The sequence below is a fragment of the Salvia hispanica genome, chromosome 4 (genome assembly GCF_029641045.1).
Source record: "Salvia hispanica isolate PSC_SH4W2 chromosome 4, Shi_PSC_v1, whole genome shotgun sequence".
NCBI lineage: Eukaryota > Viridiplantae > Streptophyta > Magnoliopsida > Lamiales > Lamiaceae > Salvia > Salvia hispanica.
In genome coordinates, this window is record NC_142695.1 from 1,889,103 (window position 1) to 1,961,191 (window position 72,089).

Genomic DNA, 72,089 nt, shown 5'->3' on the forward strand with positions numbered 1-72,089 from the left:
GTGCATATGTGATTGGAAATGTGTCGCAGTTATTCATCAATAGCACTCTGAACACCCATTCCTATATAACCACCATATCAAATTAATTTTTCTTTTTGTCTATTTTGATTTTTATATTTAATTTTTTTATTAAACAAAGAGAAAAAGCTGCAGCTGCCACCAGTTTCGCACACATAAACCAACTACCTCCTCGACTTGTAGACCAGATGATGTTTCATCTGTCATTAACATTTAGAATCGAGTCAGAGGGGATACAACAACAAGAGAAGCTCAATTCACTCCCAAAAGCTATGAGGACAAATATCTCCAAGCACCTTTTCCATACTTTGTTTGAAAATGTGTACTTATTTCGTGGAGTTTTCAAAGTGTTACTCTTACAATTGGTATATCACAGTAATAACTAACTTTACATCCTTCAATTTCTATGAATCTCATATGCTAAACTATTTCCCAGGTCATTTCACCACTAACCAATACATGATTGTTAAAAATGAAGTGTCAACCGACTTTTATATAATTGCCATTAGAGCTTTGAATGTGTTAAAATTGTACATAGTATTGTGTTAGCTTTCATACAAATAACATGCACATCAGCCTGGAAAAAATAGTTTGTATTTTTACTAAAACATGCTTGAATTGGTATGATAGATCTTGGTGGTTGATTCTGACCTCTAGTTATCTTGATGGCTTGTATCCCTCAAAATGAGATGGGACTTCCTGACGTAAAGTGGTGCAATGGAGCATGGTGTTATATTTCCATCGCGGACAATGTTTTCATTGCTCTATTGGCAATTGACATCATCGTTACGATGTTTGTAGCTTATGTGGATGCAACGACGCATCTTCTTATTGATGATCATAGGAGGATATCACTTAGATATGCAACTTCAACCTTGGCTATGGAGGTCAACTCCGCAATACCAACGAAAGTTGTTTGGTTCATATCACCATTGCCACTAAAGGAGTATGGCTTATTGAGTTTGATTCGCCAGTGGCGTCTCAAACGGATTTTTGACATGTTTGCTAGGTAAAATCGTACTTTCTCATCTCATGTTATAAACCTAATGTTGTATTGTATAGTTTGTTAATACTCTTTTTTTTCTTTAAAAAATAGATTTTAGAAAAATATCAGTCTAAACTACATTTTTGTGAGGTGCAGCTAGCTTATATCATTAAGTATATAATTTACAAACTCATGATTAGATTATCCATTAGAAAATGATTTATATCGTTTGTTGTTGTTGTTGTATAGGTTACTATTTTCTTAGTTAATCATGTTGCTTGCTTTTTTTATATGCTCGCAGCGTATAATGATGATCCATTTAACCTTGGATCAGTCAATCAATGCCATATGGAGTCGATTTTCGTCATATAAGCATTGGTCCTGATACGTTATTTCCCTCTACTGGTCAGTCACAATGTTCTCGACAGTTGGATTTAGGGATTTTCATGTCGTGAATACAAAGGAAAGGTTAGCTTGCACTATCTACATGCTATTCAACGTCGAAACAATTACGTATGTGATAGGACACGTCTCACAGTTGCTGGGTGACGTCCCTATGTAGACGTAGTGCTATGTAAGTAATTTAGTAACATATCAAGTTGACTCTTTTAAATATTTTGACTTTCATATTCAATTTTTTATCCTACAATAACAGAGAGACAAGGTTCAAGCTGCCACGAATTTCACCCAAAGGAATCAATTGCCTTCTTATCTTGAAAACGAAATGATGTCGCATCTGTCTTTGAACTATAGAACTAACTTAGAGGGGCTGCACGAGCAAGAGATGCTCGATTCACTCCCCAAAGGCCACGAGGTCGAGTATCTTGAAGTACCTGTTCTACCCTTTGCTTGAAAATGTTTCATTGTTTCGAAAAATCTCCGACAAGTTACTCTTCCAATTGGTAAACTTCATACTAATTAACATTTTTTCCCTTCTTCACTTTCTATCAATCTTATATGCCACAATGTTTTGGCAGGTTTCTAAGATGAGGGTAAAGTATTTCTCTCCGAATAGAGATGTGATATTGCAAAATGAAACGCCAAGTGATTTTTATATTATTGTCACGGGGGAAGTGGTGAAATTTTTATCCCTAAACATTCTATCCACTCTTCCATTATTGTGTTAAATTTGCTGATCTATAAACAGTTTTTGTTTTCAGGAGCTACTGGTTGTGATAGATGGAGATGAAGAGGCAATAATATTTTATATAAATATATATAGGGTCCTGTTAGATAGAAATTATTTACCTTAATTGAGAATTGAGATGTATTTTCAGCCACTCATCCACAACATTTTTGAAATACCAACAGCAAGTAGATTATGTCAACTCAGGGGTATTATCGTCAATAAACTATACATCAAATGTCAATAGTCTGCACATCAAATGTCAACAACTTATAGTTGACATTATGTGTGTATAGTTGACATGAATTGAATATGTAGTTGACATTATATGTGTGTAGTTGACATGAATTGTATATGTAGTTGACATTATATGTGTATAGTTGACATGAATTGTATATGTAGTTGACAAAAAATAAATTCAAATTTTTTAATTTTATTTTTTTAAAAACTAAAAAAAATTTAAAAATTAAAATTAAAAAAAATGCATTTATTGAATAAAATGTACCATGAAATTACCATTGTGCCCTTTCATAATTAATTAATCTAAAAATATTTTCCATGTGGCAAATTCTGGACCACTCATTTAAATAAAAATGAGTGGCTAATAATGCATCTCAATTCTTAATTAGACTAAAAAATCTCAATTGATCACATACGTCTATGTATAGTCATATATAAGAAAGCTGACGATATATCTGTGGCAACGAAACAAAAATGCATGTTGTCGGGGAGGCGCGAAGGGGTGAGCTTTGTGGCGAGATTGGGGTGATATGTCATATGCCTCAACCGTACACGGTCAGGACAAAACGGTTAACTCAAGTATTACGGTTGAAGCTCACCGCGTTTCGGAAAATAGTTGAAGCCAATGTTGGAGTTGGAGTTGGAGGAAAAATCGTGGAAAACCTTGATCAAGTATGTATATACACATATAATTAACTTGTTCAATTGGTATTTTAAGTTATACTCCATAAGCATACTTGTTTGCGTGCAGCATAGTGAAAGAGTTGACATGATTGCACATTAATTGCTCCCATGGCTAAAATGCATGATGCTCTCACTCAGAAGGGATCTCCATACATCTTCAAACCAATTATCTCCATCTTCCTCAACTCTCTTATGGCTGGCAAAATCGACCCGATCGCCATCTCTCACCATGTTGATGTCATCGATCTCAGCTTCATCATCGTTCATTACTCTCACGAAGGAAGCCCCATATTTCTTCGCACCAATCTTCTTCAGCTCCTCTAAACTACGAGGGAGGAGCACGGACCTCCCTTCAACGTCCTCCTTCTCAAAGCAAGTGATCGTGACACGTGCATCTAGTTCCTCGGCCTGTCTGGCGTAAACCACCCGATCTCCTTCTCTCACGTCCCTAGGGTCATTGATCTCACCTCCTTCTTCATCGAACAATCCCACGAAGGGAGCACCGTATAGATGCATGCCAACGTATTTGATCTCCTCCAAGGTACGAGGAAGACCAGTTGTTGATCTCGCTTCTCTGACCCCAAGCAGTACATCCTGATTGAAACGTATCGTGTAGGCCAGGCATCGTTATTTCTTAAAGAAGAAGAAGAAGAAATGGAAGAAGGCTGCGTTGTTTTGGTATTGCTTACGCGAGTGGAGAGCAAGGCATTGTTATTTCTTGAAGAGGAAGAAGAAGAAGAAACGGAAGAGCGATGCGTTGTTTTGGGATTGGTTAAGCGAGGGCGAGGAGCCTCAAAATAATAATCAGAATCAGAATCAGAATCGGAATAAAAGGAAGAGCGCTTCTTTATTTTAGAATAGCGGACTCCTGCCGCAATGGCCGCCATTCTTCTTTAGAGTTTTACTTGTAAATTTTTTGTACAATCATTATCACTATATATAGGCATCCATTGTATTAATTTACTATCGGTTTAGGTTTAGGTTTAGGATTAGGATTCGGATACGATAGAAAAAGGATTATTATTTGCACTTTTAATACTTATTTTCTGATTTTTCTCAAAAAATTAAAAAATATTTCGAGCATTTGAAATACTTTGGCTATTTGAAATTGCAATTCAACCAATTGATCATAAAATAAAAATAATAAAAGATATACTTTGACTCTTCACATAGACGCACAATTATTTTGCCGAACCTAACGCTCGGTGTCTCCCATGAAATCAATAGGTTCGAGATTCGAATTATTGGGGAACTATTATTGATTTTCTTTTAACTATATGTAAAAAGGAAGAAAAAAAAGATCTTGGAAAAAAAAACACAAGAAATCAATTATCAACGTTGGGCAGCCAATTATTTTTAGCAGTGGAACGATAAGCAAATTACTAAAGCTATCAATTTGATTATAATTTCATCGATTAGACAAAATGTGATCACTAGTTGAGTATTTTTAAATTCAAACTTTCAAAGCATGTTATTCAATAACCAAACTCAGTCACCCTCAATCTCGGCCAAATAACTACTCCTTGTGAAAGATTTTTGGCCCACGTGAATTGGGCCAAAAAATTATCTCCAAAACTAAAACTAACCCTGGTGATAATTCTTTGAATTTGTACATGTCAATTACGGTTTATGTTAAAATGACAATCCCTCTTAAAATGACACCGTGACACTGCTTATACAGCAATATTATAAACGTTACACAACAATATTACAAACACTACCAACAATCTATAGATTGTTGTATAGTGTGTCGGATATTGCTGGACAAAGACCAGCAAATTGCTGACCGTCTTTTTCCAGATTTTTTTTTGCCACATGGCAGCTTATTATTCGTCCACGTGTACAAATGATTGGCTAGGAATGATGGTATGATGTTATTTTAAAGGGTGGTGACAGCCTAACATGCCCCTGTCAATTACTATACTTACAATTAAAATTGAAGTTAAAAGTTTTATATAGTATGCCTCTAACGAGAAGTAGGTCAATAAGTAGAAAGAAATACTATAGAAGTCGACCTTAATTATGAGATATGTATGTAGGAAAAGAGAGAAACTGATTTCTCTCATAATTGGACAAATAGACGAAATCCATCATTATTTTTAGTACATATGTTATACGAATGTCTTGCATACAAATACATATATTTATAATGGAATGTTATCTTTATTAGCATTCACTCAAAATGTCTATTATGCAAAAAAGAATAATATATACAAATATAATCTCCTATCTCTGGCTGGCGAAATTAACCCGATCGCCATCCCTAACCACCCGAATATTATCGATCTCAGCTCCTTCTTCGCTAAAGACTCTGACGAAGGAAGCACCGTATTTCTCCACACCAATCTTCTTGAGCTCCTCGAAGCTACGAGGTAGTAGCACGAGATTCCCGCAAACATCTCCCTTCTCAAAGCACGTGATCGTGGCCCGTGCATTTAGTTCCTCACCCTGTCTCTTGATCTCAGCCCCTTGTTCGTTCAAGGCTCTCACGAGCACGCCATCGTTTCTTGAAGAAGAAGGAACGATAGAGCGCTTCGTTATTTTGGTTCTGCTTGTGCGAGAGAAAGGAGGCGAAGAAGAAGAGCGCTGCGTTATGTTGGCATTGGCTACGCGACGGGAAGCGAGGGCGCCCGCTGCGGCTGCTGCAATGGCCGCCATTGTTATTAAGAGTTGTAATTGTACTATATTATGAGTATATTTGGAACAATCGGGTTTATCTCTTAATTATTTATTATTTTTCATTAGCATTAGAATTAGGATTAGGATTAGGATTGAATAGAAAATAATTATTTGCCCTTTCTGATTTTTCCCTAATTACATAATACTCCTACAATAATATTTAAGATACGTTGACCGTTTGAAAATTCATTGACTTTTTGAAATTGTAATTTAACCAATTGCTTAGAGTGTGAAATTCATTGAGTTTTTTACATTGCAATTCAACCAATTCAAAAAGAAATACTTTGACTCTACAGTCTACACATCGACATTCGACGCTCAATTATTTTGCTGAATATATGTAATGTTTTAGGTAACAAAACAAATAAAAATGGCTTGACCTTGGAAAAAGGCAGTAAGAAATCAATTATCAACGTGGGGCAGCCAATGATTTTTAATGTTGGAACGATAAGCGAATTGCTAAAGCTATCGATTTCATTTATAATTTTAGTGATTAGACAAATCTAATCACTAGCTGAGTATTGAGTAGTAGTAGTAGTGATTATTTATTATTAGGAGTTTGGGGCAACAAATGACTACTTTTGTAAGATGTCTGGTTCTATTAGTATTAAGCAGAGAGAAGAGACAAATTATTGTGTGTAAATTGGTCAAGCGGTACGTAGAGTGACAATCACTAATACCAAAAATCTCGAGTTCGAGTACATTATAGGGTGGCTTTTAAATTTATATTCATTTAGCTATAAAAATATAAAAGAAATTATTTACAGAGATCCTACTATATTATTGTAATTGTAGTTGGTGGAGTACAATATGAAGGATAGCTGAAATGAAACTATATATGGCCTTAATAATGGGCTGATCTTCGTTGCCCACACGAATTGGGCTAGAAACTGATCTACAACTCCAAAACCCTGGATGATAAATTTTTTAATATATATACAATTAATTAGTAGTATAATTTATTTATTAAAATTGAAGTTGATACATGCATGTAGTAGAGTGTGCCTCTAATCATAATCATCATGATTAAATATTACTGAAAATGGCCGATAATAAGTCATGATTAGTTTATTAATTAAAATTTCCTTTGTTCCACTCCTACATCAAGTTCAACTTTTTTTGGTCACAGAATTTAAGAAGATAATATTTACTGAGTTAATTGACTTGAATAAATTTGAGAAGTAGAAAAAATAATATAAGAGAAAGTAAATATGTTGTAATTTTAGAAAAATAATGAGAATAAGCCAAGAGATATATATATAGTATAGGAGTACATAATTAAGTCAAACCATATTGTTATTTACAAGATTTTTTTAATGTTCTACATTGGGATGTAGCTAACTAATTACCAATCCCAAATTTATACCAATTTTCAACCATTAGATTAGAAGATCTTGTGGTTAATATAATGTCAAGTGTAATATATTTTAAATTTAAATAATTATTAATTAAATTAAAAGGGTATTAATGTCAAATCTTATATTAGTAATTATAACTAACTACTTTCTCTCTCCTCAAAATCATCTAAAATCTTTAAATTTACGTAACTCTCTCAATTTAAATTATTTTTTCGCAAAAAATATATCAAATTAAAGATAATTTAATCAGGATTCCAACGAGATCTCAATTGCATATGTTCCGACGATGTTCGGGTGATGAAATTTGATAAATTATATTTCAATTTTCGTACATGTTGATAAGCAGCTATTTTAAACAAATGCAACAAAAAATCTCAATATATTGTAGGCAAAATCTCAATATTATGAATGTCCAATCTCAATAAAAATGTGTTGATATTTCCTTGTCCTTGTGTTGATATTCTAATGTCATATTGTTGATATTTGTAATACACAATGCTGATATAAAAAAACACTCACGAAAATTACCCTTTTGTTGATATTTTGTCTATCATTTATTGAGATTTTGTTAGCTTTAATTTCATCCACTCATTTTAAAATCCAAGGATGGAGATTTAGTCTTGATTTTGAATTAGAGTGCTATAAGCATTAGAATAGGATCCGTTGTACACTGACAATTTGGAGTAAGCATACAATTTAGATAATGAGACGCATCCCATGGCATAAATATAATTTCTCTATTAATTTTTATCAAAATGATCCGAAATCACTTAATTTTAGCCCTTATTGAACTGATGCAGATATAGACTAATTGATTTTCAAATAATGGAGGTTTAGGACTAGCTGAAATTCAAAGAAAATTTTCTACAAAAATTGGTTTGAGAAAGAAAAAAGGAAAATTCAAAATAAGGAATAGAAAGTAAAAGAACAGGTTCAATTTTTTTTTGCATAAACCTAATTTTTATATGCTAGGCTAATGTATCAAAACAATTTTAAAATATATACTCCTACTAAATACTAGGAGTAGTATATTATTTCAACATATATAAACCGATTCGACTATAAGAAAATACGTAATTGTAATAAAGGCCTAACTTACCATCAAATTTTTTTCGTCCATCACTAGTTATAATGTGGTAGATTTTTCGATTCATTAAGTTTTATGAAACTCCAACGAATTGATACTTAGATTGAATCTCTTTTTAATTTTAATTTATTGATTTAGTCAAGTTAATCAACAAAGTTATACAAAATGTATACGATTATATGCGATGTATCAATCCCCATTATTTCCCACCTTGAAATAATGGAGTACCTTTTTCTTATTCTAACATTTTCAATTCCTTATGGATCTTTTCATGAAATTTAATGTAACTTTATTACTTTCATTTTAATAGTATCATATTTAACAGCCCTAACTCAAATCCTGTCTAGTTAATATATTTGTACTATATTTTATTCTCTTTTACATTATAGACATTTTGAGTGGATACTATGAAAGATATATGTATTTGAATGCAATACTTTTGTATAACATATATAGAGTGTAACTCCATGAAAGTTTAAAAATAAAAAATAGTGATAGGCTTTGTCTATTTTCCCGAATTGGCTCCTAGATATATTAGGGGTAGCCGACCAAGAGTTTGAAGATTAGTAAATTTGGAATGTTGGCTTGATTTGTTTTATATGTATTTAAGAGTTTTTTTTTATTGTTGAATATATATTGAAATAAGAAGCATAGGCTATGATATAAATTAATCGAAAACTTAGGACTGAGAAATTCATATTTATTTTGATTGTTTGTTCGATTTGAATTAAGAAAAATAGAGAGATAACAACATTTGAAAATTAATAAGGAGCCAAAAATTTTTGATCGTGAGTTTTGTAAATATTGGATAAGGAGAAGAAACAATTTGGGTATCAAGTTTTGATTCTATCGATTTCAACCATGGTGCATTGCACAATTCAATATACAAAAATTGAATATGAGATGAGATATTATTAAAGTAGTAATAATTTATACTTGTATTATTATGCTATGCTTTTATAAGTTTTGATATAAATATTTTTAGAATTGTGGACGTGGTCGGATAATGTAGAAGTGATTCAGCGTTGTTATACACTTTTCTTGGTTTCTACATTAAGTTTATGGAAAACACTAAATTAGGTTATATATTTAAAATTTCTTCTTTGTCATTTCTCTTACAAAATAGGAGTACTATCATATTTTAAATAGTGTACATTCCATTTAATTTTCTTTATAGTATTAACATTACATGTGTGTCATGAAACATTTTATGGATTTTACTGTAATACTTCAATCCAAATAATTTCATATTTCCATTGAACTTATATATATCGAATATTTCAATTGTGAGACTCAATAAGATTAATTTGGTATAGAATGATACATTCGACATTACTAAATCGAAACTGTGTAGTATTATTAATTTTCATGAACAAAACTTTTCATAACATAGATACAAATCCTCTCACAAATTATGTCACATTTTTGTATGAAGTAAAACATACTCCATCTAACGATAAATTATTTGCATTCATATAAATTTTATAAAAAAAATTTTGTATATGCTTAAATAATTACTCTATATTCCTATAATCAATAGTAGGAGTACTTACTTTTCTGCTTCTATTTGTGTTTCTTGGTACGCATTATATAGACTAGGACTATTATTACTATCACAATTTTCAATAATTTCATATGTATACTCATATAAGCTCAAATCGAGGTCATCTAATAAGATCTAATTAAATCAGTCATCTTTATACAGTGTCTTAAGCTGTCACCATCAATGAATCGTGCTTTATCTCAACGCCGTCAAACTAGCATTTTGATTTGATCATATTACTTTTTGGAATGTAGGAGTGAATGGGATAATAAAATATAGAGCATTAATAGTACATTTTTTGGGTTGTAGGAGTGAATATGATAAAACATGGAGTACTAGCATATTATACCCCCTTCTTTATTTCTTTCTTTTAGAGACAATCCCTCCATCTTATATTAGGAGCCTCATTTAAATTTAACATTAATATAAAAAAAATAAGTATCAAGTTTTTAGAAATGAAATGAAAAGTAGAGAGAAAATGTAGAAGAGAGGTCAGAGAGAGTAAAGAGAGATATAGTGTTACGGTACTTTTTTATCATAAAAGAAAATGTTTCACTTATAGTGTGACGATCTAAAATGAAATACATCACACTTATAATGAGACAGACAGAGTATAAAAGAAAATGAGCGAAAAAAATAGTGAAATATGTGATTCATTTTCTATATTACATTTTATAATAAAATGTGATTAGAATGAGTAAGTGGAAAATGTGACATACCTACCATTTATGATGAAAGTTAACTGAGTCTTTTAATGGCAGACGAAGAGAATATTATTTTTGGCCACTATATTTAAGAAAATTATGTTAGAATTAAGTGATAAGAAAATAAAGTACTTAAAAATATAAATACTATTTTATCTTGGTAAAGAAAAATGACTCAATTACAATTCAAAATTAATATAATTTGGTTATAAAAGGACATGATGGAGTATTAAAATTAACAATTTAGGTGACATTCGGTTGCCATGACTAGTTATCATAAGACTATCCATCTAAAATTAAATTGTGAGATTATTTTAGTTGGAGAGAGTGGTTATGACTCATTATCATGAAATATACATCTAAGATTAAGTTGTGGGATTCAATCTTATAAACCAAATAAGATTTAATCTTGCCAATTGAACAACCTCTTAGAATATGTCATACTATCATTTAAAATACAGTAATTATCTGGCCCGACAATTGTATTTGTGAAATTGGAATTTATTTACTCTTGCCAATTGTAAGCATTGCTTCCTTTATCCGTGAAATGCTGTCCAATTTAGCTATTTTAGTCTGTGCATAAAAAATTGTAAACTTTGATTTTTCCTACTTTTTTTATCAATGAACCTCATTTTTTACTAAATCTTTACGTTCACATTTGATACATACAGTTTACTATTTTGGTCCGTCCCTGAAAATTTGATACAGTTTACTATTTTGGTCCGTTCCTAAAAATTTGATACACTTCACTTTTACCATTTTTGGTAGTGGACCGCATATTCCACTAACTCATTCCTACTCACATTTTATTATAAAACTAATACTCCCTCCGTCCCACTTAAAATGCAATATTTAGGAATCGGCACGAGATTTTATGTAGTGTTGTTTTGTGAGTTAATGAAGAGAGAGTAAAGTAAGAGAGATGAAAAAGTAGAGATAGAGTTGTTTCCATTTTAGGAAACGTTTCATTTTTAATGGGACAACCAAAAAAGGAAAACGTTGCATTTTTAATGGACAGAGGGAGTACTTTAAAAGTAGGACCCACATCCCACCAACTTTTTCAACTCACTTTCTATTACATTTCTTAAAATTCGTATCGAGTCAAAGTATAGCAAATTTTGGGGGACGGAGGTAGTATATTAGAATAAAACTAGTAAACTCTTATTTCACTAATTTTATTAACATTGATTCAAACTTATAAGATTTCATAGATGGAGGGCGTATATCGTGGTGAAATTAGAGAAAGAGCTGATCCATGAAAGACAAAATCAAATGCTAGTTCTACGCCGTTGCAATAGGTACGATTTAGACAGTCTTACAAAAAGGATGTGGCCAATGAAAATCAGAAACGTCGAGAGGACGAAACCTTTTTAGGTGTTTGCAATTTGTTCTATGCAATATTCAAATGTATGTGTGATTTGACGTCTCAGGCTATCAATATATTGACAAATTGTCCAATCTACTTGGATATCCGCGATTCTATACTTGTACAAAAAAATTAAAAATGCATTTATACATAAAATTTACTATAATAACATTAATGTTGGTACTTTATGTAATCATTATTAAACTCAATTTTATTTTAGTTGTTTGTAATAATAGAGTCGTTTCTTAGTAAAATTAGAGTCATTTCTTTTCATTACAATAATTAGTATACTTAATACATTTTTTATTTTTATTTTTTTTTTCTCTTATTTTTTTCTATTTTGTTAGTATCTTTATGTTTAATAGTACATAATACATCATTTTATTAATCTTGGTATTGGAATGAAATATCTGCATTACTATAGAACGGAGGAAATAGTAATACTTATAGAAGTATAGTTCACACGCGAGGATGAAATAAATTCTATCACCTCCAACATTTATAATATCCTCCCTCCTTTCTACCATAGTTTAGTTGTTTTCTTTTTCTGAAAAGTTCGTTCATAGTTGGATCATTTCTCTATATGATAGTAATAATTAACTCACTTTTTCTTTTCTATTTATTCTCTCTTTTAATTTATTCTCTATACTTTATTCATTTTTCTTACTTTTCTCTCTCTTTTCTTTTTAATCCGTTCATTTAATACAATAACATTTTTTCCCTAAATTATCTGAAACGTCTCAACTATAATAGAACGGAGGGAGTAATAATACTCTAATTCAACTTTTGTAATTAAATGGTGCACTATTATTATTTTTTGTTTGACCACATGAATAATGAACACGTTTTTTTACGAAATCCATCTAATCCTATTCGAACAATTTTGCGAATTAAGGCCGAAAGTTTCTTAGCGGATGATGGAGTTTGAACCCGCCGCATGGGTGGCAAATCGTGCGTGTTGTGTCGTTATCGTGTCGACACGATAACGACACGATACGACAACAATAAACACGAACACGACCCGCTACCCTCAGACACGAACACAACATGATAACAACACATATATGACACGACACAATACTTAATTATTTCTTAACGTGTAACACGAACACGACAGTAACTAATACCAAGTGCTCCATTAGACTAAACCTAATTTAAAATTTAAAATAAATAAAATAATAATATTATTATAATATTATTTCTTAACATGTAACACGAACACGACACAAAATTTTCGTGTCGAAACGACAAAGACACGAACCCGATAAGCTTTGACACATACCCATTAATTTCGTGCGGGTTTATGTCGTGTCAAAAATTGTCAGCCCTAACTCGCCGTGACTTTGTCCTTATTATTACGATAAAATGATCTCTTTTTTTTTTCTTTCAGAATTAAATATACTCCTAACAAACAATAAAAATCAATGTATCAATTTTTTAGCCAAGAAATCAAGAAATTATTTTGAATTCATTGGAATTGCTAAAATTATTACCGTGGGTATACAGTAAATAAAAATGAAGTAAGTAGTAAAATAAAAAAGCAAAACAAAATAAATTAAAATGAGCCCTAGTTACGTCTTAAAACTTTGAAACACTCCATATTCTTCCAGCTAAGCCAAGCAAAGTGAAACACTCCATCTTCTTCTTCCAGCCAAGCTCAGCTTCAATGGCTTCGTCTATGGTCCGGCGCCTGTTTGCATCAACTCCGGAGCTGCTCTCGACGGAGAGCAGCCCCCAAACACCGCTGCTTCCTGTGTTCCACCCAACCACGGCTCCGCTTCCGGCTTTGGGGGCACGCAGAAACCCTCGCTACAACCTTCGTGCATTTGTCATCTCACCCCACACTGCCTACTACAGGTTCATTTCCTTCTTATTAAACACTATTGTTATCTTTAATTATGAAAAACAACGTAGTATCATTCCATCTCAATTTTGATGCGTTTCATGTGTAAATGGATGTGTCTTAGCTGTTTTATGTCTTCAAATTTGATGTTTTTCAAAATAGTTTTATATTTTTTTTTATGTTGTGAGAATTTGTATCACTATATATACTCTGATTATGTGTTTTTAAATCTTTTTGGTAGGAGTACATCATATAACTTTCTTGGTTGTACCCCACTCGATCATTGTTATCGCTAAATTAAATCAAAGCAATGATTATCACAATTTTAATAAAATTATATTATTAGCAAAAAATAAATAATTAAGTTTTCGGTATAATGTACTCACGATTTTGAAGTATTTCTCAACTTTAATTACTTGGTATTTATTGATTAATTGATTTTATTTTTCTTTCCATTTTACTTGGGTGGTATTTATAATTTATAGATGAAACTATGACAGTGTTCTTTACTTTGAAGGGGGAATTTCGACTAGTTTTTATAAACAAATATTAATTCATAAAACAAGCTGTAAATTACAAATACACCATAAATGTGTAATCCCTAAACCTACTTAAAAGAAGGGGCGCCGCTCTTCTTTTCCTGCCCTGTTATCTAATTTTCAAATTTTATTAACTTGGGGTCAGAATCGACACCAAGTGTTTTATGATTTAGTTTGGCTTTTGGAATATAGTTTTATTATATCTCACTCCATTATTGTAAGTAATAGTGTTTCAATTGACATGCAGTGGATGGCAATTGCTTTTGGCTTTGCTAGTTATCATTTCTGCCTTTGTGCCTCCAGTAGAGATGGTGCTTGACAATGAAGGATGGAGTCTTTTATCCGTTGCCGACAACATATGCAATATTCTATTTGCAGTTGATATCATTCTCACATTCTTCGTCGCTTATGTGGACGATCACACGCATCGCATTGTGGACGATCATCGGAAGATTGCTACCAAATATGCATTTTCTTGGTTGGTTCCCGATGTCCTCTCAGCAATTCCTATGAGAGCTATAAAGAATGTTTCACCGATGATTCTGACTGAATATGGATTATTCAGTTTGATTCGGCTGTGTCGTCTCAAGAGAATTGTGGACGTGTTTGACAAATACAACTCTATTCTCATCTCAATAATACAAATTCAATTTTTTATTATATTGGTTGCTAATTGCTTTCTTTTCTTCAAAATACAGATGGGAGAATGATATCAAATGGAATTACAATGGGTTGAGGTGTGCCAAGTTTGCATCAGTGAGTATATGATTACAAACTCATGATTCACTTATTATTTAAAAATGATTTAGTAGTTGAATTGTATATCATTTTTCATTGTGTATAGGTTGGTATCTATGCAATTAATCGTGCTGCCTGTCTCTTCTATGTGCTTGCTGCATACAACGATGATCCTACTGATACTTGGATCGGTCAAGCTATGCCACAAGGAGTCGATTTCCGAAAGCTCGGCCTCTGGTCTCGATATATTTTTTGCATGTATTGGTCCACCACAACATTCTCCACTGCGGGCTACGGGGATTTGCATCCCGTGAATTCAAAGGAGAGAATGGCGTGCACTATATATATGTTGTTGATCTTCGCAGCCTCGTCATATGTGATTGGTAATATCTCGCAACTGATGATCGATCTTACTATGAAAAGAAAAAGCTATGTAAGTAACTTGTCAAGTTTATTTTCTTTGAGTTTTTTTAATTATATAAGTAATAGTAACTTTTTGATATAATAACAGAGAGAATTGGTTCAAGTTGCTACGCATTTTGCACTGAGGAATCAGTTGCCTTCTCATCTTGAAGAGCAAATGATATCACACCTGACGTTAAACTATAGAACCGACTTGGAGGGCCTGCAAGAGAAAATGATACTCGATTCATTGCCTAATGCCATCCGGACGAGTATCTTACACCATCTCTTCCACTCGGTTATTGACAAGGTTTACTTGTTTCGTGGAGTGTCGGAAGGGTTTCTCTTCTCGCTGGTAAAGACATACTTGTAGCTAAATTTTTTTTTGCTTCACCACTTTTTTTGTCAATCTTATATGACACTGTTTTGTTTTGCAGATCCGTGACATGAGTGTGGAGTATTTCAGTCCCAACAAAAATGTGATCTTGCAGAACGATGCGCCGACGGACTTTTATATTATTGTCTCGGGTGCAGTGGTAAAAATTAGATCCTTCAACCTTTTCTTCTCTTTTTCATCATTATGTGCTATGTTGAAAGTTCTAATATATTAACTTTGATTTTTCAGGAGCTACTGGATATGAGAAATGAACAAGGGGCAAGTTTATTTCCTATATTTGTTAATACAAATGTCTATAACCATTCGATATAATTGACAATTTATGTGCCAACACAACACTAATGCAGGTTGTGGGAGAGGCACAAAAGGGTGAGCTTGTTGGTGAGGCACGAAAGGGTGAGCTTGTTGGTGAAATTGGTGCGATTTGTTTTAAGCCTCAATTGTTCACGGTGAAAACGAAGAGGCTAACCCAACTATTAAGGCTGGAGCGCACTAAATTTCTCGATATTGTTAAAGACCATATTGAAGATGGAGAAACAATTGAGAAAAACTTTTCTGAGGTATACATCTATACGCATAGCTTTGAATATAATCTTTATCACATCCAGTTCAAGTGTTTCTGCACAACAATTAGAATTCCTCAATTGGTATTTCAAGTTTTATTGGAGTACATTTAAAAAATGAATATATGTTGCATGCAGCATTTGAATGACCCGGGAATGGAGCAACTACTTGAGGGTATGTCGATAGGTAACTTGATTTCAGCCGGAAAAGGGCATCTGACAGTGGCATCGCGGACAAGGGATAAGGCACCATCAAGAGACGATGCGCTTCTCACCTCAGGGGTGCCTGCCGGGGTCTCCGAGACAGGAAAGGCTACCTCCTCGGCGGTGGTTGCCCCTTGATTGTTGATGGTTTAGGGAGATACTATTAATCTATGGATATCATGTTGATGGTTTGGGTAGATACTGTGTGAAGCTCATTGTATGCTTACAAGGAAATTATTTTGACTATGTATATGCTAATCAGTGGACATGTAGCTTGTTGACAGTTTTTGTTGAATTAAGGACAATATATTAGGAGTAAAAATTGTTACCATTGGTTACCATTTTCTAATTAACTCATTTTTTTAATCATAACTACACATTAAATGTGAATTGATAAGTTTAAATTTAAACAAATATGTATTCAGTTGCCCCCGATGATATTATAATAGTGATGTCAGTGACAGTAACAATAATTGAATACAAGTAGTACAATTGTTACTCTAAATATTATGTAACCTTGAAAAGCAAGACTATTGGTTGCAAAATCGTGATATAAGAAAAATAGCCAGTTTACAAAAAAAGAAAAAGATACACAACAAATGAACAAGAATAAACAATTTCTCAGATTAATGCATAAAATTTTGTGCAGTTGAAGTCTTGAAGAATTATGATTAGGAATGTTTAGTTGAAAATTTTGGAATTCGGTTAGAGATTATTGAGTTGTCGGATTTAAATGTACTATTTGTAAATGTATCTTCTCTCTTTATTCTTTAGGTATTTGAAATTGCAATTAGCCGATTCAAAAAAAGTATGATTCGACTGTACACATTGACTGTCAATTATTTTGCCAATGACCAATGTAATGTTTTAGGTAATAAACCAAATTAAAAAAAATCTTGATCTTGGAGTTAGTAATCATAATTAACGACTTAATTTGGTCAATATCAGGATTAAAAACGTTGACCATTAATATTTGACGGAAAAGCTAGTTTTGGACCGATTGTGATCCGAATTGAAATGTTTGGGATGCGGAAATTCAAAAGATAATATCTAGGAAAAAAATCGTAAAATGAACATAGGTTAAAGACCAATTTTAGCTTTTACTCAATTTAAATTTCAATGATTTTTATTTGGATAGCAATGATTAGCAAATTACTAAAGCTATCCACTTGATTTATAATTTCACCGTTTACACAAATTTAATCAGCAGTTAGGAATTAGGTTTGAGTATTGAGTTACTGATTTCAAATCGAACCAAATTTAAAAAATTGTAAATTGTTAAAAGTTAAATCAATTTAGCAGAATTATTCGAAAAACCAAACTCGAAAGCAAAAATCCGAACCACAAAAATTGAGCCGAACAGAAAAACCAATTAAATACTAGTAGTGGTACTAGTACTAATAATGTGGAACTCAAAATCTATGCTAAAGTTATCTAGAGGTATATTATTTTCTAAAATAAAAAAAATAGTATAAGATACCTTGCAAAACATAAATATATAATACATTCTCAAATATGTTCCCCCTTAAAAAAATAATTTTTTCAAGGTAAATATGGTAGTTATAAAATTTTATTTCCATTGATAGAAAAGTAAAGATACATCCTCAAAATAGAAAAAGATATAATAATCCATTCTCGTTTACCTCTATTCTTGGAGATTGATTTACCATAAAAAGGAGGTAAATTTGGTAGTTATCATTCTTTACCCTCTCATTTACCTCTTCCCTTGGAGATGCACAACGTATTCCATATTTATGTTTTGGACAGCATTTGAACTATTATTTTATTTTAAGGATAATTTATTTTTTATAGAGTAAAGACCAAAATTGGCTCTATACATATGACCATATTACGATTTTGGTCCTAGACATTATCTTTTGAATTTTCGCATCCCAAACATTTCAACTCACATCACAATCGGTCTAAAACTAACTTTTCCGTCAAATTTTAACAGTCAACGTTTTTAATTCTAATTTTAACCAAATTAAATCAGTTAACTATGATTACTAACTCCCTAATTTATCACCTCATTTGCATATGCTAGGAAATTTATTTTGCGTCAAAATGTGGAATCCAACCACCTCTTGCCTCTTGTAAAGCATTTGAACTATTATTTTATTTTAAAGATAATTTACTTCTTTATTTATCTTTTCTTTTTGTAAAAGTGTTAATTGTGATAAGGAATATATTTAACTTTTATAAAAGTAAATAAATAAAAAATACATTTTTCATTTATTTTTTCTTTCAGGAGATGCTCTAAGAATGTTCACAATAGGCGGAACAGTCACGCCACAACCATAAAAAACATGTCCGCCTAGTCAGCACCGCCACAAGAAAACTTGTACACCTAGTCAGTACAAAAAAAATTTTAAAAAAATAAAATAAAATAAAATGTTTTGACCGCCGCGACGGTCTCGGCGGCTCACAATACGCCACTACGGAACTGCCGCTCCACCTTTTCCACCGCCTGGTACCCGACGCTCTCTCCCCCGCCGCGGCTCGTCCTCCAACTGCAATAGCCACCGCAGCTTTGCTATTGTTGACACTCTAACACAACTTCTTCTATTTTTATCGATCTCTCCTACTTTTTTCTCTTCTTTTTTACTTTACCAATTGCATATGAAATAAAAGTCGTGTCATTTATAAGTTTTTTATTTTTTTTATAACGGATGGAATACTATATAATAGTACTCCTTCGATTTCCTAAAAATATAAACTTTTGAAACGACACAAATTTTAATACATAAAATTGGTAAAATGAAAGAATGGTTGAAAGAAAAGTGTGTTAATAAAAATAAATCTCACTTTATACAGGAAAGAAGTTTCCTAAGTGGAGTGTTTTGATTTTTTTGGAAACGACCCAAGAAAAAGGGCTTTATTTTAGGAAACGAAGGAGTATAAAAAAATTTGTTTTTTTTTTTGTTTTGTTTTTTCCGCTTTCATACCCCATTACTGAAAAACTGAAATTTGCTAGAAATTCAAATTGAACTGAATTTTAGATTTCGGCTTGTTTCAATCATATTAGTTTACTTATATACTTATTAAGCCTTCTAACAAAAGTATCTTAAACATAATAATAAATGAAAGCTTATAAATTCAAAGCATATTATTCAATCGAGCAGTGATTTAGAGACATAATGTCTCTATGCCATAATACCCCTATGTCACTTTGCCATAAGTATATTTTATATTGTGACTAATTTACCCTAATATCATATTAAATGGATATCTACAATTAAGGAAAATTAAAATCAAACTAAATACATTATCTAAATGCATGTGAATTAATTAGGGATAAACTTGAATCATGGGATTTCAAAATATTAATTCAGATTATAAATTTATCATTACAGTAGTATTAATTAACACATTATACAACTAAAGTATTATATTTAATTATAAAATAATTCGATAGCTTAATATAATAGTACTACCATTCTTTCATAGCTTGTTCTTTTATTTAAATATTCTAAAATATACAATAATAAAATCAATTATTTTAGTATATAAAAAAAATAAAAATTAAAACATTTTTCTTATTCAATTCATATAATAAAATAATATAGTTACTATGATTAAGCATTTTTTGCGTTATCATATTTTTGTGTTATTTCTATAGCTTTTGTTACAAATAATATATTTTTTTTAATTTTAATTGACTAGTACTAGTAAGAAATAATCAGAATTTTGGAACGAATATTCAAATTTTAATTTGTTGCTGATATAGTGAATAAATAAAGAACTCTAATATTTTTTTTAAAGAAAAAGATAAAATATTAATTGTATATCTTTAAATATACCTTTAAAATGCTAAGTAGATGAACGGAGAAACATGTGATTATTTTTTTTTATCGAGGTTTGATGGTAATGTTTCAAAATTTTAAAAATTACATAAATCAAAATTATGAAAAACAAAAAGTTAAAATATAATATTCTTAGAATCAAAACTGTATTGCTCAATTAGCATCAATATATTATATATCAAATTTAATTCTTCATACGTTATAGTGAATTGAACTAAGAATTATAGTAAACTTTTTGCATCTATAAAAATTTTAATTTTTTTATAAAGAAATTATTGTGAATAAAAAGTAGTAACAAAAAGAATAATTTCATCAATATTGAAAATTATTTCAGTTTAATTGTAAATTAATTATCAATAAGTTTATCAATATTTTAATTTATTACAGCTTATTAAAATTTGACCAAAAAATTTAATACTTCATTGTGCTAATTATTTTTGAATAATTATTCGATCATCTCATCTAAAGTCAATAAGGTCTAGTTTGATGCGTCTTTTATTCACCTGTTAAACATACTATTAATTTAATAAAATTACAATATTTAAAATTATAAAATATGACTTTAAATAAATGTAATAAAAATAATAAATATTAAAAAAGATCATGCATCACAAATGCGTAGGTCCCACATAGTCAAAACAAAATTATACACTCATTATTAGTTCCATATCCTTAAATAACTAAGCAAATTAATGTAAGGGTAATAAAGTATATACACAAAATATAAATTTCTTCAAAAATAAAATTCAATGCACAATTACTATTTTAACCTCACAATGGCATTATGGCTTGAAGACATTATGTCTCCAAAACATTTTCCTATTCAATAATAACCAAACTCACCTATTATAGAAGTAGTAAATAATCTTTATTAATCAATAATCAATAATATCTAATTGAAAAGAGGTCCTATTCTAATGCTTATAGCACCCTAATCCAAAATCAAGACTAAATCTCCACCCTTGGATTTTAAAATGAGTGGATGAGATTAAAGCTTACAAAATCTCAATAAATAGTAGACAAAATATCAACAAAAGGGTAATATCGTCATTATGTTATCATATGATAATTTTCGTGAGTGTTTTTTTATATCAACATTGTGTATTACAAATATCAACAATATGACATTAGAATATCAACACAAGGACAAGAAAATATCAACACATTTTTATTGAGATTGGACATGCATAATATTGAGATTTTGCCTACAATATATTGAGATTTTTTGTTGCATTTGTTGAAAATAGCTGCATATCAACATGTACGAAAATTGAAATATAATTTATCAAATTTCATCACCCGAACATCGTCGGAACATATGCAATTGAGATCTCGTTGGAATCTTTATTAAATTATCTTTAATTTGATATATTTTTTGCAAAAAAATAATTTAAATTGAGAGAGTTACGTAAATTTAAAGATTTGAGATGATTTTGAGGAGAGAGAAAGTGGTTAGTTATAATTATTACATATAGAAATTGACATTAATACCCTTTTAATTTAATTAATAATTATTTAAAGTTAAAATATATTATATTTGGCATTATATTAACCACAAGATCTTCTAATTTAATGATTGAAAATTGGTCTCAATTTGAGATTGGTAATTAGTTAGCAATTGATTACATCTCATTGGAAAGATATCAAATCTTATAATTAAGGAGATAAATACGGAGTAATTTGAATTCGATTACAATTACCTAATAAAATATTTATGTCCTAATAGAATTGAGCACATTCCCAAAGCGCAACCTATATATATAAATGTACAATTAATTTACAACTACAACTTTAATTCCTGTCATTTTTCATTATATTTCTCAAAATCCGAGCCGAGTCAATCGATTTTAAATAATGCATGGGAACGAAGGGAGTATTTACGTGGCATCGTTGTTTAGATTTAAAATTCAAAAACTACTTACGTTGATTATTTAATGAAAGATTAAAGGTTGTCAGAAAAATATTTCATCTAAATTACAGTCCCCCCTCGACTATTCAATCGAAAAGAAACCATAAATTTCAAAGTAAATAATCTTTATTAATAAAAATCTAAGAAAGTGATATGCATCATTATTTAGTTAGTTAAATTAGAGATTTGCATATCTTTTCCATATCGTTGTTTTCTTGTTCATTAAGTTAGTTATCAGCATTATAAATAATTATTTGAAAAATCAATTAAGAATATTAATATTATCATTCATTCCCTTCTCCAAAGTGAAAGAAAAAACCGTCTTGCTCGACGTTCTTTTATCCAAAGTGAAAAAACCGTCTTGCTCGACGGGCACTCGCCCGTGACAGACGTTTATCAATTACCGATCTATGGACGCCCCATTGGGAGGTTTATCCTATTAGGAAGTTATAATATAGTAAACTCAACCAAATCTATCAAATCTTGTAATTGCGGAGATAAATATGGAGTAAATTGATTTCGATTATTATTACCTAATATAATAAATTAATAATATACATGTCCTAATAGAATTGAGCTCATTCCCAAAGCGAAGCCTACAAATATGTAAGTGTACAATTAATTTACAATTACCACAACTCTAAATAACGATGATGGCTGCGGCAGCCGCAGCAGGAGCGTTGGCGGCCGTTCGAGCAAACAATAACAAAAAGACCTATAGCATGTACAGCCACAAATCCCCAAGGTAAGTGAATTGCTTTACTTCGTTAATTTCTCTCACTTAATTTGAGTAAAAATTCAGTAGTATTTCATGTTGGCATGATTATTTGACAATTTATATTAGCTAATGAGTAGGAATATCAGTGCAACACACAATCTGTAAATTGACATGAATATGCATTATTGATATGTATGTTGGTTATAATAATAAAAGAAAAAAAAATTGACATGAATATGCCCCTAGAATTAGAGGATTAGGGATGTAATTAGCCTACAACCCTAGTCTAATATGGATCTAATTTTGTATAAATTATTACTCCCTCCGTCCCCGATTAAGAGTCACACTTCATTTTTACCATAAATGGTAGTAGGTCTCACATTCCACTAACTCAATTCACTCACATGTTATTATAAAACCAATATAAAAAAGTGGGTCCCACATTCCATTAACTTTTTCAATCAACTTTTCTTTACATTTCTTAAAATCCGTGCCCGGTCAAACTGTGACTCCTAATCGGGGACGGAGGAAGTATTTTTTTTATAGATCTTAAATATTTTATGTATAAATTATTTCAAGGGACAACGTACGATACTCACCCCCGCGGAGGATGGTGGATGAGCCATTGGATTGGATCACAATAACTTGTTTGGAGGAGCTATACCATTTGGGGAAGCAAGTGGCGCTCCCTCGTAGCTTCGAGGAGCTGAAGCAGATTGGTGTAACGACATATGGTGCTACCTATGTTAGAGTATTGAACGTACAAGGAGCCGAGATCAATGACATCCGCGTGGTGAGAGTGTGGGATCGCGTTGTTTTTTCCCCCCCAAAAGGGGATGAGGAATCGATTGTACGGGCCACGATCAAATGCTTGGAGAAGGCAGATGATGTTGGAGAGGAGCTCTTGGTGCTACCTCATTATAGCCTCGAGGATTTGAAGTGTATTGGTGTGAAGAAATACGGTGCTTCCTTCACGAGAGTGTTGAGCGAAGAAGGATACGAGATCAATGACATCCGGGTGGTGAGAGATGGGGATCATATTGTTTTCGCCTGCCAGGCTGAGGAACCGATTGTAAGAGTCTTGGCCACCTGCTTGGAGAAGGGAGATGTTGAAGGGAGGCTCTTGGTGGTACCTCGTTGCCTCGAGAAGCTGAAGGAGGTTGGTGTGAAGATATACGGTGCTCCTTTCGTGAGAGTGTTGAGTGAGGATGGAAATGAGATTGATGATATCCGGGTGGTGAGAAATTGGGATCGGGTCGTTTTCGCTAGCCATAAACTGGCTGAGGAATCAAGTGTACGAGTCATAATCACGTGCTTGGAGAAGGGAGATGATGCAGAGGAGGTCATGGTGCTACTTAGTAGTCTCGAGGATTTGAAGCGTATTGGTGTGGAGAAATATGGTGTTTTCTTCACGAGAGTGTTGAACGAAGAAGGATATGAGATCAATGACATTAACGAGGTGAGAGATGGCGATCGGATTGTTTTCGCTAGGGGAAAACGGGCTTTAGAGGTCTTGTTCAAGTGCATGGAGAAGGGAGTTGATGAGGTGGAGTTTATGGTGCTACCTAGTAGCATTGAAGAGCTGAAGGGGATTGGTGTGAAGAAATATGGTGCCCCATTTGTGAGAGTGTTGAATAAACAAGGAAATGAGATCAATGACATCCGGGTGTTGAGAGACTACGATCGGATTGTTTTTGCCAGCACGAGGGAATCGAGGGTCACGATCACCTGCCCGGAGAAAGGGGATGATGCGGGGAAGCTCGTGGTGCTACCTCGTAGCTTCGAGGAGCTCAAGTGGGTTGGTGTGAAGATATATGGTGCCTCATTCGTGAGAGTGTTGAACAAAAAAGGAAATGAGATCAATGAGATTAATGAGGTGAGAGACGACAGTATTGTTGTTTTCGCCAGCCCCTACAAAGGGGAAGAGGAATTGAATGCAAAGTCAAATAGTACACAGAAATGGGTAGAGGAGTTCAATGAACCTAACAAGATCACCTGCTTTACCGTGTTGAGCGAGATGTGGCACTATATGATAAAGAACTATAAATTTATTTTATTCGGGGAAATGAGATGATAATCTCCATATGATTATTTATTTTTATAGATCTTAGCATTTATTTTGGTTTATTTTTATAGCGGTAAGAATTTGATTTAATTTATTTTAAATGAGAATGTGATCGAATGCAAACTCTAAATATTGTAAAAACACCAAACTATGATCTGGACCGTTAGAAAATATCAACAGATGATAAAATAATAGCAACAAAAAATGTCAACGATCGATGCTGTGTTGAAATTGTGTTGACATCAAAATCTTGAAATTTTATACCGTGTTGACATTGTGTTGATACTGTGTTGAAAAGTTTAGAGTTTGTACAATATATAAGTTTGCATTTTATCACTACTCATTTTGAATATATATAGATATATATACTACTGCTAATCAATGGACATGTAGTTGTTGATGATTTTGGTAGATTTAAGGATAATATATTAGGAATGAAAATTGCTATTTGTCCTCGACTTCTCATGTGGTTGTATCGGGTTTATATCTTTGTTATTTTATTAGTTTATAATTATGATTATGATTAGGCTTAGGATAGAAAACACACGCCTTTCATAGCAGATTCACTTGGAATTGATTAACATTTCCGTGTTTTCATGGTCAATAAGCATTTCAATCCTCATATAATTTTGAAATTTGAAATTGATGCTCATATAATTTTGAAATTAGAAATTGATTCTAGTAGAGGGTTATTTAAATGGTCGGATGTTAGAACTTATTTATAAATTTATAATTTTATTCTACGATCATTTGAAAGTGCAATTCAACCAATTTTTTTTTACTCTCCACGTTGACGCTTAACTCTATTATTTTGCCAAATGTAAGTAATGAAACAAATAAAAAGGCTTGATCTTGGCAAAAAGCCGCAAGAAATCAAATATCAAACGTGGGGCAGCCAATTATTATTAGTATTGGAACGATAAGACAAATCTAATCACTGTCTGAGATAGAATTAAGAGTGGGTATTTGGTTTTTGGTTTGACTTTTTTTTTATTATCTAAATTGAAACAAAAAACCAAAATTTTGTTAATATTAAAATTGAATTAAATCAAATTTTTCGAAAAATTAAGTTCTACAAAAACGAAATTTTGTTAAAACTACAATTGATGAATTGAATCAAATTATTCGAAAAGTCCTACCAAAACGAAATTTGAACTACAAAAACTCATCCGAACCGAAAAGGTGAAATCCGAACTATAAAAACCCATACGAAAGAAAAACTGAAATTACACAAATATATTTAAAACTAAAAAATCAAGATCCAAATCACAAAAATAGAACCAGAAAAATCCAAATTACAAAAAGATATTAAATTTTTTTAAAAAAATTGACTTTATAATTAAAAATAAAGCAGAAGACAACGATATGTTCCGGTAGATTATCTACTTTTGATACGTAGCACTCCAGTCCTCCATAATTTGTCACCTTTTAACCGTTTGCGGGTTTTAACAAATGTAATAGGAAATGAGTTGAAAAAGTTAGTGGCATGTGGGTCTTACTTTTACATATTAGTTTTATAATAAAATGTGAGTGAGAATGAGTTAGTAGAATGTGAGATCCACTACCAAAAATAGTAAAAGTGAAAGGTGACAAATTTTTAGGGACGAATGAAAGTAGAAATAAGTGATAAATTTTCAGGGACGGATGGAGTATTATCGTACAATCTTTATTAATGATACAATCGAAAACGGAAGATGATATGTTTTGGTAGATGGTTTGTGTTAAAATGACAACCCCTCTTAAATTGACACTGTGACACCACCTATACAGCAATATTATAAACGCTACACAACAATATTACAAACACTACACAGCAATCTATAGATTGTTGTATAGTGAGTCAGATATTGCTGGACAAGAAAAATTGTTGTATAAGGTGCAGCATATTGCTGATCGTCTTTTTGGGGGGTCTTCTTTTTTTGCCACGTGACAGCTTATTATTCGTCCACATGCCCCTTTTAGATTATCTACTTTTGATACATAATCTTTATGAATAATCTACTTAAATGGAGAGTTAAGACATAATAAAAAATCTATAAAATCCTATAATTAAGGAGATAAATATATGGAGTAATTTTATTAATACAATAAATTAATAAAATATTGAGGAGATATATATATATATATATATATATATATATATATATAAGTGTACTATTAATCGACAATTACTACAACTCTAAATAACGATGGCGGCAGCGGCGGCCATAGGAGGAGCGGTGGCGGCCGTTCGAGCAAACAATGACAAAGAGATCTATAACATGTACACCTACAAATCCCCTTGGTAAGTGAATTGTTTTACTTCGTTAGTAATATAATACTACTAGTATTTATTATGTTCCAAGTGTAGACAGCATAACTCAAACATTGTCTAACTATTTTGACCTATTATAGGAAATATAATCTTTATGAATAATCTACTTAATTGGAGAGTTATAACATAGTAAAAAAATCCATCAAATCCTATAACTAAGGAGATAAATATACGGAGTGATTTGAATTTGATTACTACTTACCTAATACAATAAATTAATAAAATATTGAGGAGATATATATGTCATACTACCTCCGTCTCCCAAAATTTGCTACACTTTGACCCGACACGGGTTTTAAGAAATGTAATGGAAAGTGAGTTGAAAAAGTTGGTGGGAAGTGGGTCCTACTTTTAAAGTATTAGTTTTATAATAAAATATGAGGATGAATGAGTTAGTGGAATATGAGGTCCACTACCAAAAATGGTAAAAGTGAAGTGTATCAAATTTTCAGGGACGGACCAAAATAGCAAATTGTATCAAATTTTCAGGGACGGAGGTAGTAATATGTTAAGGATGAAGGTCCTTAACACGGGTAATTTGCGTCGAACGTCGCGGGAGCCGTTGCCCGACGATCACTTCATGCGTCAAATTTAGGGATAAAAGGTAGTCGCCGAAGCTTTGTCAATCAATCAAATCGGGAATGATACGATAAAAATGTAAAGATAAAATAAAAGGATAATTGATATTTCTTGAATGAATAATGATAATAACAATAGCCCTATTTATAATATGAATATTAACTTAATGAGCACAACAAAAGATCCTAAGAGATATATGGGAAAATATGGAAAAAATATTCTAAATTGATAACTAACTAAATAATAGGTCTGTAAAATATTTGTAGAGATATTCTCGTATCATAATACAATTGAGCTAATTCCCAAAGCGAGGCCTATATATATAAATGTACAATTAATTGACAATTACTACAACTCTAAATAACGATGGCGGCGGCAGCGGCGGCGGCAGGAGCGCGGGCGGCCGCTCGAGCATACAATGAACAAAATAGCTATAGCATGTACAGGTACAAATCTGCTTGGTTAGTAAATTGCTTTACTTAGTTAAACAAATAAATTTGATTTTATTGTTCTAATTGTGCAATCCTTTGATTTAACAAATAATTCAAGGCACGATAAGCCGTTGAAACCGTCGTTGAGGAGATCCGATTTTATGTTTACTCCCATCGATTGGATCACGGTCAGTTGTATGGAGAAGGGAGATAAACGGGGCCAGAACCTCGTGCTCCCTCGTAGTTTTAAGGAGCTGAGGCAAATTGGTGTAACGAAATACGGTGCTTCCTTCGTGAGAGTTTTGGACGTTAGAGGAGCTGAGATCAACGACATTCGCGTGGTGAGAGTGATCGATCGGATTGATTTTGCTAGCCATGAACCGGCTGAGGAGGAATCAAGTGTACGAGTCACAATCACGTGCTTGGAGAAGGGAGATAATGTTGCGGAGGAGCTCTTGGTGCTGCCTCGTTATACCCTCGAGGAGCTGAGGGAGGTTGGTGTGGAGAGATACGGTGCTTCCTTCACGAGAGTGTTGAGCGAAGAAGGATACGAGATCAATGACATCCGGGTGGTGAGAGACGGGGATCATATTGTTTTCGCCCGACAGGCTGAGGAGCCGGTTGTAAGAGTCTTGGCCACCTGCTTGGAGAAGGGAGATGCGGAAGGGAGGCTCTTGGTGGTGCCTCGTTGCCTCGGGAAGTTGAAGGAGGTTGGTGTGAAGATATACGGTGCTCCTTTCGTGAGAGTGTTGAGTGAGGATGGAAATGAGATTGATGATATCCGGGTGGTGAAAAATTGGGATAGGGTCGTTTTCGCTAGCCCTAAACCGGCTGAGGAAGCATCAAGTGTACGAGTCATAATCACGTGCTTGGAGAAGGGAGATGATGATGCAGAGGAGGTCCTGGTGCTACTTAGTAGCCTCGAGGATTTGAAGCGTATTGGTGTGGAAAAATATGGTGCTTCCTTCACGAGAGTGTTGAATGAAGAAGGAGATGAGATCAATGACATTAATGAGGTGAGATATGGCGATCGGATTGTTTTCGCTAGCCAGAAACGGGTTGAGGAGTCGGGTATTCATGTCATGTTCAAGTGCTTGGAAAAGGGAGATAATGTGTTGAAGCTCCTGAGGCTACCTCGTAGCCTCGAGGAGCTGAAGGGGGTTGGTGTGAATAAGTATGGTGCCCGATTCGTGAGAGTGTTGAATAAACAAGGAGATGAGATCAATGACATTCGGGAGTTGAGAAACTACGATTCGATTGTTTTTGCTAGCCCGAAGGTGTTGAGGGTCATGATCACCTGCCCGGAGAAGGGAGATGATGTGGGGAAGCTCATGGTGCTACCTCATAGCTTTGAGGAGTTGAAGTGGGTTGGTGTGAAGATATATGGTGCCTCATTCGTTAGAGTGTTTACCAAAAAAGGAAATGAGATCAACGATATTAGTGAGGTGAGAGACGACAGTCATATCCTTTTCGCCAGCAATAAACCGGTCGAGGAATCGAATGAACTAAAACGGGAAGAGTTGAATGAATCTGACCGGATCTCATGCTTGGCAATGTTGAGTGAGATGTGGCGCTCTATCATAAAGACCTATAAATTTAATTTATTCGGGAAATGAGATGATAATCTCCATAAGATGATTTTGATTTATTGTTATAGATGATAGCATTTATTTTGATTTATTGTTATAGATGATAGAATTTATTTTGATTTATTTTAATATATATTTTTGTATTCTAAATATTTAGATATGTGTAGAGTATTTAACTAGAAAATTTTCATTCACACTTTCTAAAAAAACACCATCTTCCATTTTAGAAGAGCAATAACTTACATTACCCTCAATCAGTCTACAACTTGCACATGTCTAAGAAAAGTCAAATTAACAAATAATCGCAAGAATGGTTAAATTATAGTTGCTCTCATACTTGGTAGTCCCTCCGTCCGCCATTAGGTATCCCGGTTACTTTTACGCACTCATTTTGTAAAAATGATAATAAATAGTTAAAGTAGAGAAATAGTTAAGTAAGAGAGATAATAATATTGACAAGAGTCTTCTTATCATTATTTTCTCTCCTATTTTACCATTTCTCTACTTTAACTATTTATTATCATTTTTATAAAACGAGTGCGTAAAAGTGACCGGGACTCTTAATGTCGGACGAAGGGAGTATTAGTTACTCGATATACGAATTTAAGAAATATAACATAAAGTGAGCTAAAAAATTAATAAAATATGAGTTCTAATTTTATATAATAATAATAAAATGTGAGTGTGAATGAGATAGTGAAATGTAAAGTTTGTCAACAAAATAAAATATCACACACTTTATCAACGAACGAAAATTGTGACAAACTTTCTTGGACAAATGGAGTATGATTCTTTATATTAGTAAACAAATTTCATGAGTGAATCCACATTAATTATAAATTGATATAGATGAACTAGTGATAACGTGTGTATGATGAACTATGAACCAATCCAAATCGTTCCAACGGTTTGCCACAAAAAATTAAATTATTACTACTCATTTCTCCTTATTTAAAATCACAAAATGATCAACACCATAAAATCTAAGTGGTGGACCTTCTACAAACTGATGGATCACAAAAACAAACAAAAAAAAACTAAACTTCTCTCTTTCTCTAAATCAAATAAAAATCAGCCATGAACAAGGCCAGAAGATAGGGCCATGAGCAAGATTGCAGCTTCCTTCTCATCTTGAGGAAAAACTCGATGAATCAATGCCAATTTGTTGCTCAAATTTATCAAGAAATCCTCAAATTCCATCTTCCTCCCATTGCTATTACTAGTAGATGATCCACCACCACCCACTTTGCACCGTTTGGCCTTCACCTTCATAGGCTGCGGTGGTGCCACTCCAACGTTGCTTGCTGCCGCGGCCATGGCCCGCCTCGCCTTCCTTTGCCTAATCCCGCACGCATTGCAAAGAGACTACACAATTTGGTAGCATATAGAATCATGTGAGGATTATTGAGAGATAAAATGTGTTTGAAAAAAACGGATCGTGTCTCATATTTTATTATAAAACTATAAATTAATTGCCTATTAAACACAAAAAAATAGGTCATTTCTAGGTTTAATTTGTTGTAATCTTTTAAAACACGTACTAAAATCAAATGAGACATTTTATCGTATAGTTAATTACCTTGGGGCCTTTCGGACCGCTTCTCCAAAGAGGGGTCTTGGTTGTGTGGCAATCCGAGCAAACCCTAATAGGGTTGTAAGATAAATTCAGGTCGGACGAAGCCATCATCACCTTCTTTACTTCCTTCTTCGCCTTCGAAGATATCCATTTCACTCCATTTTCGACCTTGTTTTCGATCTCATAGCACGATGATGATCCTCTATGACACCCATAGTACTCAACCTAATTAAGACAAAGATAATAATTAGTTGATGTATTTATTACACATTAATCATACAATAATAAAATAAAATATATACCTGGGGTTGGTACAAATGGGGATATTGGTAAAACCCCATGTGATGATCTTCACTTGGATCGAAGAAAACACGAAAAGGGGCCGAAGACGAGACAATTTGATGTTGCTCGTCATGCTTTTCGACGTTATACTCCATTTGCTCCACTGGAGAAAGACAAGGAGAAAGGTTAAGGTTCATTACACTTTCTTGATCAAAAAATGATGAGTGTGTAAAAACTAACTTGTTAGAGGTGTTTTAAAAGAGGGGGTGGGGTGGGGTGGGTTGAGGGTGACATTCACGTGACATCATGACAACCAAACAAAACAAAAATGAAGAAGTAGTAAAAAGGAAGGAGTAGAATGCTACCACGTGACCATTTGACACAACCCTATCTCCTAAACTTCTATTTCTAACACACCCAATGCTTTTTATTCATGTTCACATTCTTCGTAAATAGTAAATACAACAGTTGTTAATTGGTTTAGTGAACCATGTTTGGTTTCTTAGATATGTTATTTCTATATCTTTGGTTTGTACATGTTACTAGATAGGAAGGCGGACCGGCCAAGAGAATAATCCTTCCTTCACGACCCATAAAACGATATATTGCCAAGTTCGATTTTAGTAAGTGTACCTCACCGGGTCTACTTAATTAATTTACGAAAAGTTGGACCTTCATTACGCTCATAACAAATTCGATAAATTTAATAAAATTCGTGTGTTTTACAACATATTGGTGTGTTAGTTCAAGAAATATACATGTAAGATATCACTCTTAGGTTGTTTTAGCGAAACAAACACGCGGCCTAGGCCTAGGCCGGGGGGTGGACATAGAAAAAAATAAATAGTGGGAATTATGTTTCTTAAATTTCTTTGGATAAGACTCAAGAGTGTTGACATAGATTTTTGCTTAATAACTTCAAAAAATTTGTATTCACAAAAAAATTCCTAACTAGTAGCCCAAAATTAAGGATAAATGTCTACATGCTAAGCAAAACTATGCTTATTATAACTAGATGATAAGTTTTAAATTTTGTTAGAGGATTATTTATTTAGTGGTTCATAATTAGTGATTGTGTACACACTTTATTTAGTTGCAATTTACACATCATCGATTAAGTTCAGAATTGTTTGATATAGAAGACATATGAGACCGGTTTTTTTATGTATTACAAATCATTCAAGTAAAAAAATAGCGAGTAACAAAATAGCAATACAAATTAAAGCACTTCAAAATATAAACAACAAAAAGTGCAACGAAATCTAATGAATAGATAAAAAAAGTTCTATTAAAAATCATTATCCAAAATATGTATTTCTATAACGGTTATCTGCATATAATAATGATTGAATGAGTGTGAAGAAAATGGAGAAATGAAGCCAAAAAACATTGAATATATGTGCAGGCAAAAGACAAGAGCACACCCCACACCCATGCTAGGTATCTAATTTTAATTTAATTTGGGTGTTACATCTAAATTTGGTACTATTTATCATCTTTATTGTAATTTGTAGTATTGCTATGGGAAAAATGGTCCAAAAATGTTCTTGTTTGCTTTCTCTATTATTTTATTGGCCAATTGTGTACATTTGTAGATTACAAGTGGATAATGGATATTTTATGATCAAATTATTACAACAATAATTTCTTTTTGTGGTCTAGACGTTTGTTATAACATATTTTCACTCGCCACATATTTGAATGGGAGAGGTGACTTTAAGTGCAGTACTATTTCATTGAGTATATATGATATGTATCTAACTCAAAAATGTAACAAAATAAAGGGTTGATTTTGTTTTGTGTCTCCAATTTTGAATATTTTCTAAAAAAATTCCACATTTTATATTAAAAAAAAAAAAAAAAAAACTCAGCCTTGTGAAAAAAATTATTTACGTCTCACTTGTTTATTGTGAGTTTGAAAATATAGAAAATCTCAAACATATATAGGAACTACTATATCTATGTTTTTCTGTTTTGATAGTGAAATTTGTAAATTGTTTTTCTTTTCTACACTGGAAATTGTTACCCTATTCTTCTTTTATAAAAAGCACGTGAATTACCTATCCAAGAAGTCTCCACTTTTCATCATTATTAAATCATTGGCTTTGGCCTTTGCTTATTCACATTACCACAAGGAGATATTTAATTGAGGACCCACTATAAAACTTTGTGGAACAGTTATATGAATCAAAATTCATTAGAAAAAGAATCGTGAAGCATTAAGAAATTCATTATATTTTTATTTTTCTTATGTATACACGATGATATATTCTCAATCCTTAAAACACTAGTTATGTGAATACAAATTAACATATATATAAAGGACTGATCAGTTCATTTTTTCTTATGATAAAAGTATGTTACTATATATATATATATATTATAGTACATTTTTGTAATGCACAATATATAATCAATATTTCTTCCATTAATCAAAATAATTAGCAATTAATTATACTTTTAAATTTATACATTATGATGGATTGATGGTAATTATAAGGGAAGTATTAGATAAGATATGTGGTGATTAGAATAAAAGTAGTACTATTACAAAGAGAAGAGGATGAAAAATGATTTATGTGATAATGGAGGAGACAACGTGTGCAGTCTAATAGTCACTCTTTTGCATGTTGTGGGACTAACACACAAGATTGTGACATTTCCTCCTTCACTCTCTAATCTCTATTAAAATGTTCTCTTTTTTTAGTTTGGGGGGCCTTGGCTCCACTTCACTAACAATATATATTTTGTCCAATAAGAACTATACCAATCATATCTGTAAAAGGTGAGGTATAGTTTGGTTGTTTTATTGGGTCACATCCACACATCATGTGTGATATTATGCCAACTTTAGGATAATATAAAGATTGAAAGTAATACTACTACTATTACTTAAGAAATTAAGCATGTATGTAGATAAATTAATTTAAGGTATTATATAACCTCTCTTTCGCTTGGCCTCATTTGGTTTCTTTTATTTTATGTGTGTTACTAATTTGTATTTTATCATATATGGAGTGACTTTTTGTTGCATGTGATACTCTGCTCACTACTTTTTGTAATTGGACAAGCTTTTTCTCATTCAAAAAAATGCATGTATTGAATCAAGCTTATTCACATATTGATAGAGTAGTTCAATTACTCATCAAGAGGCTCACCCTTTGCTTTTGGGATGATTTTATATTTTTTTAAATTTATTATAAGTTATAGAAGAAATGAATAAATCAATCTTTGATTATTATGTAATTTTTAAAATTGGCAATGCTTAATAATTCATTTTGAGATATTGGAATCAAAATATATGTAACGGTGACCTAAACGAGATTGTGCATATGCAATTGACTTTTATTCTTCTATGATAATGAAACCATAACTAGATTGTACTCCCTCCGTCCCCGATTAGTTGTTACTCTTTGATCGGACACGAGTTTTAAGAAATGTAAAGAAAAGTTGGTTGGAAAAGTTAGTGAAATGCGTGACCTACTTTTTTATATTTATTTTATAATAAAATATGAGTGAAGTGGGTTATTGGAGTGTGGAACCTGCTTCCCATTTATAGTAAAAATGAAGCGTGACAATTATTGAGGGACAGACCGAAATGGAAAAGAATGACAATTAATCGGGGCCGAAAGGAATAATTTGTAACAAACCCAGCTACTCAATCTTTACTCAATCTTTTGAATTTTAATAAAGATAAATAATTAAAGGTTACATAATCATTTTTCAAATACAAATAAAAGATTGTGATCATATGATTTCCAAATAATTCAGAACTCGCATGCATCGAAAGTACAAAAATAATCATACCCTACAAAAAGTACTAAACAACAAAGTACAACTAATAATTGCCAAATTATGAAATGACAAAATAGATAAAACTCGGGCCATATGTCACAAAGTTTTTCAATAATTAATAGCAATAGTACCTCGCATGGTAATTGCACGCCTTCACGGGTGAACACAAAATTTATTTCAGTACGAACTATATATTCTAAATTTTGAATTTAGACTTATGAGTCTGTTAAGTACTTTATTTTTTTTCGATAATTAATAGCAATAGTACCTCGCATGGTAATTGCACGCCTTCACGGGTGAACACAAAATTTATTTCAGTACGAGCTATATATTCTAAATTTTGAATTTAGACTTATGAGTCTGTTAAGTACTTTATTTTTTTTCGATAATTAATAGCAATAGTACCTCGCATGGTAATTGCACGCCTTCACGGGCGAACTCAAAATTTATTTCAGTATGAGCTATTTATTCTAAATTTTGAATTTAGACTTATGAGTCTGTTAAGTACTTTATTTTTTTTGGATAATTAATAGCAATAGTACCTCGCATGGTAATTGCACGCCTTCACGGGCGAACACAAAATTTATTTCAGTACGAGCTTCATATTCTAAATTTTGAATTAAGACTTATGAGTCTGTTAACTACTTTATTTTTTTTCAATAATTAATAGCAATAGTACCTCGCATGGTAATTGTATGCCTTCACGGGCGAACACAATTTATTTCAGTACAAGCTATATATTCTAAATTTTGAATTTAGACTTATGAGTATGTAAAGTACTTTATTTTTTATGACGACAAAGGCTTTTGCACAATAATTCATATAAACTATCAAAACTTCGACTATATTATACTAATGATAAAAATATTTTTTAGCTTAATAGGGCGCTAAGCTTAAGCCCTTCTTGCTTCTACGTGTGCCGTCACTACGCACCCTATATTTATGTTATTTTCCAAAATTTGTAAAGTTCAATGGATATCATTGAATATAATTTATGAGTCAGTACTATCAAAATAGAACTTAATTTTGAGTACACCAATTTTTTTAGAATAAAAGAATGGATACTAATCATATATTATCCTAATCTTAGTCCATGAGGTTTGATTGGTGGTTAAGGCATTGAAAAAGCCATAATCACCAATAGAAAATGATGAATATGACTGATATGTTTCATTTGACTTATCTATAATTTATTTTGGATATTTTAGACCAAACTATAGTTGACAAATTGATAGTCACACAATACTCGAGAGAAACCAACCACCAATTTTGGGTGATAAATCAAGCATCAAATCTAAGAAGGCTGTAAAGAATCAATTAACTAACAATTATGAAAATAATTAATCATTTTATCTTTTCCCACTTTATCAATGAATATTCAGACATAACCATCAGAGAATTCAGAACATAAATTTTGGGACGGATTCATTGGTATTTTATTTAAAAAATTGTTGCCATTTTCAATCAAACCTAAGAAATATGGATACATCCATTTCACATCTACACATATCTGAATTCTAAATCATATTTTCTCAATGAAATTTACTCAAGTCCAATACATACATAACGAAGTTTCATATATATATGTATTGAAGAACAATGGTGGTTTATATATTCAATGCATCACATACACAATCAAGATCCTTGTTGTCTTGAAACACATCTTTTCTCTGATGTCTCCACCTAATTATTCGGGTGCGAAGATCCCTTCTCATCCGGATGCCATCTTCATCACGTTCGATTTCTAGTAACCTTTTTACACACTGCAACAGGTAACTGCAGGTTTTCATCTTCACTTGGCAGACGAAATTCAGTCCTTCCTCGTCATTACACATGGAATGAGAAATGCTGTCAGCCACTTCCGTTATGTCAAAGACAGTTTTACACCCTGCAATAGCTTCAGCTTTGGTGCACTGCTGAATACAGCTCAGGGACGACTTCAGTGTGTCGTGTTTCCATCTTTTTCGGCCGTGTCTTGGATTTTGAGCAACTGAAAAGTCTTGGACTGTTCCAGTAGCAGAATAATGCAAAAGCAAAGAGCATCCTTCTGTGCTTAAATGACGGTGATGCAGAAGCAGGATGCCTAATGGAATCCTCCTTAACAATAGGTTTTGGTGGATACCGAATCCTTTGGTATTGGAAGTTGAAACGCCAACTTTCTCCCCGAGAAGCTTAAAGTATGTGTCTCTGTATTCCTTGAGCCAAAGAGAAACTGCACAAGTATCCAGCTCGTACAAAGCTATTTCATTCTTAACACGTGATTTGGGCTTCTTAGCCTCCTTATCAACATTCATCACCTCGTGGCATTTATTTAGGCTTGAACACTTCTTTAACCACAAATCCGAGAGTTTGAGTAGATAATCAGCCGTAAGGCGCTGGGTAGATTCACTCATGGGGTACAGAAACCACGCGATGAACTTCACTGCCTCTGCTGGACTAGTTACTTCCGGATCATGAGTCACGCAAGGTTTAAGATACCCAGAGATGGATTCTGAACACAAACTAGTGTTATTGGTGTTGCAGAATATCATCATAGATGCAAAAGAGAACCAACATGGGAAGCTCATTACCATGGCCCTGTAACATGATAAAAATAAAAATCAACATTATAATCAGGTGAAGCGATATTCTTATTTTGAGGTAGGGATTGATGACATACCACATGGATTTATGATCTACTGAATTTATATCCGTTGCAGCTTTCCTGGAAGTTTTGAGCAAATGACCTCCAGCAACAGATTCTAAGCTACTTACTTTTTGAAGCAAATGCTTGAAATACTCCTGGCATATTGGCCCAGCTAAAATTCTCAGTAACTGATGCTCGTAGGGAAAGTATGCAGAAGAAAATGGCAGCTTTGATCCGACATCCATGGATATACCCCACCACATAGGTCTGGATATAATATCAAGCACATGTCCAACAACCTCACTCTGGAGTTCCATTAGAGAAGCCAAACCCCTGTTATTTAAATCCAAGCCTACCAATTAAGTGAAAATACATTAGATCTACTACAGTCCACTAGTGTTTAGATGTGGTAAAACAGTAGAGTTGCTCAGCTATATACCTACTATTTCCAGATTATGGTATCAAGTTAACATCCGAAATACGGAAAGAATATGCTTGGAAGAGAAAACAACTTCGAGAATAATCCTATATTCGCATTTTGCAGCATTGTCCAGTAAAATTAAAATTAAAGAAGAATTTGTTGACAAAGATGAACATATATGCTTACGTCATTAAGAACCACTTGTGCAAGAGAGCCCTGGTCTCGATGAAAATTGATGGTGAAATCACCAGGCAAATGATTTTGGATCTCCAATCTTTCCTGTCATAAATTTCAGTTTTTAAAGAAAGAAATGGCCGTTGGATGAATTCTTGCAAAACTTGTGCCACATCTTGCTTCAGAATCATTGGATCTAAATGCCATGACATTAACCTGTAAAGCAGTTTTCAGAAGATAAGGACATTAGGTGGCAAGCAATCGGGTAAGCTTTCTTCAAATAAAAACCAAATTGGACATTCAATACTTCTGAAGTACATAAAAGTTCCAATTGCATAGCAGCCTAAATCAAAGTAATGCATCTTTGTCTGTCAGTTTTTACTATCGGAACCAAACTGAAAAGGTTGAGCGAGAGTCTGATTAGTTGGATGGCAGTATCAAGACATTATACTCAAAAACTATAAACTCATGTATATAACTACATTATACTGCATTTTTGTATTACTGGAGACATATTTCGAGTTTTTGTTATGTTTATGTCCTTGATTGAGACCCTCACTCAACAACAAAGAAGGGTTAGTTAGAAGTAATAACAAATGGCAATCTCTAATAGTTGTATAACTTATATCCAAGTACCTGAAAACTATTTAAAGATCTTAATACTAAAACATAACATTGTAGAAAATAATAAATGAAATTCACTACCATGTCTTGATAAAGATTCATATTGAACTAAAGACAGCAGCATCATTAGCGAGAGCACGTAAATTTGTTTAGCAATGAAATTTGTTGTCTTTCTTGAAAGAAGGTTTAAAAATGGCCAGGTATTGAATAGTATTCATTAAAAAAAACACTCTTGGAACCCACCTCAAAGGTATTTCACCATTCTTCAAAGTGCATTGCTTTGGTATATAGCGAACCAGGTTTGCAAGAGAAGTAGCATTCACATCACGACACTTTGCATCAAGAGTAGATTCTGACAGCAATGCATGAGGAAAGCATGGTGCAAGCGCTGCCACTCTGAACACGTTGTACAAAAGTGAATAGCAAAGATCACCTGCAGAACAAGATTTGACTTAATTCCAAGAACAGAACTACAATGGGTGATGAAATGTATAAGCCAACGCTATCATCACAAACTTTGATGGACTGATTAACTTTGAGCTTCTTTGATCATTAATCCTTCAGTGACTCAATCATATGTATCGTCAATTTAATCTATCACTCAAAGTTAGCAAAATTTCCATTTCGGGATATGTATGCATGTACGCACTTATTTTGCCGCATTAAAATGCCAATTCACCAAGTACAGGACTGTAATTCACTTTCTGCTAACAGGCATAACATAACCAGAACATCTGTGCAAAAGACAAAGAGTTCATCAATCAATTCAAAGCCAATAGTATTCAGTTAGTCAGACGAAAAAGAGCCCTCTCATTTCACACAATAGCATCTACAAATTCAAATGAAGAGCATGAATGCTAGTGTTTCTCCTCACTCTTAACATCATTTCCACACTCCTATCTAATTACTTCCTTATGATTGCTAAAAATCACGAAATTGATTAAATTAGACAACAAAACACCAAACAATATGTAGATCTAACCTTTTTGCCCATCCAATTTCTCCAGAATATGAGCACACTCCTCCAAAACACCGGCGCAATCACTTTTCGAAATCAATCCGCCAACTCTCAAATCCATCTGTTTATCAATTCTCACGACCTTACACTTGATCGAAGACGACAAAACCGCAACGAGTGATTTCAACGTGAACTCAATCACCGAATCATGAACCTATAAATATCCGAAACAATAAACAATAAAAAAAAACTACTGAGGATTAAGAAAAATAAGATTTACAGAAGCAGACCTGCGGGGCAGTGAAGTGCATAAGCGAGAGTGCGGTGTCGAGAATGCGAACCGCCGCGGCATCGCTCGGATTGAGCGAACGGTTCAGATTCGATACGGCGACGGATACCTCATCACCGGCCGTCGGATCCGGTGATCGGAGATTGGACGCCAGCACCGCAAACAGGGAGCTGATCTCTGGAAAGTTCGCCATTGGAAATGGATTTTCAGAGAAGAGAATGTTTTGCCGCCAAAAACAGAAGTATTTCTGAACCCTATTCCTATCGCCTACCTCACATTTTCATTTTGAAAGTAGTAAATATGTATAAAGGTCTTAAATTAACAGCTCTCGTAGCTCAGTTGGTTAGAGCACCCGTTTAGTAAGCGGGAGGTCTTGAGTTCAACTCTCAACGAGAGCAAATTTTAAATTATTTTATTTTAAAATAAATCATTTTGATATAGGGAAAAAACGTGACAAAACAATATACTTTTTGTTATAGCGTGATATTTATTTTAAATAAATCATTTTGACATAGGGACAAAACGTGACAAAACAATATACTTTTTGTTTTAGTGTGATATTTATTTTAAATAAATCATTTTGACATAGGGAAAAAACGTGACAAAACAAAATACTTTTTGTTATAGTGTGATATTTATTTTAAATAAATCATTTTGACATAGGGGAAAAACGTGACAAAACAAAATACTTTTTGTAATAGTGTGATATTTATTTTTCAAAGTTATGTACACTAAACTCAAACTCATTTTTGAGTATATGTCACACCAAAAAAGTAGTTTTATTCCAACATGTACAGCATATTTAGATTTTACATCATTTTTGAGTAATTGTCTCACAAAAATTTTGCAATATCATATTTTGTGTTATTTCATTGAAAATTCCAAAAATGAATTTGATATAGGGAAAAAACGTGACAAAACAATATACTTTTTGTTATAGTGTGATATTTATTTTAAATAAATCATTTTGACATAGGAAAAAAACGTGACAAAACAAAATACTTTTCGTTATAGTGTGATATTTATTTTATTATATACACTAAACTCAAACTCATTTTTAAGTATATGTCACACCAAAAAAGTAGTTTTATTCCAACATGTACAACGTATTTAGATTTTACATCATTTTTTAGTAATTGTCTCACAAAAATTTGGCAATATCATATTTTGTGTTATTTCATTGAAAAATTCAAAAATGAATTTAGATTTGGTTATGATTGGAAAAATTGTCTATACCAAAAATAAATTTTGGTATATAGTTGAAGATGGTATTAGTAATTGCAGTGTGTCCTTCCAAATATATAGGTTATGGCATGATTAAACCACTAAACCAAATTTGAATAATTTGAAAATTTTAAGTGTCAGATAGTATATTTTATTAACGATTTGTTATTTTAAGGTCCATGATAATCGAGGATAAATATTAAAATTTAACTGAGCCAAATATATGTAAATTTGTGGAGTATAACAAAACCAAAAAAATAAACTATTCGATTTGGGTCGATTTTGCAACCCTTTCTAATGGGTGCACTAGCTACAGCTACTGACCAAATTTTGGAAGTTTATGCATTAAATCACTACAAAAATAGACCTTTCACTGTCCATACAAATCTGACTGCTAATCCTATTTGTGATAAGGATAAATTGACAAGAGAGACAAAAATTAAAGGTTACTTGTGAATAGTCAAACATTGGGATAGGAATTTCCATCCACATTACACACATCTATCGTATCGCGAAGACAATCGAGCAGCTGACTTTTCGGCAAATACGGGATTCATGGTCTATGATCTACAGTTTATGCCTCCCCTCACGAAGCTAGTGAGTAGTGAGGATGGACCAGTTTGGGATATCCCGTTTTCAAATTATGGTGTTATTATAGTTGAATTTGCATTTCCGACTTTTCCTTGGTTATGATTTCTGAGTTTGTTTGCCATTTACGTATTCTTGGATTGTTCGATTTTGGATTGTCTACTCGTTTTCTTGTTTATCATTGATTTGATTTTTAGATACTTGTCATCTTTGGGACGGATGGGATCACCTTTGGCACCTCCTATGCCATCCCCTACTACGTACATAGATGTATCCTCCCGACTCTAAGCTTTGAATATTTGATTTAAAAAATCAATTTCAACTCTCACCAATCATCCTATGAGTAGAATTAGGCAATAGTTTAGAGATACAGAGCTATGAAATATTTTAACAATAGAATCTAAGCAAAATCTACTCAAAATAATAGTACTCTCTCCGTCCACTATAATTTGTCATTATTTAACTCGACACGAGTTTTAAAAAATGTAATAGAAAATGGGTTGAAAAGTTAGTGGCACGTGAATCCTACTTTTATATATTAATTTTATAATAAAATGTGAGTTTGAATGAGTTAGTGAAATATGAGATCCACTGCCGAAAATGATAAAAGTGAAAAGTGACAAATTTTTGAAGACGACGAAAAAGAAAATAGGTAACAAATTTTCTTGGACGTGTGGAGTATCAAATTTTACAATTCATTTTATAGTAGTCGTAGAGTTGTGAGGACAATAAGTGCAACTTATATTCTGGTATGCATTTACTACTCTTTATTAATTTTAGCTTTAGCATTTTGTAGCATGTACAATAGAAATTGAATTATAAAATTGTACATTTTCATGTTTCTATTCCTATATCTCAAATTCATCAATCCACCCTTCAAACCCATCATTTTTCATCAAAATGTGCCAAATATGAAAAAATAAGCAAAGATAAATCTTTTCAAACTGCACAATTTTCTTTACAATTCACCATCAAAACAATTACCCTAAACGCAACAAACGCAACTTAATCGATAAAACGTTTCCCACGGAGTAATACACTACCAGATAAAAACAAAACCCCGCAGTCAAAAGTCAAAACCCTAGTCAACTTCCTCTTTAACTCTTTTGTCATTTTCCTAAATAAAAAAAAGTTCACTCAAATATTCCACCGAGAAACTCCAACAGCGCCGCGTCTCCGCCATCAATGCCGCCGCCGCCGTCGTCAGTAAAAAACCCTCCCAAATCCACGTCGCCCTCCCCGATCTCGGCGCCGTCGAGCGTCCACGCGCTCGCGGCGGTGGCGGCGCGGCCGACGTCGACGCTCGCCATGACGGAGGAGTCGGAGAAGGAGAAGGAGGAGCCGCACGACTCCTCGTTGCCGTTGATCGTGACGTACGCCGACGACGACTGGATCGCCACCGGCGAGGAGTACGGATCGTCGATGAACCGCACCGGCGGAGGCGCCTCGAGCGCGTCCAGAAGCTCCGAGAGCTCCGACGCCGTCTCCTCGTCCACCACCAGCCACGCCGCCGCGGCCTCAGATCCGTCCTCCTCCTGCGCCGCCGCCTCCGCCGCTTCCGATTCCTCCATCTCAGGCTTCAATTTGCTAGAGAGAGAGAGAGGGGAGAGAGCATTGATCTGCATTTAATGGCGGTGTGTGGTGAAATGGCGAAACATGGAGAGAGAGAGAGTGAGAGAGGCGTGTGTTATGCGTGTTTGAGTCTAGAGAGAGAGAATGGATGATGAGTACACGTGGCAGAAGTGGCGGGAAGGATTAGTGGATTAATTAAGAGGGTTTTGTTATTAATTTGGTGGTTGGAAATGCCAAATTAAGAAAGGCTTTGAGCAGACTGTATCGCACTGAGTGCTGATAAATCCGGACGCTGTGCAAAAAAGGACAATTTTTTGGAATTATTAGACGTGATAATTAAAATCCAATGGTTGAGTGTTCGATTTTGTTGCGTCGTTTTAGAGTACTTCCGGGAGAGGAGGTAATTATCGTTTCAATTTTCGATAAATTTAGAATATTTCGAATTAAATAAGTCAATCGCAATGTATCTGAACTATTTTAATGGTTCGACTGCAAAGCGGCTTGTTTTCTGATTCGGTTTGGGCATATACGCATCACTTGCTACATGGATAGTTCAATGTCGGAAATATCGATTGTTACGATTGTGGCTGGCCGAGGATTAAACCAATTTTTTATTTATTTAGATAGTAGCTTTCTAAAATGAATCTTACAATATCAACGTTAACTTTGGTGATTTGAGAGTAAAAAGACCATCATTGGATATTAGGCTTTGAGTTTATAACTTTCAATTTTTGTTGATATGCTTAAGTTATACTTTCGATACAATAAATTTGTTAATTACTTTCTTTGTCCTGAAAAGATGGCATATTGGCAGATGACATGATAGTGAAAATATAAATATATTAATATAATAAAAACAAAATAATTAAAGTAATAATATAGAGAGGGAAAAGATTCTTAAATGTATTAATGATTATTTGCCTTTCTAAAAAATAGAAAGGTGTCACTATTTGTAGAATAAATTAAAAAAAAATGTGTAACATCTTTTATGGAACATATAAATTTATTTGTAAATTTATTGACTTGTTGGCTTTTAGAATTATTAAGATTGCTCAATAGAATTTAGCATGGTTGCTTGTCCAAGTCGTTTGCTACAAAATCAAATATTATGTTTGTCTGAACTCATTCTGTTATTTAAGGAGACAAACAGAAGTAAAATTATTATCAATCAAAGCCTTTCTTAATCAGTTTCCCTAAGAACACAGAGTGAGAGCATTGGAGTAACTGGCTTACATGAGATCGTCACTCTACCAACTCTACGCTGGCAAGAAAGCCAAACGACCCTCCCTAGTCGATCTTAACCGACGAGTAGATCTTGCGAACGAACCAGAAGCACGTGCAAAAGCCAATTGTCCCGGTGAGGATGAAGAAAGCATAAGCAATCACGAACATGTACCCGAAGTAGAGAATGGCCGAGACCACCTTCGTGATCTCGAGCTTCGTGCAGAAGTAGAAGATGGCATACAAGAAGAGATAGATAGCCGATGATCCGGAGGTCAAGTAGGACCTCCACCACCACCGGTAGTCCTCGTTACACAGCTGAAAGTAGCATAACACGACGGTGATCTGAGCACACGTCACCATCAGAATCACGAAGACGAGAAAGAGGAAGCCGAAGATGTAGTAGAACTGGTTGAGCCACACGGACGTCAAGATGAAGAAGAGCTCCACGAAGACCGCGCCATAGGGAAGGATCCCACCAAACAGCATGGCAAACAGCGGGTGGATGTACCACGGCTGTGGGGGGATCGGCCTAGGGATCTTGTTCGTCTTCACGGGATCCTCTGGCACACGGGTCCTGAACCCAATGAAGCTGCCCAAGAACACTAAAGGCACTGATATGCCAAACCACAGCACGACAAGGGCAAACATCGTCCCAAAGGGGACAGCACCGGACGACCTCTCGCCCCAGATTAGGCCATTTAGCACCAAGAATACGATGAACACGAAACAGGGGAACATGACCGCTGTCTTCAACGACATCCTCTTCCAATCCGCGCCATTAAACGTTTTATACAAGTAGGCAGAGGAGTAGCCCGCGAACAGCCCCATGAACACCCAAACGAAGACCATGGCTGTCATCAGCCCTCCACGGTTGGAAGGCGAGAGGAAGCCAAGCAACGCGAATATCATGGTCACAAATGTCATCCCAAAGATCTGAACCCCCGTGCCAACGTAGACACACAGCAAGGCCTGATTGCTAGGTGGCCTGAAGACGTCTCCGTGGACCAGCTTCCACCCCGTCTCCTCCTGGACCTCCTCTTGATCGAGCTGGTTGTACTTCGCGATGTCTCTGTAGAGCGTCCGGATCATGATCATGGCAACCATCCCCGAGAGGAACAGGACGATCATCAACGAGTTGATGATGGAGAACCAATGGATCTGATCGTTGTTCGAGAGGAGATACGTGTCCCATCTCGATGCCCATCTGATGTCACTAGCCTGCCAAATAACGAAAACCGAACAACTCCTAAAGTCGAAACACAACTAGACAGAAATAGAAAACAAACAAACAAACAAAAAAACCAACCTCAAAAGAGACATCATAAGTGAACACAACTTCCTTCCCTACATCAATCTCCTGAGGAAGCAGACCTTGTTCGAGTAACGCTTGGCCACTTTGCTTGCACGTTGCTAGCTTCGTATCGTTCTCCTTCCACTTCTTGTAACGGTGGTTGATACTGTTTTTTCAAAACTCAATTTAAACATACTTCTACTATTGAGAAATCACAAAATAGGTACGTATCTTTACTGCAACGAGGAAGACAACGAACGAACCTCAGAGGAGTGACCTCAAAGCCAACAACGCGATACGTTTGAGCATCCGGATCAGGATGATACTTAACTTTGAAGCTGAGATGGTTGTAGATGAAATACCTATGCTCATTGCTCTGAAAAAAAAAAAAACATTACAACAACCGATCAATCAAACAACACAAGTACAAAGCTCGTCACTATTCGATATTCATTCTTACACCGGCAAATTTCCCCTTGAAACCAACTCTAACACCTCTCTCATAAATCTTCCTGTAATTCCCACTCTTAACTTGCCAAAGCACTGCAACAGGAAGATTGTCCAAGATCCTACACACAAAACATCAAACCACTTCAACGCTCAACAACTTCAATAAATCGAAACACGGCCAAGAAACTTACATGTTAACGCGATAATCATCGTTGATCCTCTTCTTGAAGTTCTTCGCGTACTCATCAGTGAGCTCCACGCGACAAGCCACTTTACACGATTGCGGCTCTCTCATCATAAACTGATCAGATTTAGATCAATTAGATAACAAATCAAACATGAGCTATTGCAAAAAATGGCCTCAAACTCACACTATAGACAGAGTTCTCAATGCGGTCGCCACGAAGAACTTCCCCCAAATTTTCTGCCCTGTTCTTGATCTGAGGAGGCTTGCAATAACTCAAGGAGTAGTAGTCATAAGGGAGCTGAGTCCTTGTTGAGGTTAGTTTGTTCACTTTCACCTCAAGAATTTCACCCTACACACAATCAACACAACCAAAATTTGTCACTTATTTATATATTTTCGTCTGTCCTTGCAAATTTGTCACCTTTCACTTTTGTAAATCTTGGCAGTGGGCCCCACATTCCACTGACTGATTCTAACATGGCACTAACTTTTTCAACCCACTTTCTATTACATTTCTTAAAACCCGTGCCGGGTCAAAATGGTGACAAAGTATAAGGGACGGGGGGAGTACACGAGAACTCATCTCAAAAGATTAGTTTATTCGGTTGTCTGCTATGTAAGATTGGTGCTTTCATTGAGAGATCTAACAGACTCCTTATATGGGTCGATTGTTACATACTCCAATGTTCCACAACGCTTGTAAAGGGAATTACTAGTCTTTCGAACGAGTTCTCGTGTTTGATCTGTAACATATCGTTGGATCTTCCATTCTAGTTAAGAAATCAAGCCCTTTTTACGTTTCTAATCGAGAAATGAATTTCATACCTTTCCATAACATACAAAATGTTGTCAAAAATGAAATCACATAACTCAAAGCCAAAGCCAAATCACTCAAATTTCAAGAACACCAAATTTATTTAAAAAAAAAAAAAAAAAAAAAACTCGACGTGTAAGGGATCATACCTTTTGAAAATCCTGTGGCGCGACGCCGGGGAGATAAAATCCGGTGGCCGGCGACGCGGTGGTGAGGAGGAGCAGCGCCAACCAGAGAGAGGTGGTCATCTTCCACGAGATTTCTGCCATTGATGGAAGAAAAGGGTGAGAAAATGGGAGAAATAAAGTGAGAAGAGTGGAAGGAGTGATGAGAAGAAGAAAAGCATACTACCATACGTGAAAATTTTCTTTTTGAAGACTGTTTGCTAAAAAAATTAAAAAATAAAATGAAAAACAAAATATAAATGCATTAACTTGAAGCTGTGAGGTTGACTTCGTGGAGTAAACGGAGTTTTCTTTACTCTTTGTGCGTGAAGTTTGGGTAATCACATTTTTAGAGTGATTAAATGGGTTATTTACTATAAGTAAAATAAGTGAATATGTTATGTACTATAAATTGGAAAAATAGAGTTATAAACTCACGAATTAGAGGTTCATTCACGAGTCTAGCCCTTGTTGAAATGGAATTAATGAGGCTAGAAAATAAAAAAGGCCACCATTTAAGGAAGAAAAGGAGTTTGATATTGTATGAGAGTTGCATAAAACATGTGTCTTTTAATTTTTTTTCGTAAAAGGTTATGTAATAAAAGATCGAGAAACGGCATCCTGAATAATAAGGTCTTTAATCCATCTAAGAAAAAAAATCGGTATGACACATTGCTCCGGAACTTGGTCTAGCAACATGTTGCACCAAATTAGTTTCGAGTGACTCGGCTTGCCTCTCAAAAAATTACCAAAAATGATCGGGAATTATTTATATTTTTCATGGTTGGAATTATTTATGATATTTTCTTACTGAAAAGGAGAAAAAAATAATAGAAACTGCGAGAATATGCACACTAGCCAAACAAAACAAAATTGATTGAATTAAACAAATTTTTTTAAAACACATCGTTGAAACCATTTTATGTTATTATTGGAATTGGTGAGAAATAAGATTGCAAATTAAGCCAGAGTAGGGGATGCTAGTTTCAGCACAAATCTATGTTATTATTGGAATTGGTGAGAAATAAGATTGCAAATTAAGCCAGAGTAGGGGATGCTAGTTTCAGCACAAATCTCAACACTTAGGTCAACTTGTCACGTATTATAAAGTAAATAAAATCGTAGAGTTTACTTGTTTTAATTTAATATGAGAGCAATATATACTCCCTCCGCTCATAAAAAATAGGGCAATTGGCATATGTCACGGGTTTTAATGTATAATTGATAAAATAAGAAAAATGAGAAGAAAAAGTAACTGATAAATAATGTTAGTGGAATGATGTGTAAGATTATTATTTGTTGAAAACTTTCCATAAATGAATATGCTCTATTTTTTGTGGACGGCCAAAAATGATAAATGTGTCATACTTTTTATGGACGGAGGGAGTATGTACGGAGTAATAAATTAGGAGTAGTAATTTTTTCTCAATCTTACCCTCATTCCTACGCAAAATACTTCAATAATGCAATATGATCCACAAGTATTAATCCTTCGTGGAGTTGCAAATACTTTATTACTATTATTTACAAAATTCAAATATAATTCATTGATCTACATTAATTCAGTTTGGAAATTGAAGCCCCTAGTGTGAAGTCTAAGTTTCTCCTTAATTAATTGGAATTCTATTCTTTTTAGAAGATATACAGTAACCTATAATACAGTTTAAGTTGAATCAATCAATTGGTAACCCTAAGAGAAAACTAGGCATTTCATACAGTCGGGATCGGCCGTCTCCTAAATCTGCTGCTGCATATATATACGTGAATTTTCGTATGAGTTTAGAGATGCTCTCTTATACTGTTTGTATGAATATATTTCCGAATTTTAAAAAACGAACATGTTTCTTCTTCTCTTTCCTAAAAAAATTATCTTAACGTGGTGAGTTCTCGCAAAATTTTAAATATTTTTCTCATGGATTTGGCAATTTTCGTTAAGTGAGGAGTATCATTTTGGTTTCATAGTAGTTTTACTTATATACACACAATGAGTCTCTCTTCATGTAAATCTTTTCCGTTTCAATATTCGTAATTTAAATATTTTGCACATATCAAATTTATTGGGAGTTCGACAAGAAATAATTTTTTGGGGATTTTGTCTTTTGAAATCTAAATGAGAGATGGTGTCCATAGTTTCCATTTTTCACAGGAATATAGGCAAAATTGAAATATAAGAATTTATTTTACTATTTTTATTTTTTTAAAATTTGTGGCGATATTTTTTCAAATTTAAAAAAGTTAAAGACATCAAATGAATCTCCAAAGACTAAATTTGAAATATATTTACACGTAGTATTAAATTTTTGTGCCCACAATATTAGATGACAAGGCCCAAAAAGTAATTTGGGCCTTCGTGTTTTGTATCTACCAAAGCCCATTGACTGATTTACATACAGGATTAATATCACCTACTAGTGATTTATTTTACCTTTTTATAGATAAATGACAATTTTTATTTTGGGCATTAACCAATATATACTAATATTGATTTATTTTATGTGTATGTATGCTTGTAAATATTTGTAAATAGTGCAACATACTTTCCTTTTTTTTATTAAAACAAAAATGCTCAGGCTGAAACTAGTAAGCATACTCCATAAAAATGGTGATTAATCAAATAGCATTGAAAATACAGCTTTACAAAAGAGAGCAACATAAAAATTAACAAAAGAGAAAATAACTCATTTCTTGCCCATTATATGCATCAAGAGCTGGAAGAAGGGAATTAGTGCGGGCGTAAAGAAAAGATGCACAATGACATTAAAACATAACTTAATTATTAAGCCGTTTTCCTAATAATTAATTAAGAGCATCTATAATAGTGCGGATGTCTCGGCAGACATCCCAAAAACACCTTCTACCACGTCATAAGGACCTTCTACTGCACTGCCACGTCATAAGGACATCTCACTGCACAATAGCGGACATCCCGCGCGGACATCCACAATAAAAAAAATCACAAATTCACCAAATTAAACATTTTATGGAATTTAAATTTCGACACGAATACGGACGGAGAAAGTGCAATGATAATATCATTAAAAAAAATAAAAAAGTATATTTAAAAAAAACTACTAAACAAATTACATTATAAATATCAACAACGAGACGTATATATAGAGTTTTATTTAAAAAAATAAATTAAATTTAAAAATTGGGTTATCCGCCGGTCCGACGCAATGGCGAACGTCGCGCGGATATCCCGACGGATGTCTCGGGAATGCGGATATCCGACGTCCTCACCACACGTCCACGTCCGTCGTTTCCTGCCCTAATGGCGGAGGTCCCGGTCGGACATCCGACACGCCGGTCAGACGTCCACCGGGATATCCACCGCAGCGAATGCTCTAACTCGAAAATTCAAGTAGATAAATTAAGTAAGCTTAATGAGCCAATAAAAGTGTTGACCTAGACTGACACAGTGACAGTGTGAACATGGACTTAATATGGTCCAATCAACATTAAAATATGTGTATGTACACATCTATCATATTTAATTAAAGCAGGTTTCACACTAAACAACCTTTGTCTTTATCATCCAATTTTATTTTTGTCACAACAGAGCACATGTGGCTTTAATGAAACATTATATATGACTTAGCTAATTAGCTTCACATCACAGTGATCTAATCCCAACTACAAAGACACATTTTCCTTTTTGAAATACAAATATTATAAAGCTTCTCATCCGCAAGATAAACACATCAAATCTTGAACTGATAAAATTAAAAAAATAATTATATTAGAAATTTATTCTTACCTAATAGATAACACTCCACAGTCCACACCATATAAAATTATTGCTCCAACTTAATTGAGGCAAAGGAATAGTAATCTATAAATTTTATTTATCAAACTGAATTTCTTAATGGAGTCCAACTAAAATAGACATATTCCTATCAATTATCGTAAGGGACCACATGAGGCTTGACTGAATTTTAGATCTGAAAATTGTTTCCTAGAGTTTTAATTACTCTAGCCCCCTATTTCTAGGAATAATCAAATATATTTAGGTATTTCGTTCCTACTAAGTTGAGTCGTATTTTTATTTAGAATATCTCGGGTACGTTGAGTCTCTTTTTTTTTGGAAAAAAAATCAATCACTGTTACTCCCTCCGTCCCGGAGTATTAGACTCACTTCTTTTGGGCACATGATTTAAGGAATTGATATTTAAATAGTTGAAGTGGAGAGAGTAAAGTATGAGAGAGGGAAAAAGTAGGGGAGAGATGAGAGAAAAAAATAGATGGAGAATAAAATAAGATAGATGCTTTTTGCTAAAAAAGGAAATGAGTCTAATATGTTGGGACATCCCAAAAAGGAAAGTTGGTCTAATACCTTGGGACAGAGGGAGTACTTTATTCAATCATCTAGTTTACTCTCACTTTATCTTTTACTCCCTCTGTCCGACTAGAAATGAAACGTTTTCTTTGTTAGGTTGTCCCATTAAAAATAAAACGTTTCTTAAAATAGAAATAACTTTATCTCTACTTTTCCATCTCTCTTACTTTATTCTCTCTTCTTTAACTCACAAAACAACACTACATAAAATTATGTGCTGAAAAACAAACGTTTCATATTTACTGGAACAAAGGGAGTATATTGTATTCATTTCTTCTGTTGTTCAATACAATTTTTCAATCTCCGCACCCAAAAATTTTGACTAAGAACGGAAGGAGTATATAGTTCAGCAATTATATAATGGTACATTAATCTATATTAAAATAATACAACGTGACAGAACTCTGTCTTCACACGATAAATTGACAGTCACACTCATATCAAATGGTTGTTGAAAATTAGGTCCAATATGAATTAAATTTGTCTCTCTAGTCAACTTCTCAGAGTCAAGAAATATATTATCCATTTTATTGTATATAGATATTAAAATATGCCATGACATTTTGGTATATGCTCCATCCTTTTCCTAGTAATTATCTCCGACATGTAACGACTTTGGTAGAAAAAAATCCAACCCAATACTTTTTTTCGTAGGTTCAATATTTTTTGGTCATGTTCTTTTTTGTCTTTACATTAAAGGTCCCAAACTTTTAATTTGGTAATTTTTTGAATAACATTTAAAATTATACACGTCTACTTGGGAAACATTATCCAATTCAATATATGGATCGATGGATTTCTACCAATCAAGATGATAAAGTAAAAAAAAGAGAGAAAAAGAAATGGATGTTTCAATTGAAAAGGTTGAAATTGCTAAAGTTCATTGCTTTTTGGAACACATTTCATTGTAATGATGTGTGTTCTTTATTGCCAATATTTCATAAGAAAAGGAAAGATGTAAGTAAAAATGCCACATTTAGTAGTTCTTACCCTTTTCCCAACACCCACAAAACATAATGGAAAATGAGAGAAAATATGTGTATATATCCCAATATTTTCCAATAAAAATCACACCCTAAAATAATTTCTCATCCGAAAAAGAACAACGTTTCTTTACCGTAATTAAATTCAAGATAACCTTTATAAATTATCGTAATCGCACAATCATATTTTTAATAGTTCAAATTGATAAAGGAGTGAGGATAGTTCAATCTTCTCAAAGAAAAACATGATTTTACAATTATAACATTCTTGAAGGTAACTAAGTCATACAGAGTAGTATTTTTTCAGAATATCTCGGGGTATATAAGTCTTTTCATCATTCAATAAATATTAATCATTTTAATCTTTGTTACTAATTAATTAATTTATTCTTTATTCACTATTTTATTTTATTTTCTATTCATTAATTAATTTACTAAATATCATTTTATTACTATATTTTTGTATGTATAAAATAAATGAATCATGGACAAGATATTTTGATTTTTGCAATAATCTACTTTTATTCTCCAATCATCTACTAGTACTAAACATAAAAAAGCAAGAGTAGTCTTATTCTCCAATCTTACTTTTTATCTTTACCATTGCTTTTCATAGCTTATTTTATTGGATGTATGTGCAGCTTTCTGCCCCAAATGCATTCATGTGAAAAGAAAAAATAATGAAAATACATATATCTCATTATATTTATGGCTATCATTGTATGTATGTATTTATCCAAATTTGCGAGTAATTTTCATCTAATTGAAAAAAAAAACTAAGCTTATTCTCTATACTGCCAAAAGAGTTTACTACTATAGACATCACCCATCACCTTGAAAAATATGAGGGATGTTGTAACCACAGAAAAATCGAAACGTGGTGTCGATTTTAGAAGTTTTATTCATAAGTTAATTATTTATTATAACTTCACCATTCATGCAATGATAATTACTAAAAAAAAAGACGTACTTAAATAATTAATAATGTCAGATTAGATTATTATCAAGTTGTGGTGGGAAAGTCTAATTTGTTTGATTTAATAGGCATTAGTTGGTAATTTGCATCGTTGACAAGATGAATGATGTAAACCGCACATAAATTATTTCCATCAACTTGTCATTTTCATATGTATATTTTATACTTATATAATCAAGTGCAAAGTAATATGATAAATATCAAGTTAATTTCTCCAAAGACGACAAATATATTTTGTTTTGAATCGAGGATATGTGGATGGGAAAATTATGTAAAACTTTAATTTATTTGGTTGTGAGTGGAGAAATGAGAAATCAACTTATGTGTGACCTATACACGTGACAGACAAATTCATAAAGTTTGAGATGACATTTCTTTTTTGACTGGAATACAATGGCACAAATTGATATGTTGAGTAAGTTTATAATAACTCTTCTCATTGTTCTCTATGACAGAACTAAAGTATCAATTTTTATTTCCTACGTCCATAAATTAGTACATTTTCATTCGACACAAATTTTATGATATAGTGAATGAAAGTGAGGAACAAATAATGAGTGACTCAAATATTAATTCTAGTACTTTTATATATGAGTGGAATCAATTACTATCATGTGAAATTTATTTAGAAAATATAATAAAAATGAAAATAAGATAGGACTTAAGAAGTGTGATTTCAAGCTCACAATAGCCAAAATTTTAGGCAGGCATTTAAATATTTTTTCGCGATCTTTTAAATTAACTTAGGTGCTTGTGCAAAATTTTCAACTTCAATGGATTCGATTCTTTCCGGTCAAATTGAATCGGCGTGGCTCATAAGATTATGTAACTATACCAAAACGATATACCAAAACGACGATGTTTTAATATTAGATGGACGAGTCTACATCTAAAACGTGCCCAAAAGGTATCGTTTTCATCGTAAAAATTATAAAAACAAAATTATGATTTATCTCAATCGTAATTCGAAATTGAGATGAATTTTGTGGCGTATTGATGAGGCTGGCATATTAATGATGCTGATGAAGCGGATATGACGAATCTTTATATAAAATTGATAAAGCACGAGCGAGTAATAAAAAATATAATATATTATTATTATTATTATATATTATTCCTTCCATCCCAAAACAATATGCGATAACACAGATTTTAATGCTAGTATATACTTTAATAATTAGTAAAGCAAAGGGATATATAAAAAAAAAATTTGAATATTATTAATGGAAATATATAGCCAATCTCGTTAGGCGAAATAATTTTACTCCAAAATATAAATAAATTATTTTTATGAAACACACCGAAATAAACACAAAATGGTTTAGTAGAATAATTATAATTTACAATGAAAATCTTTCAAAAATAAAAATGTACGGAGTAACTGACTTTAATTAATGATCTCATAATAGTTCAACTACTCAATAATAGTCACAATATTTATAATTAAATCATTTTCCTATGTATCCTTACTATAAAAGGATTATGAGACTGCAGTATATATATACACACACAACTATCGTCCACACAAACACCACCAATCATCACCATCATATCTCCGAGAAACGACGTCGCAGCGGCAGCAATGAACGGAGTCGAAACGGTGGCGAGCTGGCTCACTCCTCCGGTCCTCTTCTGCGTCCTCAACGTAATGATCGGCGCCATTTTCCTCCGATCCAAGCTCTATCCGCCACCGCCGAGAAACGACCGCCACTTGCTCGTCCGAGTCCCCTCGTTCCTCGAGCGAGTCAGGTCGTTCAACCGGTCCGCCTACCTCCCCCCGCAGCCCGAGCCGGCGGCGCGTGAGGCCGAACAGCCTCCTCAGCCCGACGAGGCGGCGCGTGAGACACACCACGCGCCTGATCCGGTGGCAAACGCGGCGGCGCGTGGGGAGGACACGCCCAATGCGGCGGCGCGTGGGACGGACGCGCCGAGCCATGTGGTGGTGAGGACCAGGTCGGAGGCGGTGGTGAGGGCGGCGCCGGCGGCGAGGCCGCCGCTGCAGAAGTCGGCGAGCGAGAGGATCTCGGTTCTGAGGGAGGAGGAGGAGGAGCGGTGGAGGCCGGCGACGGTGAGGGAGAGGGCGGCAGGGGACGAGGAGGTGGACGAGAAGGCCGACGAGTTCATAAATAATTTCCGGCAGCAGCTCAAGCTGCAGAGGATGGACTCGATTCTGAGGGCCGGGGGCGGAAGGTAAATTCGATTTCGACGATGAAACGCAACTTAGCTAATAAGACGTTTATTTTTTTCCAATTAATTGGTTGTGAATTTGAATTACCATTAAACTGGTAGTAACAATTTGTGATCCTATGAAAACAAATTCTATCTGATTCCATATATAGTAGTGGAATTTACAAATATGCCCTTCAGTTTGTAAGCATTTGGACAAATGTGAAAGGGTAATTTCGGCATTTCCTCTTGTTTAGGCTTTTAATTGTCAATTAGTAGTTTTATTATTTTTTAGTGTATTTCAGGAATATAATTGTCAATTTTCTAATTGGTCATTAACTAATCTGACTGAAAAAATAAGGGATCATGTTTAATATTGAAATTAAAATAGACAGTATATAAAAATAATATAGATGATTAATTCACAGAACAATAATATAAGTGTGCACATTGATTTTTTATAATATTCCAAAGCTTTCATTATTTTTATATAATCTATTTAAGAAAAATAAAATTGGAGAACTATAATAACGAATAAAAGTATTTACATAATTAATATTGTCAATTAAAGTAAACTTCGCAGCCAAATTGATCTCTCATCTTCGAAATGCGTACTCTTATAAACGAAGAACTTGATAGACTATTTATTTTTGTCAGAGAAATTAATTTGTTGCAGAAACTCAAACATATGATATCTATATAGGATATCTAATTCACAAACTAGATATTCACGATGGATATATTCTCAAACTATTTCGTTCATTCAACGAAAATATCATCAATTACTATTTAAGGAAAATATATAATTACTTGAAAATTAACAAAATATCATGTAATGTTAATCATTATGGTAAAATAATACACAATTGATCTAAAATCAACAAATTAATTTGTTTGTTGTTTGATTTCCTACTAGCTACATATCACTAGTGTGCAGATGCAAAATATTGATTTAGTAGCTAGCTAGAAGCTATGTATTTTGAGACAATAATTTTCATAATGTTTTTTAGATGGTAGTATGTAGAGGTTTCTCATAATTATTCACACAAAATAGCAAAAATTTCATTTATGGCATGGATGTGGGAGTAACAAATTGATAGAAATTCATGGGTTCCATCCTAAAACCAATTGGTTATAGAAGGAGGGCCCATGAGACTTATATACTCCTTCTATCCCATTAAAGATGACTCACTTTCCTTTTTGGTTTGTCCCAATCAAGATGACCCATTGCTTAAAATGGAAACCTCTTTATCTCTACTTTATTCCCTCTCTCTTACTTTACTCTCTCCACTTAACACACAAAATAAATTTGCATAAAATCATGTGCCGTCCAAGAAAGGGGTCATCTTCCTTGGGACGGAGGGAGTACTAGTTTCAGTTTTCTCTTGACACCGATGTGGGACAGTTATATGTTATATTTTTTAGTTTCAATTGCCAACACCCTCCCTCAAACCCTCCAAGGTTCACCTTGGAGGGGTTGGGCGGTGAACCGTCGAGGGGTTGGACTTTTTTCTAATCGATTGGACCACTTGGCCCAAATTTTAAGTCCAGATATACTGCTGGGTCAGTCATTTTTTCGGTTTCAGCCCAGATATACTGCTGGGTCAGTTAAATTTGACCCACAGTCGGCGACCCGCTCTGATACCATGATAGAAATCCATGGGTTCCATCCTAAAACCAATTGGTTATAGGAGGAGGGCCTATGAGACTTATATACTACTTTCAGTTTTCTCTTGACACCGATGTGGGACAGTTATATGTTATATTTTTAGTTTCAATTGCCAACACAAATAAATAGTGCATCGAGTTTTTGGTTAGCTTAAAATAATTTGTCGCAATTCAAGTAGTGGTATTTTTTTTGTCTTCATGTAGTATGTATATTCACTATATATATGTGTGGCATTTACTACTCAATATGGCTATTAAAATTTTCAGAAAATCCATGTATTTTAATTATAAAATTTCAAGATAATTTTCTATGGTAGATATGAGCAAATTGTAATTTTCAATAGATAAATGGACTTGACTTCAAATCTTCCATAACCATCAAATAAATGATTGAAATAGTTGAAAAATGTGTCATTTTGGATATTATATATTATGTGTTTCCCATAAAGCGTTACATGGTGAATTTGTTTTATAAAGTTGGACATGCATTTAAAATATTGGCTCCAATTATATACTGTGTGAGCTCAATAGTTATAACTAAAAGCCCAGTTCTTCCACATGAAAATAATAATTGGTCTGCTTATTTTATTTAGGGTAGAACAAAATTGATCTGTTACTGGGCTTCGTCACTTCATAGTTTAGGAATGAATATTTTTAAGCCCAAATAATATATTTTTATTTTGGATTAGTTGTATGTAATTGGCAGCCTTGATGCAATTTTCTATTATCGAAAAACTAAAAATCTACATCAGGAATCTATAGCCTCTTGTACTCCTAAAGTCTCAAGACACTTATTAGTGTAAAATAATATTTTGTTGAATGCAAAATATGATTTCAATTTTCTATGTTAGTATTTACTCCATCTTGGTTAGGTACTTAGGTTTACTAAGATAATATATAGTAAAAAAATGATCAAATTTTGGTCCGTCTCACACTTTGGTCCGTGTCACACTTTTTAAAACCTGAAAAGAAACCACGAAGTTTAAAATTCCCACTTTTATTAAATCCTTCCTTTTTTTGGCGAATTTGTGCCGCCGTAGCTGAATTTGACCATCTTTCGTGAATTATTTAATAATTTACTCTATTTTAAATATCTCAATTTTCATTATATATAGTACAAATGCGTCCAATTTAACTTTAATTAATTGGTAGGGTTTTTTGTTGACTTTCTATTATCAAATGTGTTTGGAGCTTTCATAGAAAAACAATTTACACATTTGCATGCATGTTCATAATATTTAATGTTGAAAACATGATTAATTTGGTTTTGGTTGATTCTAAAGGGAACAAATTAGTTTGCATGATTGAGATATTCGTGGAAAGGGGACCAATGTTTAGAGATAATTAAATTCTACTTTTAAGTTGTGCACGCGCGACAAAGAAGAGAAAGGGATGTTTTCACACTATTATTTCAAACTCAACATTATATTTAGTAGTAATAATGTTAACTAGCTAGCCATCTAGTGATGATTGATTAGTTACTTTTTATATATTCCCTTTGTCCCATAAGAATAATGGTACTTTCTTTTTTAGTTCGTTTCATAAGAGATCAAAATTGATATGCACATTACTAGGTTGTCATTTAAGAGATTGAAATTAATATAGGATTATTGATATACACTTTGTATTGGGGGTGCGTTATATTGTTAACTTTATAAATTGTTGACTCTGCTAACTCATCAATGCAGTGTATAAAAAATGTCAACACGATGACATTAAAATGTCAACACAGTATATTGAAATGTCAACAAAATTATGCGTCTGACATTTTAATATCATCGTGTTGACATTTTTAATATACACTATGTTTATGAGTTAACAGAGTTAGCAATTGATCACACCACAGGTCTACTGTCTTCGTTTTGTATTGATGTCGACAAATATAAGAATATGTATGCCTACATCTATATTTAGTATACTATGAAGTAAATAGAATGCATGAAGCAAACATTGATCATGTAAAGCATGTGTTGTGGAAACATGCCAACCACACTACACACAAAAACCGGCTTTTAACTAATTATTCACATAGTGTATAATTTAGAGGTGCATTATATTTTTTTGTGTGATCTACATAATGTAAACCGAAAAACTAACTTGTAATAATTTGAAGTTTGAATTATTAGGCCTATTACTACCTTAATTACCTTGCGGTAGAGTAGTTAAGACACAACTAATTATATATACTACTACCATTCATAACCATTGTTTACTTTTCTCTCTGGTTTGATTTAGTTGAACAACATATGTATGGTTCTCATAGAAGTCTATGCAATGTGACAAATATTTATGTACCTTATAAATTGATGTTTCGATCAAACAAAAAAAAACAGAAGAAAGAGGACGACAACGCATCGCATGGTCCTAATCTAACTAGCATGGTAAATATATTCAAATAAATCAAAATAATGAGAGAATCGACAAAAAAGTTTTGGGCAATGAGATGTGAATTGAAAACTCCAACTTTCATAGTTTTATGATGATTCTTACTTTTAGATTGTTGAGTATCAATAAAATCATATAAAAAGTAGTACAAATTAGCTAATTAATGGACGTTTGATAGTATATGGAAAGGAAATAAACAAGTACTTATAAATTAATAAATGACTTAAGGGATTTGTCTCAAGTTTTTCGATTTGATTTATTGATTTACCGAAGTATTCGCTAAACATACAGAAGTGCTCAATAAAATAGACCTACCGATCGAGCAAAAAAATGCTCCGTATTAGAGTCATTGCTAATTACCGAGCTCTTACCAAGTACCGAATAGACTTAGACAATTGGGTGGGCCGACAGTAAAGTCAAGCAGGATTGGGCTATTGGTTGAAGCAGATTCCAATTGTGTCATTTTTTAAAACCTAAACGCAAACTAGGCACGCCAGCACGTGTCCACTAGAAACCAAGCCCAATATAGCCTAGGTCCGGGCCGGATAAAACCAACAACCACTAACTCTATCCAAGTATGAGTTAGGTTGGCCCAACCTGTCCCGACCCACTTGACAACTCTAGTACCAATTAGCAAGCACCGACGATGCTCGATAAAGCTTCGTTGCTGTCGTGTAATAATAGTGACTTTGAAATTATTAGTTCTTCCTCGTACATTTGTTTTAGAATCAAAACCTTATCCAAGTACAAAAGCTTGACACAAATAATCTCCATTCATGTCCACTTGTGAATATCATGCCTAGTCTCCAACTTTGCTACTACATAGGTTTGGTCATTGCTACAAGCTAGGTTTGCTCAAAATGATTGATTGAAATATTGATATGTTTAATGTTTAGATAATTAAAAAAAAAATCAGTTGTTGGCTATAATATATACATTTTCTAGAAAACATACTAGTAGTACAAACTTAATTAATTCAATACAATAAATCTATGGAATCACATTATGACCGATCATAAAACGGTTTTAATACAAACAAATAACATAGATTCATACTATAATTTTTCGTTAAATTAACTGCATATACTATTTTGAGCATATCTATAACTTAATTAAATCAATACAATAATCTTTTCATTTTTCCTTTTTTTCCTATCATCAATTCTATATCTCACCTTCGATGATTGACAATTGCAATACATAAACTACATTTATAAGTTTTTTTTTTTTTCATTTTTATTCCATGTTTATTACGTTTTGTAATTAGTGGAGATTTACGTTACCTTCAACAGAATCTCTAAACACCTAAATTTACTAATTTAATCTTGTGTGGTGGCCATTAAAATGCCATCGTTTTCTACATGTAAGTAAAGTATGTTGTCACGTGATTATGTTCTATATAGTCTTCACATTTATTTATACATAGTACTATTATTGTCTTCATCACTTTATTTTTTTAGTTTTTTTATTTATCCTGAAATTATTTAACAGTGATCACACAAACATGTAGACCCATGACCTAGGAATATTTTCATATAACTGAGATTTGTCGCAATTACAAAAACCATGCATATGCACAATTACAATCAATGCTACAAAATTAAAAATATCTGAGCACATAATTAAATTGTCTGTATATATAGTGACCTCTTCACCAATTAAAGCTTATTATATTACAACATTAAACAACAATATTCGTATATCAAACAAAATTTAATAGTAAATGACAACTTGAAAACTCCATTCGACCAAACATATTTACTAAATCACAATGTTGTCTAACTTTATTCGTGTTTGATATGCACGATATAGACAGCCCATTAATGTCTTTTTTATTGGCTTCAAAATTCTTACTAAGTGTGTTGTCACATTGCAAGGATTTGATAGTACTCGAGTCGAAGATTCTTGGTAATTTTGAACTCTACATGGCACTATCAAAGATGACAAAACGTTAGAGTAGATGTAAATTAACATGGCTATGACTACGATTTTCTTGGTACAAATTTAGAGATATGGAATCCATGACCATTCAAACTTTATTGGCATACATTTTACCTTCACGTTTGGTTGGAACCTTGCTATTACTAATGACTGTGGTAGCACCACCAACTCCGACCAAATTCGGCTAAACGAGGACCCGAAACTCAGTGGGTGCAAGTATTTATGGAACAACACCCCGCCCCTCAAATTTCCAGGAGGGTCTGGTCTATGAGTGCAAGTATTCGGTGAATTGAGGTGTGCTATCGCCCACTAGACCGCTGTAAGGACCTAATTTCCTGGGTGGGAGGGGCAAAAAAAAGCTATAGCCGCCTTGCAATCTGCATAAACATTTTTTAAGAAGACACCAGACGGTGTCGTTTTAGATTTTTTACTTACATTTTGAAATTACAGTTTTACCCTCACTAAAGTAAAAAATTATCTCCATCTCAATTTCCTCCTATGAAATTATGTTCTAGATATGTCGCACCGTCCCTCAGACTACCAAGAGAACCACTTTATTTGGTGCAAGTGTTTAATGACAGATTTCTCACCCCTAGATCGTCAGGAATCAGGATGGTCTAATTTTCCCGTAGGTCGGCAGGAAATGTTATGGTGACATCCAACTTGCAGAAACTTTTTTTGAATAAGAATATGTCAAAATAAAGTCATTTTTATTTTTTTTTAACTCAAGTTTTGAAATTACATATTTATCCCTCAATGAAGTAAACCAATCTCATTCCCCTCCATCTATCTTTCACTTCAAGTTACAAAACATTTCTCCTCAAAATTATATCCTGGATCTATATACCACTAGTGATCACAATGCATGTGAAAGGTGGTGCCCAAGAAAGTATTCATATTAATTTCAACATTTAAAGTGAGATAGCTTTTACTTTGAAGTTTGAATCATCACATCTCCCACTTGAATATGGAACCAACTCAAAATAGCTTTCATTTTGAAAAAAATAAATGTACGTTTGCTATGTACTTATATCTATACTACACATTTTAGATTGAGTACAATGAACAAGGTGAGACCATATATTTTTCCATGGTCTTGTGATCTATGGGTCAGATCCCCCAAGATTTGAATTGAATGGCAATGCACTTTCTTCTTTTCTATATTTCCCTTCCTTTCTATTTTCAGCCAAAATCTTTGCTTGGGACAAGGGAATATATCAATGCCTTGTTTATTTTTGGCTAAATATATAGGCATATGCATATCAAAGATTTAGTGCAAAATCTTAGATGCAGCGCCACTTGCCATATTGCAAGATTTCCTATCTGTAAATAAGTGGTAGATTCTTTCCCATGGCATGCGTTTCTTATTTATGATATATACTCAATTTCCCCATAAATATTTTTGCTATCAATATTTAGAGTACGATTCAAATAAAAACTAGTTTATTTGATGGTTTTATTTAAAACATGGAGTACTTTAGTTCACCAAAAATATATTAGTACTACATTTATACCTTAAGTTGAAGTAAAATAACCTCTCTAGAATAAGTAGAATTAATACTACAAAGAGACTTGAACATTAAATAGAACAATTAATTAATTAGTATTATTTTTTCAACAATTTACAAAAGTACCCTTTTATGGGCAGCCACATTGCTTTATTAGTAAATTTATTGCATATAAATATTTTAGTTTCAGTTAGTTGTAAGAAAATTGTACTAGCACGTTATTTAAAATCATAACACCACATTTTAACACATTGAAAAAGTTATAAAAGGTGGTAATCTGCAAATAAGTTAAAAGATTGTGATTTTTTTCATGTACACAATTAACTCGTATAAAGCTTCTAGAACATGATTAATTGATAGGAAATATACTAATTACTATCTCTTAAACAATAGTCATAACTCATAAGAGGAAATTAGAGGGCTGGAATTGACTTTGATGGAACAAGATTTGCAACTAAAAATTTGATTTTGGATTTGTTTATACCAACTAAGTTGCATTCCATTTTCAATTTTTGGGATTGGTTGTTATCTTGAAAACCTATAAAGTTGATTTTACAGTGAAAAAGAAATTCTTTGGGGTGATGAAGAAGATGCTTCCTCATCCTTTCCCGCATATTCATGAGATTCTTAACTAATAAAGTGCAATCGTCACCCATTTACTAAATCTATACATGTTGCTTAGTGCTTGCCATTATAGTTTCATTTTATATAATTTTTAGGCCAATTTATTATTAGTATTATTCTTTTTATAAATACCTAATTCTTATTGGTTAATTACGCAGTGAACGAGGGAAAAAAAAGAGGAGAAAGAGAATTTTCTGCGGTTGTGATATACTACTAGACAGTAGACACTTTACGCGATAAATGTGTCCAGACCATTAAATGTATATTACGAGCATATGGTTATCTCTACGATTGCCAAGTGCAAACGTGACAATCCATTACTTAAAATGTGAGATTGGTCTAAATTTGAAAATAATACTATCAATTTATCAATTAGATCACTTCCAAAATTTTGATAATTGTTGTACACAATTGAAAAATATAGTAAAACTTTGATTCGAAAATTGATACTCATGTAGAACAAAAGAATCCCTTAACTACAAAAATGTGTCACGTCAATTCCCATAACATCTCATGACTCAAATCTTTTAACTTCACATTCGCAATTTAGGCCCACTAGATAGATTAATTCTATGGGTGGTTTTGGAATATTGCGTACTTTTCACTTTTTTTTTAAGTGGTAAAACTAGCAACACACAAACAAGAACCTATATAGATCAAGTTCATGGGACAATGTACTTTTCCATTGTGGGCTCACTAATTTGTAATTTATCAATCTTGGATTTTATATAACTTGTATGTATACTCTATCTAGAATTTGTATTTTAAATGAACTCTAATATACTCCTTCCGTCCCATTAAATATGAAACCTTTGCTTTTCGGTACAAAATTTTATGTAGTATTGTTTTATGAATTAATAAAAAGAGAATAAAGTAAGAGAGGTATAAAAAGTAGAGATAGTGGTATTTTCCTTTTAGGAAATGTTTCATTTTTAATGGGATAGTGAGAGTACTATCATAGCAACATTATTGTTCACGCATATACACCGCAGATTCAAAAAATAGAATGCGTGGAGTCAGGCAGTGAAAAGGTCGTCACCGACATCAAAATGCAAAAATTGTATGGTGGCTATTGCAGATAATGAAGTTATTGAGTCGATAACAACTCCAAAGATCGAATATAATAGAGTTTTTCTGCTCTCGCACGACTTCAATGGGATCTAAGAGCTTCGGACCCCATCTAAATCTGACATTGTAGATATGATAAGTTCATAGTTCATTAATACGCCCACGTGGGTAGGGTAAGGAACTTGAAGAATGATCAATTCTTTTTGTACTAGCAAAAATAGGACATGGACGTATAATTGTTCGGTTATGAAATTATTCGTCAGAAGTAAATAAAAATATATATCGTCACACTTTTTTGATGCAAAAATATTCTATGTTAAATAAATAAAACGGGTTTCTAATTACTAAATCATCGTAGGGAGTACTTAGCATGTATTAATATGTCTAAAGTCGCATTTTATATATTCTAAAATAATAGTGCGCACACAAGTATCACGTGCGTGTATAAAAATCCAGAGCTAACGTTGAAAGGAGAATCTAAGCAAAATAATTAATTTAGGCTATACGAAAAGAGAATATTTTTAAAGTAAGTAGTAAAGTCTAAGGGAAAAAATGACTTAAGAAATCAAATGTGATTCTGTGAATATATATAGGCAAAGGCTAAGACAGTTAAAAAAAAATATGAGATGCTCAAGCCTCCATCAACTTTTTTATAGTAATTTCAAATCATCGAAAATTGTCATTTTTTTCATTTTAAATCATCATAATTTGTAATCCCTCGTTACATAATATATATCACACTTTTCTTTTTAATTCATCCCATATATCTAATAAATATCATATTTCCTTTTTTAGAAAAATTTTTTCTCTCATGTTAACATAAAATATTCTAATGAACTTCTCTCACCCCTTCACATACAAAATAGTACTCATAATATTTTCATATTATTATTCAAGAATAATAGTATCTATTTATGGGAAAGAGTGAATAGTATTCAGCTGTTACATCCTCTAAAGGCTGAAATGCAAAAAGTTGGAGGACGAAAAATAACTGAAATTGCTGAAATAGTGTGTAGAAGAAGACTCCAAGAGTCAAAATATTACCCAACTAATAGTTTTATATATAGATTGTCTCTTAGAACTTTAGAACTATATATTTTATGTAAGAAAAAAAATACTCTTTACAATGTCCATCTTCTTTTTAAATTGTTCTAATCCGGATGTTCACTTTTTAGTAAAACAATTAATAGCTTTATCTCAACATTAAAATATTTAATTATTTTTTCTTTATTTTTATACACAACAATTCCACCTAAAAATCCCATATCATTCAAGAAAATATTAACTAAAGCTTTTAAAAATATTTTCCGCATCCATCCCTTATTCTTTCAATACACAAAATTAAATCATACTACAACATAATCCCAATAAAAAATTCCAAACACAAATCTCACACACTCTATAAATAATAACACCCTCTCATCACATTCTTCATCCATCACCAAAACCCTTTTCTTCAAGAAAATGACAAACAATTCTCTCATTTCCTCCCCATTTCTCCCACTTTTCACAATCCTCACTTATCTCCTCATCTCCATCTCTTGTGAGCTCAATCCATGGCCTCCCTCAATCCCAATCCACATCCAATCTTCCCCCATCGCACCTCGCCTCCACAACGACCTCTCCTCCCTCGAAACCGCCTCCCTCGACTACGGGAACCTCGTCCACGAGCCCCCACTCTCCGTCCTTCGTCCTTCATCCATCGATGACCTCATCGCCCTAGTCCGAATCTCGAACAACTGCTCCTCTCCCTTCCCCATCTCGGTCCGAGGCCACGGCCACTCTGTCAGGGGCCAGGCCATGGCCCCTGGCGGAGTGGTCGTGGACATCTCCGCCCTGGCAAAGGGCGGGGAAGGAGTGAGGGTTTCGCGGGACCCGGTTTTAGGGTTTCATTACGCGGACCTTGGGGGTGGGGAGGTGTGGATGGACGTGCTCCGCCATTGTACGGAGGAGCACGGCCTCGCGCCGGTTTCGTGGACGGATTATTTGTATTTGACGGTGGGCGGGACGCTGTCGAACGGCGGCATTAGTGGGCAGTCTTTTCTCCATGGACCTCAGATTAGCAATGTTCTTGAAATGGATGTTGTTACAGGTATTGTTAATTATGGAGTATAGTTTTTTTTTTTTTTTTAGGGGGGTGGGTTTGGGTGGGGTGGGGGGTGTGACATAAAACTAGTTGGTTTGGTGAGAGGGAAAATCTTTGAGAATACTAGGAATCAAGGGACAGAAGAGGATCAAGATATGGACATTTTAAACTGGTCCTACACAAAAATAGATGAATTTTGCTTTTAGATTTTGGGGTATTATTGGGAAATGAAATGAGTGGTGGTTGTTAGTGGTGATATATGTTGAGGTTCTAGGTAATTTCTTGAGATCAAATTTGTCACCTCCCACGTGCTACCTATCTTCTTTTTTTTCTTTTACAAAACATAGGGAATAAAATTCAATTATTGTGGTGCAAATTTTGCTTTTTTGGTTTTGGCATATGTGGGTTTTGTTTTTGTTTTTTTTTTTAATTCAAAAAGAGAATCAATAATGGTTCGTCTGTTGTTTTATCAGGGAAAGGAGAGTTAATAACGTGCTCCCACGAGATGAATTCAGAGTTGTTTTTTGCAGTTCTAGGCGGACTCGGCCAGTTCGGCATCATAGTCCGTGCAAGAATTGTCCTGGAAAAAGCTCCTACAAGAGTAAGAACACATACACGCAAATTGTTACCGACTTTAGTGTAACGAAACTTGTCCTGCATCGGTTGTGTAAGGCAACAGACGTGGGATTTATAAATCAAATGAAATTTTTTTTGCTAATAAGTAGAGTACTAATTTTTTAGTACTATAAGTTATGTAACACATCCATATATATCATGACTCATTTCATATGTGTTTTTGATTTTAGGCAAAATGGATGAAAATGATATACAATGACTTCTCAAAATTCACAAGAGATCAAGAACACCTCATCTCAATAAAAGGAGCAAGCTATGTGGAGGGCTCCCTTCTCACAGACAAAAGCCCTCCAAACAACTGGAGATCTTCTTCTTTCTACTCATCTTCCCATCAATCCAAAATTGGCACTCTCTTGAAAAACAATCAAGGCCTCCTCTACTCCATCGAACTCGTCAAATACTACGATGATCTCACCGCCAACAATATTGATCAGGTCTGACCCCACGAGTTCTGTTTCCTGAATACACACACCATATGACTATTTTTTGCATGCATGTGTCCTATACTACTATTTTTAGTAACATCAAATATTTTACAGGAAATAGAGATGATAATAGAAAACTTGAGCTTCGTAGATGGATTCATTTTCAAGAGAGATGTAACGTTTATGGATTTCCTAGCAAGAGTAGGGAACTTAGACAAACCCGAGGCGGAACCCGTGGCGCACCCGTGGCTAAATCTCTTCGTCCCGAGGTCGAAAGTGGCGGAATTTAACACCGGTGTACTAATGAACATAATTGGGAAACATAACCAAACCACCGGACCCATCCTTTTCTACCCTTTTAACAAAAATAAGTAATATTTTAATTTAATTCCTTTTCTAATAAAATTTTCACACTTTAATTAATTTATCTTAGTATCAATTTATGCTCACTTTAATCCTAATTTTGCAGATGGGATGATAGAATGTCTGCTGTCACACCAGATGAAAACATCTTCTACACTCTAGGGCTTCTCCACACGTGCGAGCCGCACGAGTTGGGGTATTTCGAAGACCAAAATAATGAAATAATCAAATTTTGTGAAGAAGCTGGCATTGAAATCAAGCAGTATCTCCCACATTATAAATCAAGAAGAGATTGGATGAAGCATTTTGGTAAGAAATGGAAAACTTTTGAAGAGAGAAAGATGAAGTTCGATCCAAGAATGATCTTGTCTAGGGGCCAAAATATTTTTAATCATGTTACTTACTCAGAAATATGAGTTTGTAGAGAATTTGAACAATAATAATTAGGTCCTTTAATTATTTAATCAGGGCATAGTACTTAAGTTTTATGCAATTTGTGTTCCACCGTGCTATTTTCGTTATTTTATGTAATCTATTATAATAATGAAATTTCGTTAATCCTATAAACTATTGTCAATATATATCCTTAGAAGTATGAAATTTAAATCAATTGCATAACACTAATTAAGTGATGGTTAATTTACTAGGGTTGTAAACTACTCAAGAAATCAATTACTAGTATAATTGGCCGTATACAAAACGAATCCCTTTAAATCAAAGTGATAATGAACCCTATGAATTTAAAATCCCCACCTAGACTTAGTTTGATGAATTTTCTATTAAAATAAAGGGGGAAGTACATTTTTCTTAATTCAGAATAATAGTCTTTTAAATCACGATATTTAATTAAATTTTGGTCAGTTTGAAATTAATGGAATACTAAACCACAAAATTTTATATTTTTGCAAGTATTTAAGTTGTACACCAAACATCTTTTGGTATCTAAAAATACCGTTATATCATCAAAATAATTAAATAATTATTTTTTTTAGCTTTACCTTTCTTTCTTCGATTCTTATCTACATAAAACGAGAACATTATTGTCACGAAAAAAAATGTCATTTTGCACACGGATGTATGTAGGAATTGGATTTTGTAATTTAATTAGTAGTACTTCTTTTGTAAACTTTATTGAACATGCTAAAATCAAATTTCATAATTTAAATAACTATTAATATGCCTTTTGTTTCGAAGCTTAGGCCCAATTAAAATACAATATATTTTACAGATATATAAAGGCACACACAATGATTAACAATTTGTGCACTATAGAATAAAAGGATCGAGTGATGATGCCTCGATTTATTGTTCACACGGCCAAAGTGAGACAAGCCGTAGTTTCCTTGTTCTTTATTTTATTTTCACTCAAAAGTGTAAGTAGTATAATAATATTGCAAAGGCATTTTCACTTTTAATATTTTACACGAAGGATTGTGATTTGTGACAGCTAAAAAGGGACTCCTACTATATACTATGTAGATTAGTAGGGGAGATACGATGTTTGTCGATCGAGAGATAACCTAATCATGGCCCTATGGATTAAAGGGAACACTAATTATACAAATTTATTTCATCTTTAGACATTTGGAGAGATCCAACCTAACTTCGTGTTGGTGTTCTACTTTATTAATCAGTTCCAAGATTTTAGTTGACTTGGAATTGCTTTTGTTTATTGGAATACGTGGGTAAACTTGGGCCTAAAACGTAATTGGTCAGAAATAGTGACGGAGCCAGATATTTCGTATTGAAAGTTAAAAAGACATTTCTTAAATCACTAAATAAATTTTTAGTATAGTCCAATCTTTGCGATTAATTGCCTATAAAAATATAGTAATATATCCAGATGTGTTATACGAATGTATGGTTTATAAATATCCAAATCCCTACTTAAAACCCCTAACTTATTATTTTAAATAAAAGTGGCATTTTGCCCTGTGGTACTAGCAACTCGAACTATTGATCCATTAGTTGAAGAAGAAACGTTTTACCAACTAATTAAGTTGCATTGTGTCTTGCGTTATCAAATATGACTCGAAAAGCGGGATCCGAGTAGAGAAGTTTTCGACACATTTGTTTTGAGATTAACAACCATATTCGAATGTGTTTCAATTAATATTTTTATTCGATCTCATAATTTTATCTTTTATTCTCTTATTGAAGAACATTCAATATTCTACACACGATTATGAACTACTATTATTGCTGGTCACTTTTGTTTGGTTGTGATCTGTTGGTGAAATGGAAAAGGAAGAAATAGATTGCAACACCAAAAGAATCTAAGTTGGAAGACATTTTAGTTTGGAAATGATGAGTGCACAATATTCTGTCTCTCTTTACACATGCATATCGTATCTATGCCCGAAAAGTGCATGCAACTTGTTGAGTGTATTTTTTTAGATTGAGTTATACATACATAGGTACATATAAAATACACCCCACTTATTCTATATTCCTTTGTCAGCATGTTCCCTTTCACATGCATACACATTTTAAATAACATTCATACACATTTTCAACTATTACATATACACCACGACACAGGACTAGTGAGGTTAGACACAATGAAGAAGATCATCGCCAGCATCAGATGATCAGAATACAGAGGATGTGCGACGGTCGACGTTTGAAACAAAAGGGCGTTGCCAATTGAAACAAAAATAACTATCCAGGTCACGTCGGTGTATCAAAGCGGGTCACTGGTCCACGAAAATGATTGACCAACAGTCGGTGACCCGCTTGTTGCCAATTGAAACAAAAATAACTAAAAAATGATTGACCAAC

At 33.3% G+C, this 72,089-nt stretch overlaps 7 protein-coding genes, 1 non-coding gene and 1 pseudogene across 10 annotated transcripts; 5 read left to right on the plus strand and 4 right to left on the minus strand.

The window, feature by feature from the left end:
* The first annotated feature begins 683 nt into the window (after positions 1–683).
* Positions 684–3,153, plus strand: LOC125193420 (potassium channel AKT1-like; annotated as a pseudogene).
* A 10,303-nt stretch (positions 3,154–13,456) lies between these two features.
* LOC125193424 (potassium channel AKT1-like) lies at positions 13,457–16,614 on the plus strand. The gene is made up of 8 exons (XM_089056241.1): positions 13,457–13,647; positions 14,420–14,785; positions 14,871–14,928; positions 15,017–15,343; positions 15,422–15,667; positions 15,750–15,848; positions 16,069–16,269; positions 16,411–16,614. The coding sequence occupies exons 1-8, from the start codon at positions 13,457–13,459 to the stop codon at positions 16,612–16,614; spliced, it is 1,692 nt and encodes a 563-aa protein (XP_088912367.1).
* Positions 16,615–30,792: 14,178 nt separating this feature from the next.
* On the minus strand, positions 30,793–31,971 carry LOC125196880 (putative GATA transcription factor 22). The gene is made up of 3 exons (XM_048095540.2): positions 31,763–31,971; positions 31,464–31,685; positions 30,793–31,249 (listed from the first exon to the last, which is right to left on the minus strand). Exons 1-3 carry the CDS (start codon positions 31,937–31,939, stop codon positions 30,956–30,958), a joined length of 693 nt encoding a protein of 230 aa, XP_047951497.1. The 5' UTR covers positions 31,940–31,971; the 3' UTR covers positions 30,793–30,955.
* Positions 31,972–37,048: 5,077 nt separating this feature from the next.
* LOC125196421 (acyl-CoA synthetase family protein) lies at positions 37,049–40,884 on the minus strand. Its single transcript, XM_048094933.2, has 6 exons — positions 40,631–40,884; positions 40,365–40,554; positions 39,626–39,815; positions 38,771–38,974; positions 38,197–38,496; positions 37,049–38,114 (listed from the first exon to the last, which is right to left on the minus strand). Exons 1-6 carry the CDS (start codon positions 40,820–40,822, stop codon positions 37,145–37,147), a joined length of 2,046 nt encoding a protein of 681 aa, XP_047950890.2. The 5' UTR covers positions 40,823–40,884; the 3' UTR covers positions 37,049–37,144.
* A 69-nt stretch (positions 40,885–40,953) lies between these two features.
* TRNAT-AGU (transfer RNA threonine (anticodon AGU)) lies at positions 40,954–41,027 on the plus strand. Its single transcript has one exon. It is a non-coding gene; the product is annotated as a tRNA-Thr (tRNA).
* A 2,334-nt stretch (positions 41,028–43,361) lies between these two features.
* LOC148927024 (uncharacterized) lies at positions 43,362–44,327 on the minus strand. The gene has a single exon (XM_089056156.1). The coding sequence runs from the start codon at positions 44,064–44,066 to the stop codon at positions 43,575–43,577; it is 492 nt and encodes a 163-aa protein (XP_088912282.1). The 5' UTR covers positions 44,067–44,327; the 3' UTR covers positions 43,362–43,574.
* An 839-nt stretch (positions 44,328–45,166) lies between these two features.
* On the minus strand, positions 45,167–48,512 carry LOC125192569 (transmembrane 9 superfamily member 7-like). 3 transcript variants are annotated; one of them, XM_089069729.1, is made up of 8 exons: positions 48,414–48,512; positions 48,129–48,241; positions 47,350–47,514; positions 47,170–47,279; positions 46,989–47,097; positions 46,792–46,904; positions 46,544–46,694; positions 45,167–46,455 (listed from the first exon to the last, which is right to left on the minus strand). In XM_089069729.1, the coding sequence occupies exons 2-8, from the start codon at positions 48,225–48,227 to the stop codon at positions 45,301–45,303; spliced, it is 1,902 nt and encodes a 633-aa protein (XP_088925855.1). In that variant the 5' UTR covers positions 48,228–48,241; positions 48,414–48,512; the 3' UTR covers positions 45,167–45,300. The 3 variants fall into 3 exon arrangements, with proteins under 3 accessions (XP_088925855.1, XP_047946140.1, XP_047946139.1); XM_048090183.2 differs by lacking the exon at positions 48,414–48,512 and adding an exon at positions 48,331–48,349; XM_048090182.2 differs by lacking the exon at positions 48,414–48,512 and having other exon boundaries at positions 48,129–48,317.
* Positions 48,513–55,938: 7,426 nt separating this feature from the next.
* LOC125193146 (uncharacterized) lies at positions 55,939–56,854 on the plus strand. Its single transcript, XM_048090889.2, has one exon. The coding sequence runs from the start codon at positions 56,021–56,023 to the stop codon at positions 56,630–56,632; it is 612 nt and encodes a 203-aa protein (XP_047946846.1). The 5' UTR covers positions 55,939–56,020; the 3' UTR covers positions 56,633–56,854.
* Positions 56,855–67,247: 10,393 nt separating this feature from the next.
* On the plus strand, positions 67,248–69,856 carry LOC125197472 (cytokinin dehydrogenase 3-like). Its single transcript, XM_048096222.2, has 5 exons — positions 67,248–67,890; positions 68,358–68,485; positions 68,691–68,954; positions 69,060–69,316; positions 69,415–69,856. The coding sequence occupies exons 1-5, from the start codon at positions 67,263–67,265 to the stop codon at positions 69,722–69,724; spliced, it is 1,587 nt and encodes a 528-aa protein (XP_047952179.2). The 5' UTR covers positions 67,248–67,262; the 3' UTR covers positions 69,725–69,856.
* Positions 69,857–72,089: the final 2,233 nt, after the last annotated feature.

What these genes read in the sequence shown, in the direction of transcription:
- LOC125193424 (XM_089056241.1), top strand. Translation starts at nt 13,457, where the DNA reads ATGGCTTCGTCTATGGTCCGGCGCCTGTTTGCATCAACTCCGGAGCTG. An exon ending in CCCCACACTGCCTACTACAG is followed by an intron (nt 13,648 to 14,419) that starts GTTCATTTCCTT and finishes ATTGACATGCAG; the next exon opens with TGGATGGCAATTGCTTTTGG. An exon ending in CTATGAAAAGAAAAAGCTAT is followed by an intron (nt 15,344 to 15,421) that starts GTAAGTAACTTG and finishes ATATAATAACAG; the next exon opens with AGAGAATTGGTTCAAGTTGC.
- LOC125196880 (XM_048095540.2), bottom strand. Translation starts at nt 31,939, where the DNA reads ATGAACCTTAACCTTTCTCCTTGTCTTTCTCCAGTGGAGCAAATGGAG. An exon ending in CCCATTTGTACCAACCCCAG is followed by an intron (nt 31,686 to 31,762) that starts GTATATATTTTA and finishes TGTCTTAATTAG; the next exon opens with GTTGAGTACTATGGGTGTCA. An exon ending in GCGGTCCGAAAGGCCCCAAG is followed by an intron (nt 31,250 to 31,463) that starts GTAATTAACTAT and finishes CAAATTGTGTAG; the next exon opens with TCTCTTTGCAATGCGTGCGG.
- LOC125196421 (XM_048094933.2), bottom strand. Translation starts at nt 40,822, where the DNA reads ATGGCGAACTTTCCAGAGATCAGCTCCCTGTTTGCGGTGCTGGCGTCC. An exon ending in TGCACTTCACTGCCCCGCAG is followed by an intron (nt 40,555 to 40,630) that starts GTCTGCTTCTGT and finishes GGATATTTATAG; the next exon opens with GTTCATGATTCGGTGATTGA. An exon ending in CACAAGTGGTTCTTAATGAC is followed by an intron (nt 38,497 to 38,770) that starts GTAAGCATATAT and finishes TTTAAATAACAG; the next exon opens with GGGTTTGGCTTCTCTAATGG.
- LOC148927024 (XM_089056156.1), bottom strand. Translation starts at nt 44,066, where the DNA reads ATGCAGATCAATGCTCTCTCCCCTCTCTCTCTCTCTAGCAAATTGAAG.
- LOC125192569 (XM_048090182.2), bottom strand. Translation starts at nt 48,248, where the DNA reads ATGGCAGAAATCTCGTGGAAGATGACCACCTCTCTCTGGTTGGCGCTG. An exon ending in TTTGAGGTCACTCCTCTGAG is followed by an intron (nt 46,695 to 46,791) that starts GTTCGTTCGTTG and finishes TTGAAAAAACAG; the next exon opens with TATCAACCACCGTTACAAGA. An exon ending in CTTATGATGTCTCTTTTGAG is followed by an intron (nt 46,456 to 46,543) that starts GTTGGTTTTTTT and finishes GTTATTTGGCAG; the next exon opens with GCTAGTGACATCAGATGGGC.
- LOC125193146 (XM_048090889.2), top strand. Translation starts at nt 56,021, where the DNA reads ATGAACGGAGTCGAAACGGTGGCGAGCTGGCTCACTCCTCCGGTCCTC.
- LOC125197472 (XM_048096222.2), top strand. Translation starts at nt 67,263, where the DNA reads ATGACAAACAATTCTCTCATTTCCTCCCCATTTCTCCCACTTTTCACA. An exon ending in TGAAATGGATGTTGTTACAG is followed by an intron (nt 67,891 to 68,357) that starts GTATTGTTAATT and finishes TTGTTTTATCAG; the next exon opens with GGAAAGGAGAGTTAATAACG. An exon ending in CCGCCAACAATATTGATCAG is followed by an intron (nt 68,955 to 69,059) that starts GTCTGACCCCAC and finishes AATATTTTACAG; the next exon opens with GAAATAGAGATGATAATAGA.